This window comes from Gobius niger, assembly GCF_951799975.1.
Source record: "Gobius niger genome assembly, chromosome: 15".
Lineage (NCBI taxonomy): Eukaryota > Metazoa > Chordata > Actinopteri > Gobiiformes > Gobiidae > Gobius > Gobius niger.
Genome location: NC_136866.1, coordinates 20,194,298 through 20,266,386, shown reverse-complemented (window position 1 = coordinate 20,266,386; position 72,089 = coordinate 20,194,298).

The window sequence follows — 72,089 nt, the reverse complement described above, 5'->3', positions numbered from 1 at the left end:
AATAATAAAGTTTTGCGAGAAAAAAAAAAAAAAAACAATGTTGCAGTGCATCATGGGTAATTTCAGCTCTCCAAGGCAGTGGAGGATCCACAGCTGTATCCTTCGTAAATGAGCCAAACGGAGGAGTCGAGCTGCGAGGGGGCGAGTGGTCCAGGTGAAATGGAACACCACTTGGCGGCGCTGTGATGACGTGAATTGCATCCGAAGTGGTCGAGACGCCGAGGATCCTGGCAATTGAGAAACAACCTATGATGGTTGTTGCGGCGATCTGCCGTGTCCTCCGCCCTCCTCGTCTGAAGCCAGGCGGAACCAATTTGCAATCAGGTGCACACACCTGGACTGTTCATAATGACGCTCATTCATTCCACTGTCCTGCACCGGGAGCAGCCCAACACCACGGCAGGAGCACAGGAAAGCTCCTCAAATTCAAGAAAAGACTCTAAGCCAACACAAACGCTGAGCGGGACCGGATTCTCACTTTTTAAGACCTGAAGAGACTGCCGGTAAGCGCCAGCGTGTGCTTCTGTCTGTGCTGAAAGTTTGCTTCTGTTGTGTTAATGCTGCGTTCTGTGGCACTCTGTAAATATTGATTTATTTTGTGCGTAAAGGGGTTTACATGGGTTTAATGTACAGTTCGTAGTCCTAAGCAATTCATCACTGCATTTTACTAAACCATTCAGATGATTTGTAAAACCTATTAAAAGTGTAGCGGTTTGAAATATGCTGTATGAAAGGTTGATTAATTCATAATTGCAAGTGTAAAAGTTAAAAGACTTAAAGGCAAAAAACATGACTAAAAGTGCATGGTTAAATGTTACTTTCTATACTGTACTGAATACTTACCTGTATATTTGTATTTTTTTCTTATATTCCACTAAGGTTTTTTACCTAACAAACCACCAACAAATGAAGTGAAAATAAAAGAGAAAGACATCTTCCTGCCTCTTGAGTAAATTCCTGTACTTAACTTCAGTAGTGAGCCCATCTCACGTCAGCTGTGGCAATCCGTACAAAGCTAAATAACCTGACAATGGTGTGCAATTTGTTGCTGTGAGCTTGAAGTACCCAACGACTTTTCTGCATTTTACGAATGCTTTGTCAAACGGGCTGTTGTGTAAAGAAACCGTGACTGCTCAGTGCACACTGTGTGTGATGCAAGGCATGTGCTCAAAAGGGAGTTGTTTGGCCGCAGCAATCATTTTGCATGTACTATCCGTGACAACTTTGTGTTCAATATTCCACAGTGGCAACTATCATGAAATGCTCTGCAACAGGGTCGAAATACTGTGCTGTGACCTCGAGGTAGTTATCATTACTGAGGGATTGATTTGAAGCAGGAGGAGGGTCATGAGAGACTTTCAAAGAACAAGCTACACTACCAGTCTGCATCCTGTGTTTGTTGTTACATTACAACACATTCATGATGAGTAAGATTTTTATGGGAAATAAGGGAATCTTATTTGTATAACGCTTTTCATAAGACACAAGTCACACCCAAAGCGCTTTACACATGAAAGGGAGGGGGGTTCATTCACTCCATGCTGATGGTGGTAAGTTACATTTGTAGCCACAGTTTCCCCTGGGTAGACTGACAGAAGCGAGGCTGCTCACATCTGCGCATCTCTCTCTGACCACTGCCAACCATTCACACATAGGGATTGGGTGAAGTGTCTTGCCTAAGGACACAACCACAGTCTGCAGTCAGGATTTGAACCCCCGACCTTCCGATCAGGAGACGGTCCACTCTCCCATCTGCAACACTGTCACCGTTAAATTACTTTAACAGTAGCTGTTGTAAGGTATGAAAAAAAAAAACACAATAGGGAACTTTGTCCTCTGTTTCTCCCTCTCCCTCTGAAGCTTGACATGAAAAAGAGTTGTTCTTCAAAATACAGCCATGAAGAGGAGGAGGAGGAGGAGGATGAGGCGCATCATGACAGACCTTCACAGAACAAGGTACACTACCAGTCTGCATCCAGTGTGTGTTATTACATTGCAATACTGTAAAGATAAGGAAGACAACTTTGTCCTCTCTCTCTCTCTCTCTCTCTATTTCTTTCTCCCTCCCATAGAACCACCCTCTAAGAAAAAGGTAGCCTAAATGATGACATCCAGTGTGCGGTGTATTACATACAGACATTACATGAAATGCAAAATGTGGAAGTTTCATGTTTTAAGTAATGAATAACCACCAGGAGGCCGGAAAACCATTTACATATTGCCAAGTGGACGGATTTCTGCCCTAGACTTCTTTCCACCTTCCTCTTACACCTCTCGTGTCGTCCTCCCAGCTATAACTTGGCTGTTGTTCTTCTCTCTGTCTCTTTCTCGTAGACAACTGCTGAATATACTGTATAAAGAAGCTCTTAAATGTTGTAAGTCACATAGAACTCACATAGCACTCACTCACTCGATTATTAAGGAAACAAATAAACAATCAATTATCTGCACTGCTCCAACGCAGCCTTGAACTTTTCTTTTCCTCCAGCTCAGTAGCTGTTTGCATGGTGACGTTGTTTGTGTGTAAGTAAGTAAGAAAACTGTATTTGTTTAGCGCTTTTCACGACACAAAGTCACAAAGGGCTTCACAGTAAAAAACAGATAGGAAAACATCTTAAAACATATCATATGCCGACGATCATACACAGCGTGAGTTGATTGGACTAGAATGCTTTTGTAAACAAATGTGTTTTTAGGCACTTTTTAAAAAGTCGAGTGGGCGTTCATTCCAAAGTCGGGGCGCGGCAGCTTTGAATGAGCAATCTCCCCAAGTTTTAAAACAGGTACGTGGAACCATCAATAGGTTCTGCACAGACGTCGGGCTGTAGGGTTTTATGAGGTCAACGATATAAGAGGAAAACAAAAATGTATAAATAAACAATGTAAGAGGAAAACAAAAATGTATAAATAAAGTTTTCAAAAAAACAATGTAAGAGGGAGCTTGACCATGTAGGGCTCGAAAAGTTAGCAAGATTTTAAATTGAACACGGAATTCAACGGGGAGCTTGAACACAGGGTTTCAACACAGGGGTAATATGGGCCCTCCTGTTGGTGCTGGTTAAAAGTCTTGCGGCTGAGTTTTGGACTGACTGCAACCGAGCCAGCTCTTTTTTGTTGAGGCATGTGAAGAGGCTGTTGCAGTAGTCCAGGCGGGTGGACACAAATGCATGAATAATCATTTCAAGCTCTTCTCTGGGCATCATGGACCTGAGCTTGGCGATGTTGCACAGCTGAAAGAAGCAGTTCTTTACCAGCTGTCTACAGTGTTTCTCCAGTGACATGGATTCATCAAAGATCACCCCTAAGTTCCTCAGCTTTACTTTGGCTGAGAGGCCCAAGTCACCCAAGAACTGTTTGATAGTGGGGGTAGCACTATCTGGGGCGATAAGTGTTTCAGTTTTGGTGGAGTTCAGTTGAAGACTATTTTCACTTAGCCACTGCTTCACTTGTGTGAGACACTTGAGTAAGGAGCTCAGTTTGTGGACCTCGGAAGTCTTAAAAGAACAGTACAACTGAAGATCATCAGCAAATAGATGATAGGACACATCACTAAACTGCTGGATTAGGGCCAGGGCATCTCTCAGAGTTTCAGCATTCTGCTGGACACACGTGATCATTTCAAGGGTACAAACCATCTTGTTGACACTTCCGGTGTAAGCGACTCTATGGCTGTTTCTCAATTGCGAGGATCCGTCCTCCGTTTGGCCATTTCGTTGACGTCCTCGGTGGTGGCTCCTCCAAAACAGAGCCGAGTGTCCTCTCACCGCCGCCTTTGAGCTAAAATGGAACGGCCTCTGGAGCGAGCGGCTGCGTCATGTAGAATGTTCTCAAGTTCTCAGTTTGTGATGCATTTTGGAAACAGGAGATGAGCCCCCGGCCTAACGCACCGTCTGACTTGAGAAACTCGTTCTCAAAGACTTACTTTTAGTCATTATTTGGGTAGCACACATATTCTGAATGGCTTCGGCAGAATTCAAGCGAGCCATTTTAATCTAGATTAATCTAGATTAATTTCAAAAGATTAATTTCTAGATTAATTTCAAAATTAATCTAGATTAATTTCAAAATTAATCTAGATTAAAAAAAATAATCTATGCCCACCTCTAGTATGAAGGCGTAGTGTTGGACAATGGACAGGACACTGTCCTGGGTTCAAAGCCATTTTAGGCCATTTCTCTCGCCTGGATTTTTAGTGCTTAGAAATGGGTTTAAATCACCATTTTACATGCCCTAATCTAACAATGTAGCTCTATACAGCTGTCACTTTTATTTTACAGATATGTGGCGTACTCATATGAATGTAGTAAAATGCAATATTATTAGAAATACAATTGAAGTCTTTACCAACTTCTATTAAAAAACACTCAAACACACATATCCAAGGTTATACAGCTGAAAAAAAATTACTTTAAGGCCAGCACACACTACACGACTTTTCTAGTCTTAAACGATTTTATGTAGAATGGGGGCTCCACACTACACGACTGGATTCAGTGTAATTATAGAACGTCTGGGGGTTCACACTACACGACTGAGAATCGTAAGAGTGAACACACTACACGATTCTGAACAGCTGATGTTTTATAACACAGCGCATCTGTCCTCTCTACCGCTTCATTTCACCTCCGGCTTCAAAAACTGACCCCAAATCCGCAAAGACAGGCCTGTGTTTGTGAGCGTGGGAAAACGTGTGCGGGTCCCGATTGGTCAACGGTGTCAACAATGTCACAACACCGCAGTGCTAGGCTACTGCTACTACGAAGCCTTCAACTTGGCTACAGTTCTGTCAAATGGAGATAAAAGTTGGCGATGCGAAGAAGCGGGATGTATTTCAGTGGATTTAATAAGAAGAGGAGACGGGCCTCAGTGATGGAGGAGACAGCGGAGGAGAAAGCAGGGTGAGGCGAGCGGAGAAAGCGGGGAGCGGCTAGCCGTTAGCGGCGGGGTGAAGTTGAGCAGTTCGTCTCCAAACTGAGTAAGTGCCGCTAAACTCTGTTCGTGGTTGAAATGTAGCTGGAAAAGGTGGTTGTCGTGAACTTTTGGTGATATAAAGTTGTGCTGTTTCGTGTGGGGCTGTGGCCAGTTTGTGCCGCTGGTTTAACAGAGAAGTGGAAAAAGGAGGCGCGGCGGTGTTTTTCTGTCTTTAAATCACTCTGTCATTCACATTCGGGACGGTAAAATCGGGCTTAAAAATCAAACGTCTTTCTATCGCCCACACTACACGACCCGACTCTGTGACGGCCTTCGACGCGACTCGATTAGACCCGGCACGACTGAGAATTAGAGCGAAATCGGGCATAAAAGTCGTGTAGTGTGTGCTGACCTTTAGGGACAAATATGCTTAGTCTAAAAAAAAAAAAAAAAAGTCACTCGCTCTTACTGCTCTTGGTGGTACTCAAAAAAGCAGACCCTGTCTGCAATCAAGCACATCACATGAATTACATTTCCATGGTGTTGATTGAGGATCCACAAGAAGCAGCAAACACATCACACACTATCTTCTCCCATTTGGCGTCCTTGCTTTGAACCTCCTGGTGAGTACTGGCCACTGGGGACAAGCAAATGCGCCACTTTTGCTTGGCGAGGGGGTGACTTCCACCCCACACAGCTGGGCGCACAGCTCCCCCCGGAAATGCATGTGACATTGGAGTCCCTCCTTTCCTTTTGGTAAGGTCCTTGTGTAGGTTGTATGCATTTGTGGCCATAGAGCATGGCACATGCCCGCGAAACCTATGGCCTATAAAAGGCCCATGGCCCCAACACACTCTCCCTTCTTCGAACCAGCTCAACAGCGGGAGACGTTGCAGCTTGGCCAGCCGGTAGGTGGGCACGCTCACGCTCAAAGAACTGCAGGTACGTTAAGAAACTATAATTTGTTCTTTGTGTGGACAAAGCCCACATACGGGCTTCGCTATGGGTGAAAACCGGGTTCCGCAAAGTGGTGTGTTTTAATCGAGAGAACGCGTTTGCACTCATGAGATTCCTGTTTCTCCAAAACCATGAATGCTAGATGGCTAATTCTTTAGTATGTGATACAGGGTCCCACGTTGTATAATATACCAAGGTTTGGCCAAGTTTTTCCACAAAGTCAGTTTCAAGTCTCTGAATAACGTAGGCCGTAAGGAAAATTTACTCCCAGCTGGACAGGCTCACAAAATTGGCACGGGGAAAAAAGAGCAAAGGAGTGCGTACTCCATGAAAATGAGAACCAAAAAGTACCGTCTTCCCCTGGTTTAGGCGACGGGACCCCTGTCCCTGCCTAAAGGTGCGTACACACCAAAAGCGTCCACGCCTCCAACTTCCATGTTAACCCTATGTAGAGGCGCTTCAACGCGCTTCGAAATGCAAGCAAAGCTGTCCGCGCGTATTGAGCGTAGCAAACGCGAGCGGATGAGGAAGGACGCGCGTGAAAGCCAGGGAGAACAGCGCGGTGAGCGAACAGGGAGGCCGCGCCCACTGCTTCATGCACTCAAGTAATCCAATCTACACGTGCGTTCATTTATGCCTTGTTAACCAATCAGGGATGCTGACTGGGCTCAGGCGTCACCTGTTACCTGCAACAAACCATGCCCGAGTCGGACTCGGTTCCGGACTTTGGCCCGCTTGGAGGAGGGGCCAGAGCGCGGCTCGGTTGCTCGTGTTTGCGCACACGCACAGATACAAGCGGCTGTTGTATGGGCGGGTGCATTTGTCACGTAAAACAGTGAGAAAAGGCTGTATTTATCAAACAGAGCAGCGGCTGCCTCGCTCTCGTCTCCCCGGCCCCGACCGCTTCGCTCCCGGGTGGCTCCCCCGGACCCCCGGCCACATACCGCTCGTCTCCCCGACTGCTCACTCCCGACGCCCTGGCCGCTTCACGCGCGTCTCGGGCTGACTTTACGGGGAGCGGCTGCGCTTCTCCCGCCCTCTCTGCTACTGTACCCGGTTTGGCCACAGGCTTTGGTGGGACAGATAAAACCTGCGGGTGCATTTAGATCACTTGTGATTTTGGTGCAGGTTCGTGTTAAGTGCTTTGTTGTAACGTAAAGCGTAAACTTCCAAGAGTTCGCCAAGATAAAGCTGTTTAACCAGTGGCCGAAGCAGCAATGAATGACATAAACTGAGAGTCAGATCTTCTGTTCAGGCTGTATATGACTCCAAAGAAAGGCTCAGAGCGGCAGGTGCTGCCCCTTGGAGTGCCTCTCCGCGTGCATTCGCAAGGCTCGCTTCAGTTGGCTCCCTGTTTATCAGATGAGCGCGCTCTCGTGCGTGTACACTGCAGCCGAGGCGGCGCACAGCTGAGCGCCTCAGCCCGCTGCCGCTTCCGCTCCTAAACTCAAAAATGCGCTCCACGCGCATTTTTCTCGTCTGCGGCTCGCGGTGCGAAGCCGATTTCTGTCCATAAATGTATAAAACACATTATTACTAAATAAATAAAAGATTGTCCTGCATTGTATTATTATTTAAGTGAGTGTATACAAGTTTAAGATTATTATTATGATTTTTATTATGATAATTATTATTATTACGACTATAGTAGTAGTAGGCTATTGGGTGTTTATCTCATAACGAGAGGAATATTGCCTGACATATGGCAGTACAGCTACACCACCTTGACATTTTTCCACATCAAGACTTTCCCTCAAGTCACTCTGCTGCTCTTTTTTGTGGCCTCGTCACTTTTCCCAAAAGGAAAGCAGTGAAGGTGGATGACATCAAGTTGATTGAGGCCAAGACATACGTTCAGTTCAACAAAGAAACAGGTGGAGTTAACAGCGTGGCGCTTCTCAGCGCACGCCTGCAGTGTACATGTATGCGCTCTGCGCGAGAGAGCTCGGCCGCTCAGGGCGCTCGGCTCTGAAAAGCGCGTGCAGTGTATCACTGGCGTAAGTGTGAGCGCGGGCCGTTCGGGGCGTCCAGGTCTTTTCTCAAACGAGCTAGAGAGTGGCAGGTTCGGATGTCAAGTGTGAGTGCGCCCTCAACAACCGGTGGCCAGACACGCCTCCCATGTATGACGCTTACCAACCTTCACGCGCCAGCAAACAGGCGTTTGTCGCGTGTGTGAAGCGGCGTTGTTTGGCGTCCAACGAGAGGCAGATGGGGCGTGGACGCACGTTTGGTGTGTACGCACCTTAACACCTAGACGGCCACTGAATCAGTGCACATATCCATAAGATATGAGCGCACGAAAGTGGATGCTGAGGACCAAGAGCCTGACAGATGTCACTCACAGTGACTCTTCGACTCAAAGCCACCGACGTGGAGACCCAACAAGTAGAGCGGGCCCGAACCACAGCAGGTGGAGGCCAGCCACGTGCCTCATACGCCGCAACAATGGCGTACCGAACCCAGCGGGCAAGCCGTTGGGATGACAATGGGTTCCCATGTCCTCTGGCCCCAAAACCGACAAATAGCTGGTCGGTTTTGCGAAACCTTCCCGGTGCGGTCAATGTAGCAGCCGCACGTCCTACACGCATTTAGAAGAGGTGCGTGGGGCGAGGGAGTAACCGAATGGGAGACGGTTGTAATGGAAACAGCGGTCCCTGATGGCAAATATCTGAGCATCGAAGACGTTATAAGGAACTGTTTCCCGCTCAAAGGTTGTTGCCCAAACATCATTTTCTGGAACACTATCCAGAAATGATAAAATGTTTTGGTGCTTATGTGTCATTATGGACCATGCGGTTTGAGGCCAAACACAGCTTTTTAAACAGGTGGCTTGGCATATCAATAACTTCAGAAATGTAACTCTGTCTTTGGCAACAAAGCATCAGTTAATGATTTCCCGTCATATGCTTTGTCCTGACAATGAAAACCTCTCCTTGGATGTTGGTCAGATCTTGATGTCAGGACATCAAGATCTGTGTTGCAAACACAATAAACCAAAAACACCCTGAATTAACTACTGAACCTGGCTCGAAGTGTCACTGTTAATGGCATAAAGTACAAAAAAGATATGACCGTTGTGCATGGATCATGTGGTGGTCTGCCAGAATTTTCAGAAATAATTCAGCTATGCATTGTAGGAAAAGATTTGAGTCTCATCATTAGAAAACTGACATCATGGTATTGAGACCACAATCGAGCTTTTGAATTGCATCCAACCAATTTCTTGCAATGAAATATACAATGTCTGTGAATGCTCTGTCGTCGATCGTTCATTGTAGTGAAGCTTGAATTTTTGTTGTGAGAATGTTTTGCTCCAAATCACAAGCGCCATCAGCTGCGTGGTCTTCAAATGGACAGCTTGGACTGAGTAAGCTGGCAATTTAAGTGGACTAAACTCCTTTTTGTCTCCTCACTTCAAAGGGGCCTTAACCTTTTGTAGTTCTCAGCAGACCTACCGAAGAAGGGTTAATGAGAATGCAAACAAGCACTGTCTTTGCTGTCTGGACCCTTTCTGTTAGAGGAGTTTGAACCACTTAAATTGCAAGCTGTCCCCGCCCCAACAATGCTGTTTAAACAGTATTGTTAGGGCGGGGGTTAAGAGGTTAAACATTAGACATGTTTTACCAACACCTACTCCCATTTCCACCTGCACCACTCCTCAGCATGTAGCCCCCACCACCCCCTAAACCCCAACCATACCAAAGAGAATAATTTATTTGGGCTTCTTTATTTTTCATTAGAAATGTTTACAAAAGACAAAACACCTTGTGGAAGCGAAGGTGTCGGACGAGGAGGACGTTGAAGAAATAATAAATAACAACACATCAATCAAGCAGGCCATGCAGGCGGATATAGTGAGTAAATGTTTGGATGTTGAATTTCTTCTTTTATCGACTTGCCTGAGTGGTTTGAGCTGTGGACATATTTATTCTATCACTGTTTCTTCTCACTAACTAATGTTTCCTGATCAATCAAAGAGAGGTGAAGAAGATGCCTGGAAAACAGCGTCCCCCCTCCACCCTGCCCTGATGAGCCTTTTTTACACCTAGGAAGAGAGGTTCAACAGACAACTTCAATTTCTCCAAGCCTATTAGTAAGAGAACACATTAAGCTTTTGTTTGACGTCTGAAGGCAAGCTTCGGATTGATTGTATACATGATGATTCATTAAAGGGACTATAAGGAGTTTAAAAATGTTAAAATTAAGTATTTTCCTCCCCCTACATGTTCCAGCCATGTCCTAATGGGTAGAATGAGCTCAGACCTGTTCACCACAACTGCCTCTAAAATCCTGTACACTCAAAAATGTGTCACTTCGGCCCGAATTGCCGTCATGCACGAGCTTAATATAGAAGGTGCAGTTACACATATGGCCTGAGGTGGCAGTAGTGAGTATAAAATGGCAAACTTGCTTCCAGCCCCTTTAACTACTTTTTGTGTGTCGTGGCAGCCACATTCATGCATGCGTACGAGGAGGCAATATTCAGGACCGGTGGGACGAGGAAAGTTCAAGAAAACTCACTAAAGCAAAGATCTTCATCAAGTATTTGGTGCTGGGCTCAGTGAAGCTCCACTGGGACTGGAGCATTTTTAAAAATACAACCGCCCTGCGAGCGTAAGTAGAAAGCTTTTAATGATTTTTTTTTTCTTTGGCATATAGGTCTATTACTAATTCAAAAATGTTCTTCAACAGCTACCAGTCCATGCTCCGACGAGCAGGCTTTAAAATCACAACCCTAGTGGGCTACCTCCACGACGCCGACGCATTGTTGGTTTATATGGACCAGGACCAGCCAGAGAACAGCCGGATCACCTCAAAGGAGAGGAAGGCCCTGCAGCATGAATTAACGAAATTAAGCCGAGACACTGACCGCCTCATCGCGGTCCACCAGGTGATCGGTGAAGGCGTCCAGGGCCCAAAGGCTGGTCCCAAAGGAGAGGTGCAGGCACCTGGCCAAAAATCGGATCCCCTCCCTCCTGGGTAATAGTTGAATTCACTGTTGCTGTTAATTTGTGGGGGGGGTTTCCGTATTTTTTTAAAAATGTAAACAATATGTGTCTCTATTTAGACAAAGCAGCCCCACCGAGGGACAGGCCCAGCCGGTTTCTACTCCTGGGCTACCTGTCCATTTACCTTGCTTGCATTTATGACCATCGGACGGGGGTCTTGACTCAGATGACCTGTGAGGAGGTGGACGGCGCTGAGGGGAATGAGGAGGCTGGGTACCTCCATTAATGTGAGTGCAAAAATGACTAATTTTTTATAGATTGTAGCCTTTCGAGGAGGTGTTTAAATTCAGTCTGTGTCTTAACTTGACCAAGTACTGAAGACTTCCAGAGGGTTTCTTCTGTGGGATATTCAAAACAATAAAAAATGATTAGAAAGCTGTTCCATCTATTACTACGAGTACTATTTCAAATGGCACTACAACTACTGCTCACTTGACCATCGTCCCGTCCGTATTTACCTGCCCCCAACCATATGTACCTGCCTCCCCAGCCCCACCATACTTACCTGCCCCCAGCCCGAACAAGCATCATCTATGTGTCATGTGTCAGATCATCTGTGTCTGCTTTCAGGTTGAGAGGCACAAAACTGTGCAAACATACGGCCCTGCCCAGCTCTACCTCGATGCCGAGGTATATGGGTGGTGTCAGAGATGGTCGGTGCTTGTCGCGAGGACAGGACCCAGGATTAAATTCTTTTTCAGTTTCCTGGGGACCGGCCCTAAAAAGTTACATGGGATGACATGGAGCTGGGGCCAGCTCCCTCGTTCGTTCATCTCCGGTCTGCGATTGCGACCTATGTGTAAATTAAATGTAAATTCAAACTGGATGAAAATTACATATTATTTGACAATTATATGATATCTCTTAGAATTTCAAAACGCAGTGACCCAGCACTGAGAGCGGAGGTTAGCAGCTTCATGGGGCACACCTCCTGTGTACAATAAACATTTTATGCTTTGCATAAAATTGTGAAAGTGGCGAAGAAGATCCGGGACCAAAGGCTCAGGACAGTTCGAGCCCAAAACAGGGGACATCTAGAGCCAAGGCAAGCTGAAGCTTTGAAAGGGGTTAAGCTCAGCAGACTAAAGTAAAGATTTTGTTTTTTCTTTTCTTATGGTTATAATGAATGTTTTTTTGTTCAGTTTTACAGAGCGCTACTGCTACTGCTGCCACAGCTGCCCAGGGATAGACTGACGGAAGCGAGGCAACCAGTCTGCGCCATTGGCCCCTCCGACCACTCACTCACTACATTTGTTTACAACATTTAAAACCATCCGCATATACACAATCATTACACACACATACTCGCACTGTTACCCCACTGTGGCCCTGAACTTGGCCTCGCTAGGCTTCCTGGTGAAACGGTCTCCCATCACCGACCAGGCCCTTCCTTTGAACATATTTAGCAAAACACAACAACAGATTGTTGTGGTTGTTGTTTTTAAAAATATGTTTTTTGATTGTTTTTGTTTTAAAAAATATGAAAATTATTGTTTTTATTGTTGTAAACAAATTGTTCATTACTTTTTTTTTTTTAACTAAATACAGTTTCATATCTTTATTTTTGAATTTTTTCACATTCAGTATATTTTTAAGAAATAATGAATGAAATTAATTTGACCTCAATAATCCTCCATTAGACAGGTTTAAACAGGAGTTCAGATAAAGGTGTTATTCTAGGGTCCTCTCGAGGGGAGACCTTGCTCAGTCAGTTTCCCCCTCTCAGCATCCAGACTATGAGCCTCCTTCCCAGGATCGGGTGGGGGCACAGGGCGCCCCCCGCCTTTGTCAGTGCATTGGGGGCATCGTGGGAGGGGCCAAGGATCCCTGACCGCCACCACCAAAATGTGAAGGCCCTGCAACCTCACCCTGCGGAGGAGAGGGGAGCGGAGACAGAGAGGTGGCAAGGCCTGTCGGCCATAGCCTGTGAGCCATGGCGTCTACCCTGAGAGGCGGCTCGTCTGACGACCCTGACCGAGAACCAGAGTGGGCACTGTGCGTTCTCTGCACTTGCGAAAAGGTCAGCCATGGGGTGACCGAACCTGTTCCAGATCTGAGGCACAATCTTGGTCAGCCTACAGCAGAATCTCCGCCGCCTTCTGGTGTGGGGGAGGAGATCTGGACCCCCCCTGCCTGTTCAGATAGGCCATAATAACTATAAACATTGTGTTGCCCGACCTGACCAAAACATATTTTCCCTGTAGACCAGGAAGGAAGTGTAGCAATACATTCTGCACTGCTATCATCTCCATGAGGTTGATGTGAGCTGGCGCCCACGCCCACTGCGGATTGGCCAAGTACTGAAGACTTCCAGAGGGTTTCTTCTGTGTCCCGTCCCGACCGCAGAGCAATGCGTCCGTTAACACCTCGAGGACTTCCCGAGCCGCTGAGGAGAGCAAGACCACTGTCCGCCTGGGCCAGTCTTTGGACATTCTTAACCTATTAATCAAGTCGAATCAAGCTTTATTTATAAAGCGCTTTTCATACAAAATACAAAGTGCTTTATAGTAAGGCGAGACACTGCAGTTGAAAAGGGAATATTTTTGAATTTACAGATCACTTTGAAACTTTTGCTGTAGATTACTGGCATAAATGTGAGAAAACATATATATAGCAAGTTTTCTGTCATTTTATGTTTTCATGTAAAAACAAGATGTTTTATGCCTAAAAATGCCCCAAATTTCCAATCTTTTCAGCAACGACGTCTGAATAACGGATTGAGCTACAGTCAAATGTATGGTTTCATTTCATTGATAAAGAAGTTACCAAGACTTTTTCAGAGGGGATTTTGGATATGGATTTGAGTTTTAAAATTATCTGTTTTTTAGTGGGAAAAAAACATTTTTTTTTACATTTAAAACTCAATGTATCAGGCTAAGAATTAGATATAGAAAAATCCCTCTGAAAAACTCTTTCAGTCCAAGGCTGGAAAATTTGAAGTCTTTAGGTGCTCCTGACATGGAGATGGCGTCGCCACAATGAGAGAAAAATGCATTTTGAGAAAAAGGTCCTTGATATTCTTTTTTTACATTCATTGTGTCTTCTTGAGTAATAAACTTTTTCTGGTTTCTTTTTAAAAGACACTAGGTTGGAACAAACAAAAGCTGTTCAATTACCTTACGTGTTTCGACGGACAAGGAACCAAGGAACCACTTCCGAAGACGGAAGTGGTTCCTTGTCCTAAGGACTGACACAGTCACGGAAATGAGAAAAAACAGCTGCTGCGTTTACTTAGAGAAGCTTGAACTTTATCGCTCTGTTTATGTGCCTTCTAACTAGTATTACTAGTAGTAGGAACAAGTATTTTGTTGTTTTTTGGTGTGGTCCAGATACATTATTTAAAATAAAATAAATAAAATTCATACATGTATGACATGCAAATGAATTGATAAATCCAAAGGCCCTGCTTTCATCCCACGTGTCAAACTTCTGGTCTACATCTTCAGGCAAAGCAGGTCCTTAAGTATTTATCCCGTTTGATTCCCCTCCAAACCAGAGGCTAAGCAAGCGGTCCTTCATCTGCGGCTTTTTCCACCCTGAGTATTATTTCAATCATACAATGTGAAATATCAATGCCAAGGTGCCCAAAAACATGAAAATAATCCTATCCATGTCATTTGCATTTCCATAGTTTTATCTGAATCAACAACACATGGCATTTCAAACACTACTTGCAGTTTGACATTTTGTTAAGAACCAGAACAATCGTTTCTCTCTCACAGCCTTCATCCTTCCAGCCACCCTGTAATTTAGCTCAGCCGTGGGAGATCTAAGCCGCACAAAGAATCACAAAGAAAAGGGCAGAACAGCGAGACTGTCTAATTGGCTCCATTGTAATGTATCTGCGAATAAATAAGACACTAAATGCCCTCGACTGAACTAGGCCACCAACTGATGGAAAGTAATTTGGCAAAATCATGTATCTTTTGTTGATCGTTGTTCAGACTTCATGGTTTCCACTCTGCTCCCAGAATCATACTGTCTTAGTCAAAGCACTGGGCACATGGGCAACACACATGATGCAAAAAGAGAACATCTTTATATGCCCATGCTGTTTCATGTGAAACGTGTGTTGGTTTGAATAGTGTTTTGCAGCATGCTACATCAAAGCCCTACACTACAAAGCTACATCATAAATATTGAGCAGCAATAACCCTGGTTTACATTGGCCTCAACTTAAATCGCGCTTTTCTACCTTCATCAGGCCCAAAGTGCTTTACAGGAAGGAACCAGTCACCCATTCACGCTCTCATTCATACATCAATGTACACAGACACTGGAGGCGAGGTGGGTCAAGTGTTTTGCACTAGGACACAATAGGGATGGGCACCGTTAAACGGTACCGACTTGGTACTGACCGAAAAGCTCCAGGGGGTGGCATCGAAAAAATTAAATTCCTTCGGTGCCAGTTTTGAGTCTAAAAACGTATGCGCAGATAATGAGCCGCTTCAGCGCAAATGAAGCAAAGAAAAGCTACGCCTTATAGCTATAACTGGTCTGCGTCAGGACTGAGCCAGGTCTATACCAGGACTTAGGCTAGTAGTTTTTCGTAAAACCCAGAGCTAAACTAAACCAGTTATAAACCAGGACTGAATAAGAAACTTTAGTTTTTAGGCAAATTGAAAAGCAAAACCAAGCAGTGACAACAAGAAAGACGCCTTTACCTTTAGCGACAGACCCGGAGGCTGAGCGTACGTGCTGTTGTTTACAACTTTACAAGCAGCTGCAGAGAGGGGAATATCCAAGATGGTTTATAGAAAAGTGAGCGCTCACTCTGTATTAGACATTGTTGGTAGTTTTGGTAAATTATTAGTGGCAGAGTGAGCGCTCACACCATGTAAGGATCTTTGGCGTGTGGAGCGCTTTCGCTTCGTCAAAGTGCAGTGTGTTTGGAAAACACTGGGTCGCCTCTGTTGTGCTGTTTTCGGTCTTTTTCCTGAATGACGACTTTTTATATCTATGGTAACCTGATCCAGAAATGTGTTAATTTGTGATTTGAATTTCGCTGACTCAAGCAGAGCCAATCATAGCACGGGAGGCAGAAGTTAACGGTGCGTCATCTCTTCCACGGCAAGATTTCCCATAAAACACCAGTACTCTTCCCATAACAGAAACAGTGCCGGCTGCGGCTGTGACACAGCGATCTTTTATCAGTGTCCTTTCTTCTGTTTTAAATGAGCTGGACTTGTCTTTAAAGCCACAGCTGCTCTGACAGGATTTGGAAGTCTTTTCTGATTGATCAGCTTGCTCAACTGGTTGCTAAGAAAATGGCATGAACGCAAATCTGGTCATGGGGGTTGTTTCACCACTAGTGGCTTTGATGGAGCAACAGGTAATGGAGGCCAGTACACCTGGGGTCACTGCCATGCAGCTTGGCAAATTAGTTCGTTTACGTCACACCACTTTTATGTTGTGCTTTGTATCCACCACACGGCTTATAAACGCGGTACAAAGGCTTACAAACACAAACTGATACGTCATATCAAGTATGCAGAATGAAATCACATGTGGATATGTGTCATGACCGCGCCATAAACTGCAAGATTTGACTCTGGAAGTAAAAACACAGCTAGTATCCGTTAGCATGCGGCTGCACATGTCTGTAGCCTGATTTTGATAAACATTGGTTGGCCACAATTCTCTTTCTGAACCATTGCACACTGGAGACAAAGCAGCTCACAATGTTACAAACCCAACATCATGCAACGCAGGGTTGCCAGGTCCGCGGTTAAACCACGGAATTGGGCGTTTTTTAAAGCATTCCGCGGGTGAAAAAAACTGTCCGCGTTTTTTTGCCTTACTGTAATCAATGTCAAATTGTCTGTTTCTATCTTGTTTTTGATCAAAATCACTATTTCGAAGGCAAATCCAAGGCGCTGTGAGCTGCTTTTTCAATAAGGGAGGGAGTTAGGGGTGGTTTCTCATCATCGCAGAAGCACATGGGCTCTGTTAACTAGTAAACAATATTGAAAATTCCAGCCGCATGTCCGCGCGTTTTCAGATATTTTTGGGCGGGTTTGGCTGCCCAGACCTGGCAACCATGATTCTACGTGACATCTAAAAATCTTAGACAAATCGCAGTGAACACCAGCCCTAAAATAAATATATTAAAAAGAAACTAAAAAAGGTGCATTTCTAAGTATTCAACTTTTTAATGAATGCAAATAATTGTATAAACATTTTAAAATAAAACAAGCTACACCTGAGCTGAAAAAAACTCCACCAGAAGTAAATTACCAATGCAGTTTACTATAAATATAGCAAATCATAAAATCTGATCAAGAATATAAAAAAAAAAGCCTGTAAAATACCTGCAAAAAAGAGCGCCATCTGCTGTATTTTTAGTGCACCTACCTTCTTCTACGTCAGCACTGAAGACCGTTCTACTGTTGCAAAGGTGTTGCTAAGGACAGATTCCTGCTATTTTAAACAAAGTTTGACGTTTTAATCATACTGTCTCCACAAGCTGATATTTTATGGGTGTAAAAACTGTGATATTTTCCCTAACACAGGTATTATTGCACCAAATCAAGAATTATAAAAACTTGACAACCTGTCATATGCACTAAGAGCATCTCTGCGCTTGTACATTTCCCATTAAGACGTACCGAATCAAGTCAGAGCAGAAAGGAAGCAAAAATGCACCTGTCAAACGAATGATTCCTATGTTATTTGGCTAAGTTAGAGCCCAGACAGAGGTTCAGCATGTTGACCGGGTGAACACGAGTACTAGCCGGTGCAGGGCAGTTTTCCAAAACTCACGCACCATCAGCTTTATCGTCCGCTTTACAAACATCCACAACTGAACTGGTGTCCCCTTACCTTAAAGGATCTGTATCATGCTATTTTAGCCATTCCAAAGTAAAGTATAGGCATTCATATGATATATTGTACCCAGTGGCGGCTGGTCCATTATGGGCGGTGGGGCGCCGCCCCTCCTATCAATTTTGCAAATAAAATAAAAAGTTTTAAGTTTAGAAAAGTCATAACTTTCTTATGTACAGGTGTTTTTTACACTGAGGGAGGGGGAGCGGAGGTGAAGGAGCGTGTCATTTTGTCTGCCTGGTTCATCTTGTGCCGTAACCGCTGTAACACAGTCTCATAAATGTGTAGTTTTGTGCTCGGGGCGGCGAGGAACAGCGCCCCAAGCATCTAACCAATGGCGCTCTGATATGGTATAAAAACGTCACTGTATATCATTAATTCAACCAATCAGAGACGCGCAATAATAAATCTCCGATGGGCGCTGAGGCCAAGCGCCCATCGGGGATTTAACAGGTGAAAGACGAGGAAGCGTCTCCTGTAAACAAACGCGAGTAGCTCGTTGTGGGAGCAGCTCTGAGCTCACGGACGATCGGAGGAAAAACTTCTCATTTGAGAGACGGAGAAGCTTCTGTTGTTTCCTGAGAGGAGGTGAAAGGATTTAGTCAAACTAATGGACTTGGGACAACTTTCTTCCGTCAGAAGTCACGTCTAAACGGACTTTCCTGGAGGTAGCATTACGATGCTAACTAGCTCGTCTGCTTTAGCTGCTGCTTGTTTATCTCACACTTTGGGACAACCCTCGCTGACTTGGACAGACAGTTCTGTCCCAGGACGTGGACATTTGATGGAGAGAAGATTCAGGACCATGAGGAGGAGCTACGACAGGAGAGGGGAACGTCATTCATTCACTGAGGGAAACAGAGGAGGAGCTCCAGGTGCTACAGGAGGAGCTCCAGGTGCTACAGGAGGAGGAGGACTCTCGTCTATACGTGAGCTGCACATTATTTCTGAGCGGATCATTTGTCTGACGGTTTATACGGGTTTAAACCTGTGGCTCTGAGGCTCATAATGAAACCATAGCAGGTCTGGGACTAAAACTGTCCATGAAATCAAAGAGGAAACACCTCCTGCCTTTGTTCTGGTTCTGTTGGTACAAACACAAATCAGTGGTGCACAACACAAATATGTATAGTGACTATATCACTACACTTAAGTCAGAATTTTTTTTTTTTTTTGTTGAATAAAACTAAACAATAAGTTTTGAATATATTCTACATAAAATAATGATATTATTACATGCCCCAAAGATAACTTTCTTTTTTAAGTTAAAAGCAATGTTTATAAGCATCTTCTAAAATATAATTAAAGATAGGTAGAGGCAACAGCCCTCCCTGGTTTAAACATCACCAGCCGCCACTGATTGTACCACTACCACTATGGAGCACTATTTTTTGTGATAAATATAAGTATTTTTATATATAATATAGCTGGGTCATTCTTAGGGGTGTAACGGTACGCTAAAATTGTATTCGGTTCGGTTCACGGTTTTGGAGGGCTCGGTTCGGTTAATTTTCGGTACAAATAAATAAGAACTAACAAAATTTTTCTTTTGAAAAGCTGCCAATACACAATAGAATTCTTGCATAAAATAAATAAAAGTGACCCATTTGGGTGATATTTTAAATAAATTGCACTCTTATAATGAGAGTTACTGTAACTCATGAGAACCATGTGGATTCAACTCAACAAAAAGGCCACAGCGAACGGCTTTTTACTCTCGTCTACTCGCCAAACTACTGTCCTGATACTCTCGACTCACCAGACACAGTAAGAAGAGGGTTTAAATGAGAGTGAGGCCCAGAGTCTGCGCAGAGAAAACATGAGAGCTGCGCCCGGGACACGGTGACATGATGCAGCCGCGGAGGAGCCGCGCATGAGGCGAAGCACCGGGAGACAGACGGCCGAGCGGGACACGAGCGGAGAAGCACTCGCGCTTTGGAAGAGACAGGGGGAAGGCGGTCGGTCTCTCCTGCTCATTCACTTCACCAGACTACTCCGTTTTGGTGTTATATGTGGCGAAGTAGGCGGAGAGTGAGTGCGCGCTGGAAGAGCCTGTCCCCGTAACAACGCGTTGATTAATCAGTGAAGCAACACTACGCACCTTGCGTAGTTTGCGTATAGGAAGAACCGGCTCTGAGCGCTGGTGTAACTTTTTGGCTGAAGTGCGGACGTGACGGGATATTGTAGCGAGGCTCAAGACTTTTAATCAAATACTTAAAGCCAGCGCCTGTAGTTTCTCTCGGCTACTCATGCAGCTTCAATGTAGGTCACTCAATAGCGTCCGTGCGGAAACTCGCGTAGGAACTTTGTTCCGCGGCACTTAATATGACGCTAATAATAAATTTACATTATTTAATGAAAATAATACACCGAAACGGTACGCAAGTGGACCGAACCGAACAGGCCGAACCGAACGGTTCAATACATCCCCGTGAACCGTTACACCCCTAGTCATTCTTTAAATGCGGTACCTTTTGGATGTCATAAACTTAAAAAAAAAAAAAAATCTTAGAAAAAAAAAAGATTTCCTCCTAAAAACAAGACTGTACACTTACTGAAAAACATAATGGTCATGCTCAATATGCTAAATTGTATATTTTGTACAAGTTTAAAAACTCAAACTTGTCACAGTGTCACTAGGAAGATGTCCACTGTGTTAACCACAGAAGTATTTGGTTTTGTTATTTCTTAAAACATCCAGGACAAAGCAAAATACACACAAATTGTTGCATGTATTATCCAACACCTCTATACATTTATGTCAATAACCAAACATGTATGATACATGTAATTTTAATAAAATGATAACAAAAAACATCAACTCAACAAGGTGAACAAAGGTCAACACGGTGGACAAAGTGGACTTAACAGTAGGGCCAGTTACTGGTAAACAAAACATAAAAATCATTTAGGACAGGTATAGATAAAAAGTATTGTTCAGTTACCAATAATGTAAACCACATTTTAGTGTGCTGAAGTCTTGAAAAATAAAACATTCCTAGCCCTACCTAACAGTGTACAACAGTGTCAATCTTTGTGAACTCATATTTCTCTTTTAATATTTGTAATGCTCCAAATAATTCCAGATAGAGGCTTCAAGTTGGAAAGAGCGCTTGTTGAGAGCTTTTGGCTCTGGTATGAGACATAGCAGTTGCTCATCAGCATACCAGTTAACATCTTCCCTTGGGCATGGCCATTTAAATGTATTCACGCCATTGCTGTGCATGCATTTGACCTGAATGCTGCCCTCCTCAACATCAGTGATGATCCCCGGGTAGATGTCATTATCATATTGGACAACACACCACTGTCCAATAAAGCTGCTCTCTATTACATCAGGTCTCCACAGGGCCTCTTTGGTCGCTGGTGGTGCTGGAGGGGTCAGCTCTTCAGAAGGTGTAGTGGCATCATTTAGAGTTGCAACTTTTAAGTCAAAGCAGACACAGTCTAGTTGGCCACACAATCTTTGACAGAAGCAAGTAATGTCTCTATACTTGATCTGACCAGGTATGAGGCTCATTACTGGTGCATCCTCATTGTTCCCTTAATTGGAGACAGAGAAGGGACCTGGGGAAAGAATAGATGAAAGGAAGTGTGTTGAAGCTTGTGAGTGTGATTGGGGATAGATGCTATGAGTGAATGAAGGCATGACACTGATTTTTTTTTCTTTTTTTATTCAAGGTTACGCATTATTTCCTTACCTCCGTTTTTGCCTCAACATCATCCTCGGTAATAAAGAATAGCTCAATGGATGAGTCCTGGGTCTTAAGTTTCTGGTAGAGGGTTAAGGCATCAGGGACATCTGCACCTAAACGGACAATACGGTCGGCTGACCGTTTTAAACTCCCCCCAATTCCATCTGGAGCTCCCTTCCCATGGCTTGCCTCAAAAAAATTCCATGACACAGCTTGGAATCCATGGGCAAAAGGCTCGGTAGACAAAAAGTAAACATTTCCCCTTTACTTATATTGTGTGGCAGGGCCATCACTGAAAAAATGAAGGGTCTCTACCTGAGGAAACGTAGACTTTATTTTCTTCAAGACTGGGTCTAAATGGGCCCAGATTGCAGGGGGATCGTGGCGCCGTGAAGGAGAAATGGAGCAAAAAGGAACAGGTGTTTCATGGTCACAGGTGTATAGTACACCAGTATGCAGAGTGGCCTGTTTACGGGATCCCCCAAAATGCACCGACTGTATTTCATCATGGTATTTGCAGGTGTAATTTTCACTGAAGTCAATGTGGATCATGCATTCACTGGGTTGAAGGCTTTGACGAAGATGTCTGTAAGAATTGTATTGCCATTTGATGTTGAATATGTGCTTACGAAATTTGAAAAGACGAGTTTGGAAGTCATCAACCAGCTCTGATTCTGAGGACTGCACAACCTTTTTAATGGTTATGACCTTCTTTTCCTCTGTTTTTTCAGTACACCACTGAACAAATTCTGCAGCTTCCTTTGTGGTGGCTCTCTGTGTAGGGTAGATGGTGAGACGGCATTCATTGCAGTCACCATAAGCACAAGCTTTAACACCTGTCGAACATAACGTGTCATTGGCCATCTCTTCCAGGTTCTTCGAATTTATGATTCCTTGACCTTGCAAAATGTCAGCAATGAACTGGAGGTTCTCGTGTGTTTTGCACTGGCATGTTGCACATGCTTGATCAGCTTCAGTGGGGGTCACAACCCAAAATGGACGGCAGGCACAAAAAAAACTGTAGGACACACTGTCATTTTCTGACACATATCTTCTATGAAGATTTTTTAATGTGTCTGTGAGCAGTCTTCCTCACTGTGATTGTGTTCTTGCAGCCAGTTGTCATGCGACTCACATCGTCGCGAAGGAAAAATGTATGTAGGGAACCTCTGGCTACTTCTCTTCGAGTATTCCTCTTTCTTTGAAATTCTGAAACTTCTCCATTCCCAAAAAATCTTGCTCTCTTTTTAGAGAATCCCAGGCTTGTGCAGGCAAAGGACTTCTTTTTTTAGCAGTTTTCCACACACCACTTTAACAATCATTTGCTTTACTTTTTTCTTTTTTCGAAGTTTTGTATAAGTTAGCCATTATCTGCTACCAGAGCTGAATGGAAAGTTAAAGTCTTCCGTACCAGTGGAGTTCATTTCTGATTTTTGAGCATTTTTTTTGCTGCTGTTTGAGGTGATGACGAGGTAGCTTTACTTCTGCTGTATCTTTTTTTCCACTTTTCTTACTTTTGTCTCTCTTTGGTTAACTGCCCCTTCAAATATTCTATCTCCCTTTTCAGCTTTCTTTTCATATTTCGTGATCTTTTTCTGCCTGCGCAACGCTGCCTATACATTAATTATTAATTACACAAACCTAACTAATCAATCAATCAATCAATCAATCAATCAATCAATCAATCAATCAATCAATCAATCCATAAATCAGTCCATTCATTGTATACAGGTGTCCACTATGTTATCCAAATAAGGTCAACATAGTGGACACTAAAAAATATATAATTTGATTGTTTTCTGAACAAAACAGGGTCAACACAGTGGACACCATACGATTGAACATACTAAATCTACTTCATAAAATAGCTAAAATTACAGTAAGAACCTTTACCACTATTGAATTTCCCTCCACTGGTGTGACATCACATCAGAAGCTAGGGTCAAGGAGAAGTGGGCGGAGCTTACTTAAAGGGACAGTCACTTAGGTCAACACAGTGGACAGAGAACCCAGGGACAAACATTAAACCGACATTTTAAACAATTAAAACAAAACCCAACAAAAAAAACTGTTCAGTATTTAAAACAATTCATTTGTTTTGATATAAGTATTTTAAAAAAAGTTCAAGTTTAATTTTTTTTTTACTTTACTTTTGCAAACGAAATAGTGGAAACTGCACTGGGGACAAGGCAAAATCACAAAAAACAAAAAAACAAAGCATTTAAAAAAAAACATATATGCAGAATAATAGGGGTAATGTCCTTGATTATATAATACACCATAGTTTGTATTTCACAATAAATATATATAAAGATCAAAATCTTTATATATTCAGAAAATACAGCTTGTTTCAGACTGGGGACACAAAAGGCACCGCATTTAAAGAATGACCCAGCTATTTTCAAACTCGGAAGTTAATCCTGCCCCTCTCTCCGCTCATACAACTTTACCGTTGTAGAAAATACACAGCAAAAAGTGAATTTACTTCACAATGCAGTAATAAGGAATAGGGCTGAAACAACTAATAGATTACTCGACAACTAATCGATTACTAAAATAGTTGTCAACTATTTCAGTAATCGATTAATCGTTTTCTAGTAAACACAGAATAAACTGTTGTTTTTAAAGTTAGGGTCTGCAGTGTTTTGTACATTTTAAATTTCATAAATATCTGTCTTTGTCTCATCCAATCACAAAGCAGAATTAGCACAAAGAGCCCCCTACAAACGTTTACTTTATGTTTACTCCATTGACATGTCCTCAAGCGGCACCACTTTAGCTCTATGTGATAAAAAAATTGAAAAAATACAATTTCCATGCACCTTTCACAGCCAATCGATTAATCGTAAAAATAATCAGTAGATTAATCGATTACCAAAAAAATCGTTGGTTGCAGCTCTAATAAGGAGTTACATTTGCAACACAGCTCCATACATGGCAAACACACAAGCTAACACACAAGCTTAACACACATGCTAACACACAAGGTAACATGCGTTTTGACTCACCACCGCTCTGGTCCATTGCTGTTTACATTATGGGACTGGCGTTGGTTTAAAAATTAATCCAATTTGGTTCTGGCGAAGGTTCACCAAACATCCATCAAGTGACAGTCACAGAAAAATACTATTTTGGCTGATAGTCGCTGAGTCCTGGAGAGAAATTCCAACTCCTGGCGAGTGGCCTCTTCTTTGGGAAGGTTGAGTAAAGTAAAGTCTGTCCTCTTGCGCATTTTCGCCACATTATCGTTGGGTAAGAAAAGAGAACAGGTGTCCAGAATAGTTTAGAAAGAGCTCCTTCTTCACAGCTTCCAGTGCAAACATGACATCTGTTCAGACGCTCAGGGTGTGTGTCTGTTTTGTCCGTAGGGGCAGCTCTGACCTCAGGAAGTGCCTCTTCTTCTTCTTGCTCTTTTCCGGCAGGCTAGACACCGCCAGGCATATTGCTGCCTTCCACGGTCTAGCAGAACTGTATCATGGGCAGATCCTCACATGTAGATTAGAGTAAACAAACTCTATTACTGCAGCAGTCACATCACCACTTATCCGTGGGTCCAAAAGTGTCCTCAGTGATACTCTGTCCACTCCCGTTCCCAACACAATTTAAAACAATCGATTCTGCTCCTTCTTATAACAAACGCACTCCATTAGACATGGAGGACTGTCTCTGCCACACAAACACAATCCATCCGGTCTCTTCCCCATGAGCGCAAGGTGTGGGGCAAATTCTTCTTCTTCTTATTGTTATTGGCGGGCTTCAGGCCAAACAAAAGCGCATGCCGCCACCTACTGTGTTGAGCATGCAACAATAGACCAGTCCAAATAACTAACATTGAAGGAAAAAATAAATAAAATAAAGTAGATAACGACAATCCAAATGATCCATCACATTCCAGTTTAGTGTTCTTCATCTCTTGCACTGCGACAGCCCCTCGCTTAAAGCCTGGTGCATGTCCTCCCCCAATACATCATCCACGTCCAGAAATATTTTAGCTGCATCAAGCAACATCTCAATTCTCTCTGACTTCTTTGTCACTTCGGTTGAACAATTCACTTCTATGGCCATAAATGCCAGAAACAGCTTTTTATCCACCTTCCACCTGTTCTTGGCTCTGGCTTCCACCTCTGGGTCTTTTGGCAAGCTCTGCTCCTGCAGCACTTTGCAGGATTTCACTCTCCTCGCAGCTTCAGCATATGACACTGTGCTGTTCACTCTCATGTTTCGAATTTGGTCTTCATGTTTCCTCCGTGAGCAGTTTACTGATCCCACTTTGTGGTTCCCCTCACAAGACATTTCACATCAACACTCTCCTGACGTACAGCCATTTTTACCACAATAAGCATAAGCACATCTTTTAGCTCCTCTGCATACAGCTGCCGCATGGCCATATTCCTGGCATGAATAACAACGTAGTGGTGCTTTTTCAAAAGGTCGGACTGAATAGCTGACATAATCCAACAGCACTGTTCTGACCCTGCATTAGTTGTTGGCAGGGTTGCCAGGTCCGCGGTTAAACCGGGTGAAAAAAACTGTCCGCGTTTTTTTGCCTTGCTGTAATAAATGTCAAATTGCCTATTTCTGTCTTATTTTTGATCAAATTCACTATTTTGAATGACAAACTCTCAAATCCAAGGCTCTGTTTGCTGCTTTTTCAATAAGGGAGGGAGGTAGGGGCGGTTTCTCATCATCGCAGGAGCACATGGGCTCTGTTAACTAGCAAACAATATTGAAAATTCCAGTCGCATGTCCGCGGGTTTTCAGATATTTTTGGGCGGGTTTGGCTGCCCTGACCTGGCAACCCTAGTTGTTGGGCAAATATTGCCCGTAGTGGCCAAGCTATTATTTACGTAGCTCTAGCAGCCTCAGAGCACCTGGCAGCACCGGTGAGAGGTCTTCTTCAATCCAACACCATCTGTGGTTTGCGTCTGCGTGTGGCATCGGCTGTATGTATATTTCTTTTCCATCATTGTTTGATATATGTTTTATGGTGGAATTTCTTTTAGTTTGTTACATTTGCGGCAGTTTGTGGCTACAGTACTTGCGTTTGTTTATGTTTCCTATGATCAGTGTTGGGTAAGTTACTTTGAAAATGTAATTAGTTACAAATTACTAGTTACTTCTAAAACAAGTAATTGGGTACATTACCTAGTTACTGCCCCAAGAAAGTAACTAAGTTACAATACTTTTGGATTACTTCGTGTCACAAAAAAGAGAACAGAATCAAGTTTGTATGTTTGCTTTATTAAAGCCATTTAAATAAAGGTCAACTTATGTTGTTCAAAACTGGCTCAAAGGGCAGAACATTAGCATGAAAGTAAATTACTTAGCAGCCAGCAAAATAAAATTAAGGCTGGTAGTGCAATTTTTTTTTTTAACAATAAAATAAAACTCTATGTAAACAAAAACAACCCGAGTTTCATTTTAACATATCAAAAGTGCAAAAAATAACAGTTTAACTGTTGTAGCAACCAACTCCTCATTTAATGTTGTTTTTCAAAGTAATGGTTGTACCTGAGTAGCAATAGTTTCTCAAATCGTTTGGCTGACAACCTATTCCTTCTTGGAGTTAGCACCAGGCTGCCCAGGCTGAACAGCCTCTCTACTGGTGCGCTTGAAGGTGTTGCTGTGTTCAGTTTTAGAAATAAGGCCTTAATGTTTGGAAACTGATGGAGAATGTCTATTTCGCAACCTGACTGGAAATAACTAAAGACTTCACTTTCACAGTTGCGTGAAGCTGGAAGGTCATCTTCGAAAGCAAAAAAGTCCATTTCACCTTTCTTGGAGGAAGAAGAAGCCTGTGGTTCAGATTCAGATGGGTTCACCTCTTGTGTGTCCATTGAAGATCGGCATTGTGTTACCAGCAGTGTCTTTAAAAAGTCTTTCCTCTGCTCTTCTTTCAGCCACCTCAGTTTAAACTTTGGCAGTGTGACAGCAGCAAGTTGAGCATCCTCGTTTTCCAGCACAGACCCAAATCTGGTCTTGATGGCCTGCATGTAAAAAATTCTCATTCTCTCTGATTCTTGAGAGCCCAGGTTGCAGTGCCAACATCTTGGACATTAAAACTTCTTGTGTTGGCAGAAGACATCCATAGTAGCAGTTATCTTCACCTTGCAAAATATCCAAGGCAACGGTGAGGGGTTTCATTACTGAACAGTATTCAGTAAGAAATTTATGTTCACGTTCAGAGAGGACTCTTATGTCTAACTGAGCACACAAGTGGTTTAACTGTGGGATTGGAATAGTGAGGATGCATGTCAAGGAATCATGGAATGAGTTCCATCTTGTTGTTACAGGGACAATGAGCTTTTTTTTGCATACATCCTCAACAAGCTCTGAGGCTACAGTTGAACGGCTACACTTGGTCCAGAGAGCAGAGCACTTAGTTGTAGCACTTCTGTACACAAATTTGGACTCAGCATTTGCAGACAGCCATTTGTTCACATCATTATTAGAAATCAAGTTCAGCGTGTGTGAAGCACACCGTAAGTGAGGGGGCAGAATATAATCTCCTTCTGCAGTGCCATTAGATAGTATGTCATTTACATCAGCAAAAACAACATTGTCCTCCTCCTCTTCTTCACCACCGTCCTCCTCCGACTCAGAAGATGCTGTTGCTGCCTCGTAGATCCGAAAGGCTTTTACGAAGTTTGACCCATTATCTGTCACAGTAGCAGATACCTTGTGAGTGAGTCCAAACGCTGAATGTATACGTTCTATTTCACTTGCCACGACATCGTATGTATGACGTCCTTTTATTCTTCGGCAGGCAATAGCTGCTTTTTCACGTTTGAGGTTGTTTGGGTTAATCCAATGTGCTGTCATGCCCATGAAACTTTTATTATGACAGGTCCAAATATCAGCAGTGGTCGAAACATACTCCAGGCTCTCGAAGGTTGACTTTAACTCACTTTCCATCTTGCTGTAGCACTTCTCCAGATAGTTTACAAATGTTTTTCTGTCGCTTGTACTGTCCAATCCATCCGCAGTTTGTATTTTGCGTAAAATGTTTCTGAAAGACGGCGACTCTACAGTAGAAATGGGCAGCATCTCTTCAACAACATACGCCGCTACAAGTCTATTTATTTCAGTCTTTGAGGTTACCTGACAGCGTAATTCAAGTCGAGGTTGCTTATATCGTGTTGGTGTTGTGCTGTCGGAGGCGGCGGTGGCTTCGCTGAGACGCTCTTTAGCGACTAGCTTAATAGTTGAGTGTTGACGCTGCAAGTGTTTTAAAAGGTTCGAGGATGAGTTGGCTGCGGTGGACAATCGCTTGCTGCCCGCGCAAAGCTTGCACTCCACGACAACGTTTTTATCTTTTTGACTGATATAGTTAAAATAGTGTGCATATCTCCACCGGTAAAACGAATTCCTCTGCTCTGACTCTTCCATGTTGCTTTACAAACAATCTCCCTCATGTGCTCAGCGTGACGTAAGCACGCGGGCACGCAGGCAGCGGTAGTGCAGTTCTCTCGCTTTCCCGAGGCCCGGTGTCGCCGGTAACAAGTATTTAGGTAGTAACTGTAATATAATTAAACGTATTTTCATAATAACGCGTTACACTACTACGTTACTCAAATTGTAATTTCGTTACAGTAACACGTTACTTAGTAACGCGTTACACCCAACACTGCCTATGATGCACAGCGCTGATGCTGTCATTTCTGTTAAGTTTCACAGATATAAAAGAAGAATAAGAATGAAGAAATAAACAAAAGAAAGAAGGCTGAATCTGCCTTTTATTCTGTTGACGCTGGCTAGATTTCACCTTTGTTAGAAGAGTGAAGGACAGCATAAGCACTCTTTCAGGCAACTCTTCTGAAAACGATTAACCCAGGGATGTAGTCAGTCCTCACTCCATTAGTCATTCTTGTCAAACGGCGCACACTACATACACCAGGAATTTTCAAGAATCGGTCCTCAAACAGATCAAGTGGGACTCCAGTGATCACTCCATTCACCCTCTTCACCCCACCAAGTCTAAAGCATTTCACACACAGGTAATTTCTGAACACTTCAATTCTCAAAGCTTTCTCCACTTGCTGCTCATCTTTACAGTTGATATTCACCATTCCCCCTCGGGTCACTCTGATGTATCGAACTTCTCCCACCTCTTTCCCAACAAACTTCCCCACCTCGTGGGGATCCTTAAAAATCCCATCCACTCGTGTGATGGCATGCGTGCCCACCACAAAGTTTTCCTCAATGCTGTCACTATCAGTAGGTGACTGAGCCTTCTTTTTTTTTGTTTTCCATTTGTTGGCTGGCATCCATTTCAATTACGCGCCCAGAGTCAGATTCGTGTCCAAGATGGCACCGCTTTGCTCTGACACGACTTGTGCGATGGTGCCAGTATTCTCGAGAGACCGAGGCGGCTGGAGCGCCTTGGGTAGGCGAGTGAAGTTGCTTTTCTCTGCCTCACTCGGCTGCCTGAACTACAAAGGCCAAAGGGATTGTGGGAAATGAAGTGCAGTCAACACGTGCGCTGACAGCGGACTGACAGATGATTGGATCTGAGTTGTGTTTAGATCAGAAACGTGTTGCCCTGACGCTCTGCAGCCTCCTGCCTCCTCGTTTCTCATCACTGAGATCTACTTTGATGCAGAAATGCTTCACAGGCTTCATATTTGACAGAAAGTGCCAGTATGTTCAATATATGACCTACATTTAAATAAGCATGAGTTTATTATTTTAATCCTAAACTGTAAGAGGAGAGTCTATTTTTTTTACTGTAGTGATGGGGCGTCTGTCTGGTGTTTGAGAGAAGCAGAAATCTGTTCACAAACTTTTAAAATAGTTTTATTCACTAACTCTTTCTAACAAACGCGAGACTCTGCGTGATCTGAGGCTCCTCTCTGTTTCTCGGAGCTGAGATGTGTCTGACTTGATTAGAGGCGCCTTTCTCCGCCCTCGGACGCCACCACCTGGTCTCGTCTGGAATCGAGGCGAGGCGCACTTCATCTGAAACACACCTATTCTGTGGACTTGTGTGCTCGTGTACTCCTGAAACAGCCTAAGTCCTGTTCCAATTCAAAGTTCGCTTCTCAGCAAGTTCGCTGTAAATCCCCGGATGAGAACTTGCTCCGCCCGTTTTACCGAGGATGCATCAGAGGAGACTTGCGCGTTCACTACCAGCTATATTTCCCACAATCCTTTTCGCTTTGAGCACGTGGATCACTGCGAGCCTCCGCCTCTGCTCCAGCTGAACAACAGCTGATCGTGTGCATGTAGATAAATGTGGAGATGTGACCGGCTTAAGAGTCTTTCATCCTCAGAGAAGTGTCTCCTCTTTGAGGGTTTTCTGAACAGATGTGTCAAAAAAACACTTGGACATGCTTTAATTTTCAATTTTAATTTTTTAATCAGTAATACTATTGTAGAGTCGTATCGTCATGAACAGGTCATTGAGGACAAATGCATTTTATTTTTTACACAGGGGGAACTGCATACAAATCTTTATATGAGAACTTTAAAAACAGTTTCATATTTTTAAGTAGAAGTATTAATCAGAATAATTTGCAACCCCCAACAATAGCCTAATATTTGACCTATTTTTCTTTATAAGTGTTTCAGTTTGCACATAAGAGATATCTTTAAATACTTTCCACATGACGCCTTATCTATGTAGGCTTTAATTGCATAAATAATAAGAAATTGGCTAAAATGTAAAATTATATTTTTGTTTACTGTAAAAGTGTCATTTATGTTTTTAAAAACATCTTTCTACTTGGCCTGCAGTGTCTCACTCTATTATTTTCATATGAGGTGGAAGTCAGCCCCATGTTCATGAGCTACTTCCTGTGATGTCAGCGAGTTCACTCGTTCCAAAAGCTGAACTCCTCAATTCTCCAAGTCTGCACCCGCAAGTCCGTACCCAGGAGTTCACAAGTACGGAGTCTGCACTCTGAGAAATGAGAAATGGCCCCTCAATACCCACACTGCGCCCTACGTTCAGACCGAAACTTAATAAAGTTGAAGAACAACAGCAACAACTAAATTTGACATCTGAGAAGGGTAGGAGTGGGTATAGACTATAGACGAACAAGTAGAAGAATTGGGACAATGCGGCTGACGTCATTTTCAGACCGAAACTTAATAAAGTTAGGTAATTTCGTCCGGCCCTGTGACAAAAAAAAAAGTACTAGTTAATGAGTTGACGTTAAAACATGTTAAAATAAATGTATATTGGATATTAGTAATTTATTTCAGCTTGCTGTATAATTTATATTTTAAATTTAGAGTGGGCAACCAACTGGTATCTGGTAAGTTTTATGTTTTTATACATCCTACGTTTTGTTGAAGTGAAAAATTGAAATTGAATATTATATGAATGACAGCACAAAATAAAGTAATGAAATTGTTAGCATAATGTCATAATACTGTCAGTTCACAGATTCAACTGAAATTTAATTTCTTTTAAACCCTTGATGCAAAATTGTGGGTTTGGAGTTCAGCTTCCTAGCAATCTGGTGCATGAATCGCTTCTTCAGTCGGCTGGACCTGGCCGTAGACTCTGCAGTGTCCTCCCTGAAGGCTGTACACTCAAGAGACTGATGGGCACGAGGGATCACCTGTGACACTGAGTGGGAGAGATGAGTGGAGTAAATGTCTGCAGGGGAGAAGGATGATCTTCTCAGCTGCTCTCAGCTACTGGAGTGCACAAGATTTTACCAGCAGTGTCCACAACCTCCAATATCAGTTAAAATGCCTCAAACCTTTAAATACTTTTCACTCACACTGCTTGATTTGAAATTGGATGCTGAAGTTGCCAATGGGACTGTGGGCGTCGGGTCTCCCGCTGTCTGTATTTTTCCATCTGCACAAATGCGTTCTGGCTTTCCTCCCAACAGCTCAGCTGAAGATGATCCATAGAACAAAGAGAATCGCTCGGCTGAAAAAAAACAACCTAACTGTGTCCAGGGGCTTTAGACGAGCTGCAATTGACTCACTGTGCAAAGTTAGTCAATTGCAGCATAAGTAAGCATTGCTCCAGCAAATTCCTTTCGTGGTTGAATATTTTTTTGTTTTGTTATTGTTACTGTTTGGAAATTGTATTGATATAAATGCATCAATCGACCAAAGTAAACCATTCATTCATGCAAGTCTGCCACTCTTCAATAAAAAATGAGGCCGTTATTGCTTGTCAGAATATTATTATCTGTTCTCCTCGTTTTGTGCTGTTCAAACAAATAGAGATACATATATTGTATCTATGCTGTGCAGTGTTGGGGGTGAGGCACAACTTAGTAACGCGTTAGAGTATTCAGATTATGTTTTCCAGTGTTGGGAACGTTAATTTAAAAACGTAATTATTTGTAGTTACTCACTACTTGTTCCAGAAAGTAACTGAGTTAGTAACTGAATTATTCTATAATAAAAGTAACTCGTTAACAGGGAAAGTAACTATTTGTGTTACTTTAAAAAAAAAGTTGCGATATGTCAAAGAATTTGGATTTTTCTGCGCAGTTTTTACAAGTCAGTTGAAATGAGTAGAACAGACAGGTGTTTGCATTTATGTTCTGTAATGTCAAAGATGTTCATAGTAACTGAATGGTGGGTAGAATGGGGGAGGCCCTTGTGACTGAATGGTATTGACCAGTATTTGCACTTCTGTTTTTTTAATGTAGGAATACGACCACATTCAAAGAGAATGGGGAGGAACAGGAGTAAAAGAATTATTTGCCAACGTGGCCAACGACGAGGGCATGACGCCTCTCCGTTCACTCATCAGGCAAAACGTACAACGAGCAGAAAGCACGATGCAACGCTCTGCACAGACACAGTCAGATGTGTGCAATAGGTTCTGCAGTCACAGCTGTCCCTGTTCTGGAGGGACAGGGGACACTGAATATTAGAAGAGACTCCGCCCACCCTCTCCCTGCTCACCTATGCTCCTGCAGCATGACATAGAGCTGCAGTGAGCTGACACTCTTCATTTAGCTGAATTGTAATGTGCCACTTGGTTTTCTCAGTAACGACAGCGGTGTTGTAGCAATGGGGAGAGTAATGAATTAGATTACTCCATTCACTCCCAACACTGATGTCTTCGGAGTAACGAGTAAACAAGTTAGTTTTGCATTTGCAGGTTAATCTAATACTAGTTTCTTTTCAAATCAGTGACGCTGTTAGTTTTTGTCCTGATCTTTCCACGGCTGCAGTGCTGCAACACCTTACGTCTGTGCTCGTATGTGCATGCGCAGACTGTGTCCTCCAAAATTTTATAGCAAGTCGGCAACACGCCAGAGTTTTCAGTGAGCGCGTTCACAACGTGGAAGTACATGCAATAGTTTGAAAAGGCGAAAAGGACAATACAGTGCCGGTGACGAAGCTAAAGAGAAAACCACGATGGAACTCGCCCTTACAAACAGCGATACTTAGCTTTTGGCAGTATCGGCCCTTCTAATGTTATCAGCAAACTCGTAGCTTCACATGGTTGAGGAAAAATTTAATCTAAATCAAGTTAAGTATGTTGTGTGTTTATTTTTAGTAATTCAATGCACTTTGCAAAGCGTAAGAGCAGCTTTATAGATGTTATTTTTGTTGAAAAACAGTTTCTAATGGGGCCAAACTGATTGTCAATTCATTTTACAATGAATCGAGATGTTCTTGTTGTGCAGCGGGGAGTGGGGAGAAAGGGGTGGAAGCACAGGGAGGGCAGGGAAGAGAAGAGAGGGAGTTCCTCTTAGCCTGGTGGATAAAACTGTTTTTCAGTCGACTAAGCTTTTATGCTGACTAGGCCCCTAGTTCATGCTCATTATTGTTGCCTTTAGCTGTCATTTGTCCACATACAAAATAAAGCTCAGAAGCTAATTTATTGTGCTATTATTGAATACATTTATTGGTATCGGGCTGTTAGCGTGAGTTCATTTTTTTGCCTTTGGCAACTCAGTTTGTGAAATGGAGCATTCCGCATCCGAAAAAAATGATTGACAAATGAAGGCTATATATTGATGTTTAGTTTTAGTAGCAGATGAGTACTCTAACATGTTACCTTCATAATAAAGTAGCGCTGTAACATAACAAGCTACTTTTCCAGAGGAGAAACGAGCTAACTCAACAAGTCACTTTTAAAAGTAACGTTACCCAACACCCAGGCTGTGTGTAGAGGTGGTCAGTTGTTGGTTAGGTGCCCACAACCCGGGCCTGGATGAAGTGGAAGAAAATGGATGGATGGATGGATGGATGGATGGATGGATAAAGGCACCCTGTCACTTGATATCAATAGCCTGTTTTATCCAGCGCTTGGACTCCAGGTGCGCGATCATGAATCTGTCAGGACTGTCAGCCTGGAGAAATAACAGCTGATAAGTGATACATCACCGTGCGCTGGTGATACTTCTGGAGCTAGCAGCTGATATGATAAAGTAAAGCATCTCTAATCCAAGTGTCTGATTTTGCACATTTATGAAGTCAAGAAGACACAGTGATCATTACTAGAGCGGAGGTGATGGGATAGAACAAATGTAATGTATGTACAACGGGGGAAATAGCTTTAGCAAAGGTCTAAAGGCACACAGGCATGTTAAAATTGATTCACATAAATATGAATTGTTTTATGAAATAAGTTTAGTTTCATCAAAATGTGTCCCCTTTGGATGGGTTTTACAGTATTTAAAGTTCAGTCCAGAATGTACAGGTTGGAGTGCATGATGGTGCATGCTGCCATGACTGAAATTAAATACATAAAGAACATGTAAGGGATAATGTATAGAACGCTGGTTAAAAATAAGTACCGACAGGCAGGGCTGGACTGGCAGAAAAAATCGGCCCGGGACTTTTGGGTCAAGACCGGCCCTCTAAAAAAAAAAAAAAAAAAAAAACAGTTGAGGTGATGAGCAAAACAATACGCCCTTGGCTTGAACTAAAACAGTAAAAGCTACAAATCGAGGACAATAGTTGCATTTTGTTTCTGCTGAATTTAAGCTAACACCTCATAGCACTCAACACCTTAATCTTGTCATTTATAACTTGAAGGAACTTTTGTAAAATGACTTAACAATCTTAAAATGTGCGTTCCGTTAATGAAGTTCCACTCGCGACTGCAACACAAATAAACTTCTCAAAACCAACCAAATTTTCGCACTGTAGATGAAGATGAAATGGTAAAGCTCACCTCAGAGTTACAGAGGTGAGGAGTGAGAACAGAAATCCCAAAAAGGCCAAACATTGTAAATCCTTTCAATGGAAACTAGATTTACAAACTGCGCTGACGACGAGGGGCACGACAGAGTCACCTGATAACTCCCAGACTTCTTTGCAAACATTTGTCTAAAATGTATAAAATATAGAGGTCTGAGGTTCTGTGGGTCCTGGAGGGAGTTACAATAAACTATTTCCTCTTATATTCACAATGTGAGGGGCATGAATGTTATGTCCCAGAGGCCCATTGCTCATTATACCAGATTATCTGTGAACCATGACTCAAGAAAGCGTGTGCTACTAGAGGGGTATAAAAGGCGTCACATCCCTCTAGTGGAGAAGTTGTGTATTTGCGTAAATGTAATGATAGACATTCTGATGGCTTTTCCCATTAATTGTGGGCCGGTGTAAGGTATTATGGGCCTTATTTCGGTGTGATTGGCCCATCCGGCCCTAAAGTACGTCGGCCCACCGGGAAAACTCCCGAATCTCCCGATGGCCAGTCCAGCCCTGCCGACAGGGCGAACTGGACCTTGTTTCGCATCGTCCAGTCCGCCAGGGGATAATAGCCCAAGTGCTCTATACATTATCCCGCTTATTATACGGCCATTTGCCAACTGAACACACACAACATAAACTTCATACACTTTTATGAAGGCCGAAAGGTTTATTTAATGACTTCCGCTGTAAATAGTTCGCAAAGGTTTGCGACGTTTGGCTAGAATAGTAGCTAGCCAAGCTACTTAGATTAGGGTGCCTTCACGAGCGATTCGCCCAACTTCTCTCGCAGTGACGGGGACAGAGATAGTGTCCGCTACTACGTACGTGCGGAGTGATATGAAAGACCTGTATTACAAGCACGAATTCCGTTGCTATTGGCAGCGGTCATTATTTTCCTCAGAGGTCCTCTATCAAAAAATAATAGCCGGTAGAACGTTGAAAATCCCATTCAAATCAATTGAGCGTTCTACTTACGTTGTGAAGAGCCATATAATAAGAATATATAAATACAAAAATACAGTTTAAAGTATCGGCTACCAGGTCGCAAAATGAGATGGGACACCCTACAAGCCCGCACCGCAGACCCTGGACCTTTGACCACATCCAGCAATACGGTACCTCACGAACAACCACACAATGACTAGCCACTTGCCGACCTGAGTCCAGTAGCAGGTGTGATGTCAGAGATGTAAGAGGATAGGTCTTTTTATACATCCTATCGGCTTAATGCGGGGACACCTTACTCCACCTCACTACATAAGCAATCATGTACATTTAGTTTAAGAGACTAATGTTAAAAAATAATTTGATGTTCTAGCCATGTCCTAATGTGTAGAATGAGCCCAGACCTATACATCACAACTGCCTCTAAAGCCTGCACTGTCACTCAAAAAGGTGTTCATTTTGGTCTGAAGTGCAGTCATGCACGAGGTTAATACAGAAGGTGCAGTTACACGTATGACCTGAGGTGGCAGTAGTGAGTACAAAAATGACAACTTGCATCTAGTCCCTTTAACAACTCACTTAAGTATGGATTTGAAGGTTTTTGAGTAGATTTTTTGAATATTATTCAAGTCTGTAGCAGCACCTCTTGTTTTTCTGTCATCGCTGTGTTGTCAATTAGTATTGATAAAAATGCTTATTGTTGTCTGCAAATGTACAGTAAAACCCGCCCACTCAATATTTCCACGCAACCCATCTGCATCGTCCAGTCCGCCTGGGGATATTAGCCCAAGCGTGTCAGCCTGAGCCTCCAAGATGGATTTTTTGATTCAGATCTTGTGGCATCCAGTCGACAAAGTTGCTGTGTTTGCTCCCAAAGGTCTTAAAACCTCGTTGACCTGCTTCATTCGACTATGATGAGGTCATAAACATACTGTATTCGACAAAAGGTTAATGAAAGTTTGTACAAAATATCCTAAGATGATGTGAATAGTAATTAAACCGCTTTATTGGGTCTATTGTTAATATTTTATTGTCCAAAGGGTAAAAACAAAATTAAAGAATAGGGCCCAGAGAGCATTTATACAAGTTTTGGCACTTTTATCTTTTATATCTGCTCTGCTATGCTTCATCTGCTGTATCCGTCTACGAACATCTCTGTGCACCTGACTCTCTTGGGGAAAGGCCATACTCATTTCATTTGGTGCACTTCCTGTTGTTTTCCCAGAACTCATCCGACCAGAATTTATTTTGAACTCAATCGATTGCACGGGAACACAGCGAAGATTGGGAGCATGATCTGGGGCAGACTGACCGATTGCTCATCTGTTTTGAGCAGGACACGCGGCCGCACATGTGAAGCAGCTCTGTGCACTCGCTGATCTACAGTACATCTCTGTGCGCTTTGGATATGAGTAAAAAATAGTGCTTGATTGGCCTGCCTCGGAGCCCCAGATGGATCGCCGTGTGGAGCCTACAGTCCTATTGTGTAATCAGCACAGTGCTTCAGAGGAGGGCATCTGTTTTTTTGGCAAACCTGCAATCAGGCGTATCAGTGTGCGTGTACAGTACCCATCCAAAGTTTAAAGGGATATTTCAAGATTTTTGACATAGGGCCTGTAATTTATGCAGTTCTTCTGTTTGGAGAGCAACGTGGCGCTAGGCTAATGCAAGGCTAGCGCATTTCTACGATATCAGCTAGCCGGCATTAAGAACAGTCTGACCAGTGCACCTGAGGCAAATCACTTATAACACCAGACTAACTATATACACTGCGTTCCAAATTATTATGCAAATTGTATTTTTGTGTCAAAAAGGTAAAAAAAAAAAAATGAAACTCATGGATGGTATCGTGTCTCGGGGCTCTATGAATCACTGACATTAATCTCAGAGACCTGGGATGATTAGTTGTCAGGTTAAACCCAGTTAAGGGAAAAACTACTGAAAAAGGACGTTCCACATTATTAAGCAGATCACCATTTTCAAGCAATATGGTAAAGAAAAAGGGTCTCTCTGCCGATGAAAAGCGTGAAATAGTTGAATGCCTTGGTCTAGGTATGAAAACCTTCGATATTTCAAGAAAGATTAAGCGCAATCATCATACAAATAAGAGATTTGTGGATGATTCAGAGCACACTCGGGTTTGTGCAGATAAAGGCCCAATATGGACGGTTTCAGCCAGACAAACACATCAGATTAATAGAACAGATGCTACAAAGCAGCAGACAGGTATTTGAAGCTGCTGGTGCCTCTGCTCTGGAATTACCTTAGAAAACTTAGTTTCTGACTGATCACTTTCTTCTATGCTACTAAAAGAAGAGCCGTGCTTTCCCTAACAAGATCATCTTCATGCATGACAACGCACCATGTCCTGCTGTAAAGAATATCTCTGCATCACTGGCTGCTATGGGCATAAAAGGAGAGACACTCATGGACCCCCTCCTCCCCTGACCTTGAGAGCCTTTGGAGCCTCAACAAAAAAACTTCTATGAGGGTGGGAGGCAGTTTGCTCTGGAAGGCTATTCTAACATCCTGCAAAGAAATCCAAGCAGAAACTGTCCAAAAACTCAAGTTTAGTGGATTTAATAATTTTGAAGCTGCTATCACACAAGGCCTCCTATGGTAAAATATAACTTAACCTGTTAAGATTTTTTTTTTATTGAAATAGCTTTTGATTTCAGTAAATATGACCTCCTAATGCTACAAATTCAACAAATGACCATTTTCAGTTAATTACAAGCTTTAAAATGTATTGAAACGATGAGTTGCATAATAATTTGGAACGCAGTGTACATGTTTGTGTTGATAGAGTCATTTTTAACCATTTTGCATTTAAAATACCTTATATTTGAGCAACATCAGCTTCGTGGTTGTATAAGCTACGCAGCGGCGGAGTCATCAGCTAGAAAATAGTCCCTCAAAATGCGATCATTCATGTGATGCAAGGTCAGTTGTATTCCAAAAAATATTCTACTGACACAAACATTTATATGGTTAGTCTGGTGTTATAAGTGATTTGCCTCAGGTGCACTGTGGAGCGGGTCAGACTGTTCTTAATTCCGGCTAGCTGATATCGTTGAAATGCGCTAGCCTTGCATTAGCCTAGCGCCATGTAGCTCTCCAAACAGAAGAACTGCATAAATGACTAAAAAATATCTCCAGAAATCAGCAACACTCGAAATATCCCTTTAAGTTACCAGTTAGACGGAAAAATATCACATTTTGCATGGTTGGGTCTAAACAAGGTTCCAAGTAGAACTTCAAAATGCAGCAAGAAAAAAAGGGAGTGAGAACCCCAAAAAAATCAAGAATCAAACTGAACTAGAAATGCAATGGCTGCACCATTGCGATTGACTGCGGAATTGCGGGAAGCGAATGCAGAAATCGCATAAACTTTTCAAATTGCATACATTTTTTAATTTGCATAATCTAATTTGCATAAACTGGTAAAATGCATAAAATGTCATGTTGCATAAACTGTATAAACTGCATAAAGTGGTAACATGCATGAATGGGTTAATTTGCATAAATTATGTAAATTGCATACACTCTTTAAAATTCATAAATCCTAAATGGCATAAACTCTTAAGCTGCATAAACGGTTTAAAATGCATAAAGTGGTTAATTTGCATAAATTGTTAATATTGCATAAACTTTTAAATTCCATAAACTGGTCAAACTGTTGAAATGGCCTCAGTGCTTGATTGGCAGAAGCTGCACAAATGGCTGAAAGGCCTGGAGTGGACTGGACACTAATGCAAAAAATTCAAACTCCCGTATAAAAAAAACTGGAAAACTGCAGAAGGCCATTTTTTTCTCAAAACCACAAGTTGCAGAAACTGAACATGCACAAAGTGCAGAAATTGCATAAAATGCAGAAAAAAGTGCAGAAAAGCATGGATTTGCGGCAGCCCCATTATAAGTCAATGGGAAAAATCTCCGACATTTTGGCCGATTGCGGAAAAACCGTAAGTTGCAGAAGTCCCAAAAGTAATAGCACCCTTCTCCTCAACATGCGGAACATTTTGATGCATAACTTGCATAAATTGCACAAAGCATGAAGGTGCTGAAAGCTCTAGAAAATCGGGAAAAAGATGGAAGAGGAATAATAATAAAGAACATGAAAACCAATTATTGACTGCGGAAGAATTCCGCAGTCAATCAAATAGTCTGTTTTTGCAGCTGATCAAAAGTTTAGGACCACATGCCTTTAGAAGACCAAGTCGGGTTGCTGAGCTGCATAAGCAGAGCCTCACGCAGTGCGCCATTGCTGCTGAGGTGGGACGCAGTAAAACATGTTTTGTTGCATTGAGGTGTGTAATGGTGGTCAAAAAGGCGTAATAAATCACTGAAGAATTATAAAATATATACAAGGTTTTATACTGTGTTTTTATTCTTATTACTGTTTAGCTTGACTTAACAAAATGTATGCAAAGTATTCTCAGTTCTCTGTTACAGCGGAAAAGTACCAGAGCACCAAAGTGTGTGAGCACAAAACCCCCGTGCCCCAAAAGTAAGATAAACAACTGCCTTTCTCCAGGAGGATCTTATCAGTTGCAACATTCCATTGAAGACATAAAATTGGGGGTCGCGGGGCGGAACTATGTGACGCAGCGGCAGCACTGGAGCCAAAGGAACCAATGAGATTTAGTTTTAGGTTCATGAATATTCCAATGTTTAATGTGATACAAATACTCTGCTTCCTAAGAAAAATCCAGTCTCTCCCATGCAATGGACAGCTGGTAGGCTCGATGTTAGGGAACTAGGGAAGCAGAGCTCTGTATTAGATGACCTGTTAGGGAAATAAACCTTTGTGATTTAATCTTCTGAATCCTGGGTCATCTGTGCTGGTATGTGTTATTAGCTGGTAGTGTAGCGTTGTTTGTCAATAACTCTCCTTCCAGTGTTGAACACGCTTGGTGTTGTCCGACGTTTGGGTAATTAATTAGGAAGTGGACAACACAGGAGAAGGAGTGAAAAACTCCTTAATCTCAACATGTGGTGACCTCGGACGTGCTGCAGGGGGACTTATAGACAGACAACACGGGACGCGACATACCAGACATTCTTTTCCACATCCAGCCATCAGCGATTTCACGGACGTCCAATTAGATTAAGGTAAGACGACTTTTGACTTCTACTAAAATGTGAGTCTCAAAGTACGTCTATTTGGCTATTTTCCAAAGTTTAGTTTAAAGATTTTTACTGAAATTGACTGTTGGCTGGTATAATCTGTGAATTGATGGTGGAAGGAATAAGGGACACACGTTAAAATTATAAACTGTTGAAAATAAAGTAGAGAAAAAGTAGTGAAATGACAAAAGAAGTGAGAAATAGTGAAGAAGAAGAAGAAGAAGAAGTAGAGGACTGCACGCTGGGTTTTACCCTTTAAAAGCCGAAAGGTGCGTAGGTAGGACCTCCCAAGCCCACGGACGCGTGGACTAAAATTAAAACGTTGAAATAAGTCGTTGACGGATTTGGGGACCGTCTAAAATAGTGGGTTAGAGTCCCAAATAGCAGAGAAAAATTAATTAAAGAAGTGTGAGAAAAAAAAATTAATTAAAGAAGTGTGAGAAAAAAAAAATAATTAAAGAAGTGTAAAAGAAGCGTAATAATGTGTGAAGTGAATTACAGAGATACGTGAAGTTGTTTTCGCGGAGAGAGAAAAAGGAATTAAAGGTAAGAAAAAGAAAAAGAAAAAGAAAAAGCGACTAGAAGGTAAGAGAAATGTCGAGAAAACACGATTGTGAGAAATGGGTTATGTGGTTGTGCCAGGGAACGGGCTTCCTAAAGGGAAGGTCAAAGAAAGAGGTAAGGAAGGCAACAGAGGCGTGTGCACAAATGTATGAAGAACAAAAGAGAAATCCTAAGGAACCACATGATTTAGGAACACTCTGTGGAACGCTTACGGCGGGAGTAGAACTCTGCACTATGGAAATGCAAGATGCGGAAGCAATGAAGAAAAAAAGAAAATTGGGTAAGCAAGACCTAAAACTCACAAACCTCACAATAAGAAGATATTTTAAGATCAAACAAAGAATCGAACCGGTCTTGGAGGCTGCCGTATCTAAATGGACAAAGGAAAAAAAGATTTTCTCCCCCACTTCGGGGGGCGGGACAAAACAGCCCCTCCCACAGGGAGGAGGCCCCGTCTTGGGCCCTTCGGCCCCTCTTTCATATGAGGCGGGGAGAGCTGGTAGCTCTCTCTACCCTCAAAAATCACTTCACGGACTTCTGGATCTGGATGTGGCTCCATCAGACCAACTAACGAAAGGAGAGGCACGAGAAGCCTTCGATAGAATTCAGAAAATGACCAAAGAAGCGCATGATACAGCATTGGAAAGACAACGAGAACTTTATGAAGACCAGGTTAAAACAATGAAAGAGGAAGCAGAAGGGAGGAAAGCAGAAGTTGATGAGCTTAGACGGAAACTAGAGGAATTCACACTTAAAGCCAAACCAGACCCAGTGGCAAAAGGAACATATCCTCTAATTCCCACTGGGGCGCCAGCGGTGGGAAATGTTCTCCCTATGGCATATAAACCACTTAAATGTACAGAAATACAACAGATGAAAAACACCCTGCCACCCCTACAGGAAGGGGGCAGGAAGTGGTTTCGCACTCTTCAAATGCAGTGCGCAAATGCCACATTAGCAGTAGGAGATTTGAGGGGCCTAGTGGCGTTGTGTGCTCCTCCGCACGCAGTGGATCAACTCCTGAGAACATCCGGTTTGGACAATCTGCCCCTGCATCAACCTTTTGACCCACATGTGGAAGGCTTTTTAGCGGTGGTGGAGTTAATGTATCCCCCTCCACACCCGCAGCCCCCAACCTTTTCCGCCTATTTACCTGGGATGTGCCCTACTAAATTCTTGGAAGAATGTGTTCAGGTCTATGTGAGCTCAATGCAAACTCACCCATACAGAAACCCCCAAACAATGTGTCTGTTCCTCCAGGGGGTGTTGGATGTTTTGCCGGAACCAATTAAAACAAGTCTGATGAGTGTTCCAGGATTGTCTTCGGACTCAACTCTCTTTTTGACACATTTAAAACATCATGCCGATCTGTATAACAAAAAACAACGCGAGCGTGAAACAAATTTTAAAGAAATGCAAGAAGAATTGCTAAAATCTCAGCTGAACCAAGCACGGCAACAGGCCACAGCTGCGAGTAAAGACGTAAAAAACAAGGCCCAGGGGCAAATGGTGGCAACAACCTCGACAACTGAAACAGCAGACACGCCTGCCCCATCACCCGCAAGCGCCTTATACGCCTCCCAATCACAGCCCTTAGGGCAACATAACCCCAACATGCTCCTACCAATCCCCCAAACCCAAACACACATCCACTTACATGGGAACTAAGGTGGGAGGGGCAGAGGGAATAATAGGGGACAGTTTAGAGGCAGAGGGTTCGGCGGGCAGGGCTATGGGGGACGGCAGCAACAAAATAACAGAGACAAGTCATGTTTCCAATGTGGAGGAACCGACCATTGGGCCAAACAGTGCCCTCAGTCAGGATGCTACAATTGTGGAGCCACAGATCACTGGGCTAGAGACTGTTCCTAACCCCCAGCCCAAGCTAATCCAGGAGGACGAGGTGGGCCTCCTCTGAGAAATCCAGCGGGAGGGCCTGGCCCTGCACCGTGGAGGCATGGGGGTGGAGGAAATAACTACCCTGTGTACGACACCCAAGGATGTTTTCCCTACGACAGGGATGACCACTGCTAGGGGTGCCCGGTGAGTCCTGTCTCCACCCCAGAACCGTTTGTTCCTGTAGAGGTTGGTGGGGAAAAGTTGATGATGCTCGTGGATACGGGTGAGATGCATTCTACGATGAGGAAGGCTGCCCCGCACATGCAAAGTGATAAACACATCAACCTTTCAGGGCTCACGGGAAAAGCGACCCCTCTACGGATGACAAAGAAATTGAAGAGACATTTTACAAGCTACGGGAGCTTCCATCTAATGCTCCCCGGACGCAATGCAGGCCACATGGTCTAATGGACAGAAAATCACCTGCACACCTTCAACCTCTCATGGACTTTATGTTTTTCGAGAGGACCCTGAATATCCTGGTGTTTCAATCTACTGGCTCCTCCTTGAACCCGATACCCCACAGAAGAATGGAAACCATGGTTCTCGATGCTGCACCCGTAAGCCCCTCCCAAAGACCCACTGCATTGCACTCTTTTATATGATAGAGCATTAGACCCTCAATATCAGTTAGACTTTGAACAAGAGTTAAAGGGAAACACATATACGATAACAGCCACCCATTTCTATGTCCACAAAACAGGAGTTGTTGCCCCAGTTGTCCTGCCTGAAATTGTGAAACCTTTTTATAAAAGAGACTTGTTTACTGACCCACATATCTCTATTCTTAGGCTCTGGTCATGAAGCGCGCGAACTAGGGCCTCTGACTTATAAATTGAACCACACCCTGGAATGGGAACAGACCGGACTTCTTGGCATAATGTATAGTCCATTTGAAAAAGCTTACAAAGTTGACATTGGTTCTTGTACTGATGCAGTTGTAGTCTCACGGTCACACGGCTGTGAACTTACAGATCATGAGGGGGATGCTCAAATGCTGGCTGGGTTCTCAGGAGAGCTGTGGGCGGAAGGGCCCGCTGATATCGGACATTGTAATAAAGTTGATCCAGTGGTTCTAACGGTGCTTCCTGGTGCACATGTGTATGTCCCCAGAGGCCATTTCGCCATGATAAATAGAGACAGGGCATAGAACAGGCCTTAACAGAATTATGGAACTCTCCCCGTTACTTAGGACCTTTTGAAGTGACTTAGAGGACTGCTACAGCAGTTAAAGTGCAGGGAAAAGACAGCTGGTTTCATTGGACACATCTGAAACCTTGCTCGGACAAGACTGGCTACCACTGGTCCCACACTTTGCCTAATGATGGTGAAAGTGGGTCTGGGAGCCCCACTGAAGGGGGTGGGCAAGCAAACCCACAAACCCATAAACTTGAACTAGAGATAAAGAAGGACAAAAGCTCCTAAAGTCTCTAAAGTCTCTAAAGTCATGGCTACAAAAGCTAGGCCCACTTAGGTGCCCATACGGGGTGTGGGGTGTAATACTAGCTCTCTGCATACTACTAATATTAATGGCTTTAAAATAGAAGATCAAAACAATTGTGATAAAATGGTTGAAGGTCAATCAGTGAAAGAATTAAAACAGACACTGTATAACATGTGTAAAAAAGTAGGCTAAAAACAAGGTGGAAATGTAGTCATTTATTGTAATCAAATCGGAATGATACTGGTTAAAAGGCGAGGAGTAGTATCCAACCGCCACACTTATAATGGGTTACTCATTATACAGAACAAGCGATTGAAACTTGGAATAAAAAAGGAAAATACACACACCCAGGTTGCAAGGAGTATGCTAACTATGCTAACCTTTCAAACTGGGTAAATCCAATAAATTGGACCGCAATTAGAGATAAGGTGAGTAGATTCAAGGACCAAAATCCACAATGGACTTGGTTGAATTGGCTAGAGTCCGGTTCCTGGATCCACATCCTTCAAAAAGTGAGTATTATAATAGGTGTTGTGTTACTGTTATGTTGTGTTTTGTTTTGTTGTGTAGTACCTCTCATTCGCAGCATGATAACCAGGGCTTTAGCCCTCTCAGGAGGCCCTGAGGATCTGGAGATGGGTTTTACAGAGACGCCTGAAGGGGGCGTCTAAGATCTGTATACTGAAAGAGCCAGAATGGCGTTTAAAATCGATTGGACCCAGACGAAGGCTATGATGGAAAATGTGGAGGAGATTTTATCTAACCAAACATTTAAGAGTGTTGTTTTGTTTTGTTTTGTTGTGCTTTGTGTTGCAGGAATGTTTATTTTTATAGCAATACGTGATGGTGCGCGAGGCACAGAAAAATAAAGTGTACTGTTGACCTTGGTACTCCATCGCTGACCTTTCGTTGGGAAAGGTTGGTGAGTGGAGACTATGTCTGGGAGGAAAAAGATGATTTTGAAACTCCTCAGGAACTGATTGAATATGCTCAGATGAAGATGGAGACCTGGTGGTGGTTTTTATACTCAGGGAAACGGTGAATCACTGTTCAATCAAGGTTTTACATTTATTAATTAAGGGACTTAGTGTTTTAGTTGATCTCTATCGAGATCAGAAGGGGGAATGAAGAATTATAAAATATATACAAGGTTTTATACTGTGTTTTTATTCTTATTACTGTTTAGCTTGACTTAACAAAATGTATGCAAAGTATTCTCAGTTCTCTGTTACAGCGGAAAAGTACCAGAGCACCAAAGTGTGTGAGCACAAAACCCCCGTGCCCCAAAAGTAAGATAAACAACTGCCTTTCTCCAGGAGGATCTTATCAGTTGCAACATTCCATTGAAGACATAAAATTGGGGGTCGCGGGGCGGAACTATGTGACGCAGCGGCAGCACTGGAGCCAAAGGAACCAATGAGATTTAGTTTTAGGTTCATGAATATTCCAATGTTTAATGTGATACAAATACTCTGCTTCCTAAGAAAAATCCAGTCTCTCCCATGCAATGGACAGCTGGTAGGCTCGATGTTAGGGAACTAGGGAAGCAGAGCTCTGTATTAGATGACCTGTTAGGGAAATAAACCTTTGTGATTTAATCTTCTGAATCCTGGGTCATCTGTGCTGGTATGTGTTATTAGCTGGTAGTGTAGCGTTGTTTGTCAATAACTCTCCTTCCAGTGTTGAACACGCTTGGTGTTGTCCGACGTTTGGGTAATTAATTAGGAAGTGGACAACACAGGAGAAGGAGTGAAAAACTCCTTAATCTCAACATCACAAAAGATGTTTGTGATTTATTTTAGCTGTGCAGATCCAGGTCTTAGTGAAACAGGGATTTGGTGACGTATCGCTCTTGTATTCCAGTGATAGCATTTTAATAACATCAATATACATTGCTATCCATTAGTAGTTATATTATTACATATTTACTTCATATTCATTCACGTGCATAATCCTCCTGATCCAAGTGGTGGTTGTTGGAGGGCAGGTGCCCAGTTTGTGAGGCCACCCCTTTATGCAGCCCTACTAAAGACATCTGCTCCTTGTGCCTTCCTCTTCATGCAGTTCATCTCCGACTCTGTAGCTATTAGTGCGGAGTTACAGTATATGAGCATTACCACCTTAAATCTGCTGCAAAATGTTGTTTGAAGAGGTACTTCCTTTAGAAATGAACTGCTCATGTACTTGTGCATCTAGGAATGTGCCCCTGAAACGGTTCTTTGTCTTTTAAATGTAAATTATAGAAGCTTCAAGGTATGCATTATTTTTTTGTAGATCAACAGCATGCCTGAGGCATTGCACAGTCATCTTATGTACGCCCGCAAAAGATTCAGTTATGCCATTAGCCCATTATGGATACAAGAATGGAACTTGCAGCCCTCACCGTGTACACAGACCTGCAAAGAGGTATGCTGACAGATGTATAATTGCATACAGTATGTACACATTTTGTAAACTATGCATCTTCATTGCTTTTCTACGATTTACTGTTTTGGCATTGTTTTGTCAATAAAAAGTCCAAGTGCTGCAGGATTTATACTGTGAAGCTGGAGATGGACAATTCATATATTCCAGAGCTCCAGACAATGATTGTTGCTGCACGCCGTGCAAAAGTGAGATCCTCAGACAACTGGGTTTGCTGTAAACGGTCCCTGACCCAACATCCCAGGAGCTACTCCAACACCAGCACATAAGGAGATGGTATGGACTCAATTATACTTCGCACAATAGTCCTTTACCAGAGACCTGGGAGCTTGAGGGTTCTGTGCAGTATCTTTGCTGTTCCTAGAACTGCACTTTTCTAGACCGAGATGTCTGATGTATTTCCTGGGATCTGCTGGAGCCACTCCTCCAGTTTGGGGATCACTGCCCCGAGTGCCCCAACGACCACGGGCACCACTAATGCCTTCACCCTCCAGGTTTTCTCCAGCTCTTCTCTGAGCCCCTGGTATTTCTCTAGTTTCTCGTGTTCCTTTTTCCTGATGTTGAAGCCACTTGGTATTGCTATGTCGACCACAACAGCTTTCCTCTGCTCTTTGTCCACCACCACAATGTCCGGTTGGTTCGCCATTACCATTTTGTCCGTCTGTATCTGGAAGTCCCACAGGATCTTGGCTCGGTCATTCTCGACCACCTTTGGAGGTGTTTCCCACTTTGACCTTGGAGTTTCCAGCCCATACTCTGCACAGATGTTCCTGTTAGGGATGCATAGGGGGTAGGGATAGGGATAATATTGGCCGCCGATAATTATCGGCATTTATCGGCATTTTGGCGCCATCCCCGATAAGCCGATAAAAAAATTTGGCTGATAATCAGGCCCGATAATACTAAACTCAAATTACACTGAATCTGCAGCTCCAGCTCGCTGCCTTTCTCTCGGCGGCGGCGCCGCCACGCACATCCTTCAGCCCGGAGCTGCTGCAGACTCAGGACAGCACATTTACAGCAGCAGATATATGCTCTCCCCGACTTCTGCACGGTTTTAGCTGAAAAATACGACGAGTATTCCAGCGAAACAGCGCTGTGCAGGCACTCTCCGTGAAGGAAGAGTTTTTCGACTTTTTACATCGAAATAACTTCAACATTAGCACCGCAACAAAATGAGAAAAAGACGAGGAAATGCGAACCGCCGATCCGCGCTCACGTAAGTTACTGGAACAGAGCGGGGCCTAAAAACCCATGTATTATCTTCGTATTTCTGATCAAATAAACACGATAGCCCCGCGAATGAAGCGCTATGAACGAGAGAAGATTTACATTGATGAAATGAGCCGCGCTGCTCGTGTTTTTTTGCCGCACGAGGCACAAATGCATAAATGAGGTCATTGCAGGAGAGAGTCTAGTTTGTGTGCTGTAGTATGGTATTATTAGTCAAAGTTGAATCTGTCACAGATTTGGCATCACTTCTCTCTCATGTCAGAGACGCCTCTAGACTCAGTGAAATACTATAATACTGTCTATATTCCAGTATTGTAAATAAGAATTCATTAGCATGATATCAACAAAAAGAAAAATACTAGGAAGGAAGTAGTAGTAGTAATATTCTTCTTTTTTTTTTTTTTTTTTAATAAGATGCGACACAGATGAGCAGAGACAGACCTGCTCAGATGATGGAACTGTAAAAAATAACCAGAGCTTTAGAAAAAGGTGGCGACTCAAACCCAAAGTATTTATACACTTGTATATTGCTTGGTAGAGTTAATACATTTTGGGCAGACCTGTGAACTGTTACATTGAGTTCTTGTCACAAAATAAAGTGCAAATATATATACATAATTATCGGTGTCATTATCGGTTAGCGGTATCGGTTATCGGTTCAAATTGGCATTATCGTGCATCACTAGTTCCTGTACACTATTCCAGCCACTTGGTTATGTCGTTCCATGTAAGCTTTCCCTGCCAGCATCTTACACCCTGCAGTTACGTGCTGGATTGTCTCATTGGCCTCTTTGCACAGTCTACACCTGGGGTCTTGTCTGGTGTGTATTGCTCTGGTGCTCAAGGCCTGCTCCTGTGCAGCCATGATGAGCCTCTGTGCTGTCCTTTAGTCCGGCTCTGTCTAGCCATTGATAGGATTTCTGTATATCCGCCACTTCAGTTATGTTTCGGTGGTACATGCCGTGTAGGAATACTCCTACCAATGGCTAGACACTTCAGTTATGTTTCGGTGGTACATGCCGTGAAGGGGCTTGTCCTCCCATGACGGGACCTCCAGCACCTCATCTTCTGTTCCCCATTGTTTGAGACATTCACTGAGCACGTCATCTGTTGGAGCCTTGTCCTTGATGTACTTACAGATCTTGGATGTTTCATCCTGGATAGTGGCTCTCACACTCACTCGGCCTCCTTCCTTACGGCTAGCGTACAGTCTCAGAGTGCTGGATTTGGGGTGGAACCCTCCGTGCATGGTTAGGAGCTTTCGCGAAAAATAGTTGACCATTGTGTGATTCTATGTGTAACCAAATGTGTCCCTTACAAGTTATGAGATGGTATTTCTGTGCAAGGTTTTTTTTTAGGTAATGTGTTAGCTGTGTGTGCTTTGAAATTACAAACGGTACTATCTTGCATTGTTTATTCTAATGAAAACAAAGCAAAGTGACTTCAAGTGAAATGTTTATTACGCTCGATGTGTTATAAATCCAATGTAGTGCCCACTAGGATCAGATAATCTGTCTGATTTAGTCTCTACTTGTGACACTTTAGATATGCAGTTCTCTGGAGGCTGCAGGCAGCATTTTTTTTTCAATATCAGTGGGCATTTCTGCACCGGGGTGTGTCCAGGAGGTGCAGAGTGAGAGATGATGTCAAACAGAACACCAGGGTCTTAGTCCACCGTCCTGACCTCCAGAGTCATATTCTGTATGTGCATACCAAAAGAAAGAGTAGTTTTGTTATACTAACACATTTTATTACAATTGATGTAAATGGTTATGCAGACTTCTGAAGGGACTTACACGTTCGAAGTCTTGCCTCTGATTATGACCAGGGGCTAAATCCTCTTCACTAAGGTCTAAAGCTGGGTCTCCAGCATGCTTCTACGACCCTGGCCACAGATGCTTTTGGAGATGGTCTGCTTGATGCTGCAGGTGGGGTTTATTCATCATCGGAGGATCCTCACATTACAGAGCTTTGCAGAAGTTGAAAGATAAAATAATTAGAAAAAACAAAAGCAATATGACCTAAATCTGAAGTGGTCTAAAACACACCAAAAAGACAACAGGACAATAAATTGTACGCTAGCTGTTAGCATATCAAAGAAGTAAACACAATGTCGCATGCTATAAACCATGCCAAATGATGTCAAAACTACATGTTTATTGGATACACCAGTTTATTTGACATTTCAGTACAAAGTTAGCTGAATAAACGTGCTATCCCCGTCAAATAACACGATTTTCTAATATAAAATGCATTTTTACCTTGGAAAACTCCATTGTTGCGTGTACAGAAAAACAGGCGTGGCTTCCCAGACAAATCAGGAGGAGAGGGGGAGGGAGCTTGAGCCGTTTTATTCAAAAAAAAGAGCTCTCTCTCTGTATTCCTGACAAACTCCAGACTATCACTTTAATGGCCTTGTATTGTGAAATGCAGAAATATTGAATTCAATGCAGAGAACTCACAGAACAGACAACAATTCCACAGTTATAGGAATCATCTTGTTGCCACTGTGGAGGAAATGTCACAGACCCTCCTCTGAGGCCATGAAAAACAATCGAAATGCAACAAAAAAGCATTAAGAAAGCTCAGAATGAATTTTGTATATAGCTTGTTCTGTTCACTGTACTCTATGTATTCATATATTAATTTGTATAAGATGAAATGATTTATTTATTTATTTAAAGTTATAATATAATGTATGGAATTGTGTAAAATATGGTCATGTATGACAGTTGTAGCTGGATTTCAATTGTTTTTAATTTATTAACTTTGGAACTTGATATTATGTAAACGAGGTTGCAAACAAATTTCATTTAATATGAATCTTACCTGAGGAATTTCATGTCTTTGTCTGTAATACTTGAAAGTCAAACACCTAGATTGGCAAAACACATGTTGAGAAAGCGTTCAAGATACTGTGAATTCAAAGTTTTAAAAGGATTTAAAATAAGTCTTGCCCAAAGGACAAAATGATTGCCGGTTTCTGGAGTCAAATGTCCAACTATTCTGGGCAGCAATACTTTCTCAGCCACCTGTGATAAAATAATGTTAAAGAGGGGGTATTATGCTTTTTTCAGCCACATAGCACCAGTCTATAGCACACTACAATGATGACGAAACCTTCTGTTGGTCTGTCAATGCAGTAAATTAGAATAACTGCCTTGTATAAAATTGCTCTTTCAAAATGGCCGTAGCAAAGGACTTGAAATAGGCCCCTGTCTCTTTAAGACGCTCCCTGACCCTTTCCGACACGCCTCCTCCACACGCTGTCTGTGGCATCACAACACTCCGCTCGTTTTCTCAACAGTATTGAAACTACGATCGGTGCATTTTAATTTTTATTGTTGGAAAGGAGCTACTGTTTATCACTTTGTGAACAATGGCCACACAGGATATGATTTGGAGACGAACCTTCCACACCGGACGCTTGGAAGGGGCTCTTGCCTGAAAAATAACTGCTGTTTGGAGGCTCTCTCTTTGCATCTGCCATGCCCTATGGATCTCTAACTATACCCCCATGGACTACACCAGGATCTGCAGGAGCCCATACGATTCAAAGACGGACATTATCTGTGCAGGTGGACAATGGTTTTTCGAGGTTACCCGTTAGCTTGTTATAATCGACTACAGCTCATTGTTGATGAAAAGTCTGCAATAAACCACAAATGTGTAAAGCCAGGCTCATTGTGTGATCGTCGTAAAGGCTGCTTCGAGTAGTTGCTGCTTTATTGACTTATTTGTGCATAATATGCTGCCTGTTTTCAATGAATGTTGTGAAGATGAAGGTTGTTAGCTTGTCGCGGCTAATAGTGCCTTAGCTCCGGGAGAAAACCACTCGGCTACGACTCACTGTAGATAAAATGTGAGCAATAAACTACGAAATCAACAAGCCAGGCTCCGTGTGTGATCATCATAAAGGCTGCTTCAAGCAGTTGCCTGTTTTAATGACGTTTTCAATGCATAATATGCTGCTTGTATTCAGTGAATTTTCCCGTTAGCTTCTCGCGGCTAGCTTGTTAGCTCCGGGAGAAAGCCACTCGGCTATGACCCATTGTAGATGAAATGTGAGCAATAAACTTCAAAATCAACAAGCCAGGCTCCGTGTGTGATCATTGTTAAACGGTTCTTTATGTGTGTGGTGTTTTTATTGACTTTATTTGTGCATATTTCTCGTCTTCACGTGATGACTCGAGGTTTACCTTAGCATTAGCTTTCTCCAGAGGCTCTGTGCATCATCAAGGCCCAAAGACATTCCCAGCGCAGAACCAGACACTGAAATAAGTGTTCTTGTCACCGGTTTTAATCCTGGGTGTTTAGGTAACAGAAACACTGATGTGTGTCTTTGTAAAAGTCTGCTGAGGCTCCGGTTCACAACACATGAAGCTAATCCTCCATGATGACTCTGTTTACATCTTAGGGCTAGACACTGCGGGGAGGGGGTTCTGCTGAGGAGCAGTGGTTGGTTACTCGGCTGGTGACGAAAGGTCGGAGGCGTATCGTGGAGGTCGAGGCGTTCCCTGAAGGAATCAGGCGTTTTATCCCTAAAATGACTACTCGAAAATACGTGAATGTGCCAAGGCAACACTTCAGGCATGGTTTTAATGAGGGAATGACTTAATAACATGATGTAAAGCTTGAAAAAGTCGATTTTGCATAATACCCCCCCTTTAACATTTACTGTTAGACATTAATTCATTGAAATGATAGAACCTACCGGTATGCGCTTGATAGTATGGTCAGTCACTGAACCCCTAGTACGCATCTCTCTGTATCAAATAATAAAATCTGTATGGCTAAGCGCTGCGCACTGAAAAGAGAGAATTATTAAGCGAACTGAGACATTTGTTTATATCACTTACGAAAGATGATATGCCTACCTTGTTCTCTCGTGCCAGTTGGGCAACACGATAGTTCACTGCCTAAAATTTAGTACATATGCAAATTAATAATTCAAATTATATTACACTAGGGTAGGCAACCACAATCTCAAGAGCCACATGCAAAAGCCATAAGTGGTTCTTTGTGCCTGTGCCAAATTTACACATCTGCCCTCAGCAGGCAATACCCAGATAAAGGCAGGATTTTAGGAAAAAATATGTGCATGTGGAAATTCACTTTTGATTGACAAAGTATGTATGATATATTTGATATGATTAATAAGCAGTGCTATTAGTAAAGGACACATCTAAGCCAGAATGAATGCAGAGAGAAATGTACTTTCTAGAGACTAAAACTGAAGAAAAACTCGACAAATCCTCCAATATTTCCTTCTAATATATTAATACAGTTTCAAAGAGTATACATTAAATGTAGTCTTTTAATGAGCAATACAAACCTGATATATGTTTGGTTGTTGCCAGATATTATTCAATTCTTCAACATTGAGATGTTCTTTTCAGATCAGACAAAGTAGCTCTTTCGATGTTGAAGGTTGCAGACCCCCATATTGCATTCATGAGTTTGTATGTTTGATATATGCTTACATTATCAGTCAGCCATGGCATTGCCATATTTGCCTGGTTCAGTAATGCAGGAGGACACACACTTCTTAAGTCCTTGATGTTTATAGGGCATTTTAGTGATATTGAAGACAGTGTTTTTGTTGAATCCCTTGTTCTGACAATGGCATTCAGTTTTGCTTTAATGCACAAGAAATAGTTAAAGGATTATGGACACCGCGAGTCACAAATAATTAATAAATAGCCCTACAAAGCAAGACGTGTGGTATTTTTAACAGCGAGCCACGACTTATGACTGGTGAGTCGCGACTCATGGCTCGTGAGTCACTGGAAGTTGCGGTGAGTCGCAAATAGTGCTTGCCCTTTCTGGTTTTTGTTTCATGTGAAAATAGAGTGAATGTTGTGAAAAATGGAAATCTGAGGCACAAAATAATGCAGACAAACTGAAGTTGTTCTTGGCTCCAGTTTTACAAAAACATCGCACTTCAAATACGTTGTTTTCCGTCGAGTTACAGGTTAGACAGCTGAAAGGTTTCTCCCCTGTGTGTGTTCTTTTATGTGTGATGAGAACAGATGTTTGTGTAAAGGCTTTATTACATGTTGAGTAGCTGTAAGGTTTCTCTCCTGTGTGTGTTCTAATTTTGATTAGGTCAGATTTCTGTGCAAAGGCTTTGTTGCAGGTTGAACCCTCCCTCACAATACATAACCTGTCACTGACTGACCTCACAATCTCTGATCATCTGGCCATCACCCTGGACATCATTACCCCCTCTCCCACCGCCAAACACACAGTAACAATTACATTCCGAAACCTGAAATCAATCAGTCCCATCTCTCTCTCTTCCTCCATATCCCATGCCATCACCAGCTCTTCGCTGCCCTCAGATCCAACTGTCTCTGAGCTCATCAACTTCTACAACCACACACTCTCCTCCTGCCTCAACCAAATAGCCCCTCTCAAAACTGCCTCAGTCTCCTTCTCCACCTCCGCCCCTTGGTACACCCCAGATCTCCACAAACTCAAAAAACAAAAAAGACAACTTGAAAGGCTCACTGTACATGTCCAAGCCTACAAACATGCTACAACCACATACTGCTCCGCTCTTAAAACTGTCCAACTTCTACTCACAACTCATCCACTCTAACCTCCACATTCACTACTGACAAATGCAATAACTTCCTGTCATCCTACCATACCAAAATCCATACCATACATCGTTCACTTGCATCCACTTCCTCTGCATCTCCTCCCTCTGAACATGAACTCACCCCACTCACACTCCATAGCCTTCTCTCCTTCTCTCCTCTGTCTCCCTCCGACACCACCAAACTTCTCACAGTCATGAAATTCTCCAACTGCCAGCTGGACCTAGTCTGGCCTTAGCCATCCGTAAACTCTGGTCGACTATCATTTCCCTACATGTACATCTGGGCTTGATCTCAGTGGCTGCATTACATCGGTTGACTTTTGCTGAACTATTGCTGAACTACCATTCAGCAAGCGGGGGAGGTGGGTGTTGTAGGTGACATCAAGCATGTGCGCCGATTTGCTGGTTGTAGTTTGGCAATGGCGGCGGATACAAAAGAAATGGAAGTGTAACGAGGTTGTTTTTTGTTTATTGAATTTCATCAAAATGTATCTGATTATTAAAATCATCATCAGCTTTAACACCCCCTTTTGTTTGGAGTGTATTTTACATGGCAGAGGTGGTTTCCATGGCTATGCACCTTGCTCCTCCCCTTTGACGGCTGTGTGATTTGATATAACTGGTTTGGCTCTGTGATTTTATGATCATTTTTGTAATTTTACTCTACTTTATATCAGTTTCATTTGCTTTGTCTGTAACATAACATTGTTAAATCTATGTTTTAAGTGATTATTTGATTTTTGGGGGATTTATATTGACATTTGGTCAAGTTTAGATGTTGTCAATCTTTGTCAGTTAGCTTGTCAGGGGAGTAAACTGCGATAGCTCCATAGATACAATGTACAGTTAATACTTTTTAATAATACTTGTATCTGGTGTATCTGGTGTGGTGTGTTTAGGGGCAGAAGACACTGTCAGACCACCTGTAATCACCTGTCCTGTCTATGTGTGATTCCAGAGCTTCATATAAAAGCCACAAAACCTGCTTGAGTGGTCTCGTCATTGCAGCCTGGGTCAAACTTCAAGGGGTTACAGAAGCTCTTCAATCCGTCCCGGCTCAGCTCCCAAATATCCAGAAATTAAAATTGAAGCCTTATTATGCGCAAGGTCCCCAAGAGTTATGATAGCTGCTTCACTCACTCGGGCGCATTACATACGTCATGACCAAACGCTAGCGAAAATCAGATCCAATCGTTTCAAAGAAGTTCACCCCTCCCACCTGATAACGGAGCTCAATTGAGAAGTTCCAGACCCTTGTAAGAAACGTAGTAAGTATGAGGGTATGGTAAAACCAGGCTAAGCTTGACCCGATCCCATCTCCCCTCCTCAAAACCTGCATACCAACTCTAATCCCACTCATCACCAGCATCATCAACACTTCCCTTACCCCTGGATCTGTCTCATCCCCGCTCAAACTTGCCTCCATCACACCCCTCCTGAAAAAACCCGGCCTCAACCCTGACAACCTGGACAACTTCAGACCCATCTCCAATCTCCTGTTACTTTTGGGCGGCACGGTAGCGCAGCGGTTAGTGCTCTCCCTTCACAGCTAGAAGGTCCGGGTTCGATTCCCACCAGGGACGGGGCCTTTCTGTGTGGAGTTTGTATGTTCTCCCCGTGTCTGCGTAGGTTTCCTCCGGGCACTCCGGTTTCCCCTACCACTAAAAACATGCACAATAGGCCAGGATGAATGATGTGTGAGTGAATGTATGGTGGTTGGCGCAGACGTGTGTAGTCGCGAAAGCGCCTCTGACTGCAAACGTAGCTTTCCACCACCGAGTATAATTGTCTCATGTAAAGCCCTTTGTGACCATGTCTGTGAAAGGCGCTATATAAATAAAGATCTTCTTCTTCTTCTTCTTTAAAAAAATCTGGAACACGCAGTCATCACCCAACTCCACCAACATCTCCACTCCTCTCATCTCTTTTCAATCCGGATTCCGTTCACACCACAGCACAGAAACAGCACTTCTTAAAGTCACAAACAATCTCCTCCTTGCCGCTGACTCTGGCTCCATATCCAATCCTCCTCCTCCTTGACCTCTCCGCTGTTTTTGACGCAATAGACCATTCCATCCTCCTCCACCGTTTGAAATCAAGTGGCATCTCCGGCACAGCACTCCTCTGGTTCACCTCATACCTCTCCAACCGTTTTGTCTCTGTCAACAACTGCAACTCCCACACTTCCCCCGTCACCCACGGTGTCTCCCAAGGCGCCGTGCTAGGCCCCCTCCTCTTCACCATCTACATGCTTCCCCTCGGTCAGATCATCCGCCACCATGGACTCCACTTTCTATGCCGACGATACTCAACTCTACATCTCCACTAAATCCGTCACCCCCAAACTCAACAGCAATAAAACAGAACTCCTCATCACCGGCCCCAAATCTGTCCTCCCCTCTGTCCAGAACTTTACCCTTATCAACGGTCACAATGTCACCCCCTCCCCCTCTGTACGCAACCTCGGTATCATAATAGACTCCACCCTCTCATACCAAACACACATTAACCACATCACTAAAACATCCTCCTTCCACCTCTGCAACATTGCCCGCCTCCGCCCCTCCCTTACCCAGTCTACAGCTAAAATCCTCATCCACGCATTCATCACTTCCAGACTCGACTACTGCAATAGCCTCCTCTACGGACTTCCCACCACTCATCTCCGAAAACTGCAATACATCCAGAACTCTGCTGCCCACCTCCTCACCCACACCCTGTCCAGAGAACACATCACCCCCGTCCTCCAACAGCTCCACTGGCTCCCCGTTCAATATCGCATTAAGTATAAGCTTCACCTCCTCACCTACAAATCCCTCCATAACCTGGCCCTGCCCTACCTCACCGAGCTCCTGGAACAACACCAACCCACCCGCCGCCTCCGCTCAGTCAACGCCAACTGCCTCACTCCCATCACCTGCACTAACCGCCGGACCTTGGGTGACCGAGCCTTTGCCATTGCTGCCCCCACCCTCTGGAACTCACTCCCACAGCCCATTAGAAACTCTGACTCACTACCAGCCTTCAAATCAGTACTCAAAACGCACCAGTTCAAACTAGCTTTTCCTTAAACCCCTTTTTTATTTTGTTTTATCCCCCATGTAAAGTGTCTTTGAGTGTCCAAAAAAGCGCATACAAGTTTGATGTAGTATTATTATTATTATTGTTAAGGTCTCTCCCCTATGTGAACTCTAATATGTGCTTGTAAATTCCCTTTTGCACCAAATCTCTTCTCACAAACTGAGCACTGGTGCTTCTTCTTCTCAGCTCCATCAGATCCTGACTTGACAGTTTGGTGCTTCTCTCGCTGCCCTGGACTTGGTTGTAAGTGCTTTCCATCAGCCTCTGTCTCCATAAATGCACCTGAGCAGCGGAATAGAGGTTCCCAGTCGTCATCGTTGTCAGTGTCTAGTGAGTGCTCAGTGTGTCCCTCAGCCTCTGAGTAGAAATGTGGCTCTGAGCAGATGTCCTCTCCCTGTGTTTCCTCTCGATTTTTTTTATTTATTTGTTTATTTGACAGGGACAGTACAAGGAAACATTGCCAACTCGTTGGCCGATGTTCTGTACATAAGGCGTCTAGCCATCGGCTAATTTGAAGCCTCCGTCCCTGGTTAGGCTTTTGAAAGGGTTTATAAAAGAACAGAAAGATGAAAAATCAGTGAAAAACATCAAACAATACAACAATAAAAAGAAAGAGGAGAAGACATATCTGACCATTTCCCATCCCAAGTTCAGCCTCACAGTTCAGTGCTCACATTTTTGTTTGTTCTTCAGCCACAGCTTCAGCTTTTGTGAGAAAAGTCTCAGGTCCATTTGGGACTTTAACTCCAGTGGCAGCGCGTTCCATAACTGAGTCCCTTTCACTGAGAACGCAGACTGACCCAGAGCAGTTTTGCACCGTTTCACTCTGCAGTTCCCGCTGACTCCAGCTCTGGTACTCACTCCTTGATTAGTGTATTTTTGTACTAATTGACACATTACAGACGGAGCAAGACCATTAAGACACTTGAATATAGTTTTCATAAAAGAGAAACTGATGAAGTTATCAAATGTCATCATTTTGTATTTTTTAATAATAGTGCAGTGATGCCACTTCATTGGTTTTTGATCAAACACCTTTAGTGTTTGCTTGTAGAGTGATGTTAAAGGCTTTAGGACAGATTGTGAAGCCTGGCCCCAAACGACTGAACAATACGACATATGTGATAAAATCATAGCATGTAGATAAACTTGTGCCGCCTGAGTTGATACACAAGATCTAATCATACGGAAACAATTTAAATTTGTCTTGATGGTCTTAGACATTTTCCTGACATGGGCATCAAACTTCAGTTTAGAATCTAAAATAACCCCCAGATACTTAAACTCATCGACCTGCTCGATTTTATTTTTGTCAATATTAATGTTTAGATAATTTGGGGACTTTCTCTTTAGAGAGAAACACATGGCAACAGTTTTAGTATAATTTAAGGTCAGACAGTTGTCCTGCAGCCACTGAGATATGCTGACAAGCTGCCTGTTCAACAAGTCTGAGGCTTGCTTCTGGGAATCTGCAGCTACATAGATGATTGTGTCATCTGCATACAATTGGCAGCTGGTGTTTTTGCAAATTTCTGGTAAATCATTGATGTATAAACAGAACAGCAAGGGGCCCAATATTGACCCTTGTGGTACACCTAATTTACATTTTTGAATGGTTGATTTGACACCATTTATTTTTACACACTGTTGTCTCGATGTAAGGTATGATTCAAACCATTTTAAAGCTTGTTTGGAAAAGTTTAGTTGTTTCAGTTTTCTCAAGAGTACTTGGTGGTTTACAGTATCAAAAGCCTTTTTAAAGTCGAGAAATACTGCTCCCACACATTTGCCTTGATCCAAACTAGTTTTGATGGTTTCTGTAAAGTGACATACAGCCATCTCAGTGCTTTGGTCGAAATCCAAATTGTTTAGGATTTAGTAGACTATGTTCCTCCAAGTAGGTCATCAACTGTTCAGCCACCAGCTTTTCTAACACTTTGGAAATCACAGGTAAAATTGAGATTGGTCGATAATTGCAAGCTTTATCTGTTGCCCCCGATTTAAAAATTGGTGTCACAACAGCCGTTTTGAAATTTTCAGGAAATTCATTATTTTTGATTGATAAATTCACTAAATGTGATACTGGTTTTAACAATTCATTACTGTGCTTTTTGAGTAAATGTGTATCTAAATCAAAAAGGTCTTTGGCTTTTGAACTGTTTAATTGATTGATAATTTCATGGATCTTTTTTTGATCAGCTTGTGTAACGTTAAAGGATGAAATTGAATCCTTCACATCAACACATGGGGCAGAAACTGAATTGAAACTTGTAGCAAGCTGCTCCACTGAATCAATAAAATAGAAGTTAAATTCATTTGCAATGTCCAAAGCATTACCACTGATCGTTCCATTTACATCCAGTTTAGTTATGCATTTACTCTGATTCGAATTACGATTGGTCAATTTATTTATGTGTTTCCATATAAGCGAACTGTTTCCATGTGACTCAGCAAACAGATGCATGAAGTAAGAAGATTTGGCTTTTCTTAATCCACTAACAACCTTATTTCTTAGTCCCTTAAAGACCAGTATATCTGTCTGTAATTTAGTTTTGATCGATTTTTTCAGTGCTAGATCCCTCTTTTTCATAAGTTCATAAATCTGACCAGTTATCCATGGCAGAGTCATTTTCCTCCTGTTGGTTTTTGAAACTTGGGCAAATTTCTGAATAACATTTGTTAGTTTCTCTGTTAAGAAAGTAGAACACTGATTTACATTTTCCATTTGTGTCACATCGTTCCAGTTTATGTTTTTCAATTCAAGATCAAATAAGGGCTGTTTATGTTTTGGAATTCTTTTTCCATTTTTAATAGCAGACACAGGGTGAATTCCCTCTAGTCGCTTCTTGGTTAGTTTTCGTACCAACAACGTCAAATTATGATCAGATAAACCTGTTACAAAGTTGTAAGACATTTTCACCAACTTTCACAAAACAGGTGGCTTCAGCCCTGGACAGAGACAACACAGAAAACTATGAGATTTAACTCTAAATATGTGACAGTCCAAAACTCTTAGGCCAGATATTATTATCTTGTCTAAAGAAAGGAAGAAATGTCTTCTAGTAGAGTGTAGAGTAGAGATTGTCTCTGTCACGAGGCAGCGGAGAGAAAGAAAGCCAAGTATCAGCAGTTGGTACAGGACTGTCAGGACAAGGGATGGTAAACTCGGCTTGGGGTGCAGATGTTATCCAGCCAACTCCATGTGGAACTTGTTGACCAAAGTTGGAGTGAGAGGGCAAAAGAGGAAGGCTGCTCGGAGGTTGGTAGAAGCATGGGAGAGAGCCTCCTGTTGGCTCTGGCATTAGAGGGAGGACCTTCGCTGGACCTTCCCCCGGAGGAGGTCACTGGCCATCACTGCTGGCCCACCAACCAGAGAATGTTGTGGTCTGTAAATGTTCAAGTCAAGGTAACAAACTGCAGAATTCCCAATAAAGTTTGTCCAAATGTTTGGAAATAACCGTCACAACTGGCTCAGGATGTAAAAAAGCTAACGCTCCTCTGCTTCAGCGTAAACAGAAAGGAAAGGGAAACCGTGATAGTCAGCTGTTAAAGCACTTTCGAAACATGTTTCCGTAGTTTGTTCATCAAAACATCTGACAGAAAATGAAGCAGGGCAGCACAAAACCTATGCCTACGTGGCCTTGTAATAATATATAATAACATAATATAATTATATTCCGTGTCGTTTCACCCACAATCCATCCAATTTGGATGACATTTTTTGTTGAGTTCCTCCACATGTGTAATGAACACATGCAAAGTGATTTGCTCTAACTCCCAATGTTTTTTTTTAAAGCAATTTACAAAACAGGGAGTTGTAGCTACCATTACTGCTTGCGGGGGCGTTTTGCATTTGTGTGCACTGGTCTGTGCTATGTCTACTAACAATATGTCCAAGAACAATGAGTAGACAGGTACTAGATGGTAAACTTTTGGATTTATAGGCTGCTAGAAATTTGAATTTCAGATTTTTTTCAGATGCTCGAAAAGAAGTGTATTGAGTGATCATCTTCATATTATAGAGTTTAATTTGTTAGGATCTAACCTTTCTGCAGTAGAAGCAGGATGTCGATCCGACAAAGGGTTTTTGAGTTATACTGTAGCTTCACAAAGATGGGTCCTACTCAGAAAATCTCAGAAATGGCCCTCGAGTCTATGCAGGATTTGACGTAGTCAGCTACTGGGACACTTCAAAAAATGGTCCTATTGCCAGACTAAAATCACAAGTTATCTTTAGTCTGGGGACCACCAATTAATTTTCTCATAGGAGAGGTGTGGTTTATTGTCCATAGTCGTTTATTGGGCGCTACATATGTCTATCATATGCATCTGCACTCTGCACGTAGCTATATGTGGCATTATCAGTTTTATGCATTTTTAAAATAATGAAACTTCATGCATTTTAAAGTAAATAACGGACAGCGGATGGCGCGGAAGTCCACCCTGGTTCACATGCAGTTCCTCTGTCTCCTCACTAGCGTCTCCCGGCTGGTGGGGCTGTGCCCAGGCTGTGCGTATTGTTCCACGGGTCCAGTGACACGCACCACCTCATGGCGTCCATGGCTCTCTCGGTGTGTTTGGTCCGGGGTCTGCTGGGGCCCTCGCGTAACCGGGGGCTATCAAAGCACCGCGCCAGCCGAGTAAGGCTAGAGATGGGAGTGCGACGGTGGATCCACCGCTGCTGTCTTGCTTCCCTTGCTTGCCTCATTCCTGTTTTGTTTGGTCATGGACTCCAGTAACTCAAAATGTGAACTAATGTACAAACTGTGAGCAAACGAAAAGTTAATGTGAGAATACTGTGGACCAACTGAGACCTGAAATGTTCAAACTATTGAACCGAATGTTATCTGTGAAATGAAATATCCAATGTTAACAGAGATATGAAATACCAAAAGAAACCTAAAAGTAAAACATAGAAATAAACTAAACCGTGTAAAAGGAACATGCTGCCTCTGTCCTTATGGGTTGAAGCCATGTGCCTTAAAGCACATCATTTTTCCAAGTTTACTGGATGGCATTGTCTGGCATTTAAATATGCCACTCGTCATGTCACACATAGTCAATCGTATCAATTGTATCCGATGACGTATGACGTACCCGCTGTAAACTTTACAGCTAAACTATTTAGAACACGGTATTCACCTTATTCTGCCCCGCCCACTTTTGCCACTTTTTGCGTTGTCTCGGCACTTCCGTTGTACAGACACTTCCGGTCGAGTGCGAAGCCCCATTCATTTAAAAATATTCTCTGCTCAAATCTGATGTTTAGTAGATTGATTTGTGTAAAATTGCCAATGTTCATTTGCAACAAGTCAACACTGCACGGTTTCTCAGCGCGGCTGACAAACGACTTTGTTTCCGTGTAGTAACTGATTTGATGTGGACTTCTCCAGTCCCATGTTAGCAGATAGGAGAAAAGGGATGGGCACAATTAATGGTGGTGCCCACGCGAGGCTCCGGAATAAGATGAATAAAAGGCTTGATCAAAAGATGGCGTGGCGTCTGCAAGCTACCGTCTGTCGAATAGCGTGTCATCGTCTTGCCGTCCCTCCTTGTTCTGTGATTGGTCCAAATCCATGTGAAGATTTCGGCCATGATCCCCAGACTGCTGTGCAGTTCCAAATGATTCGAGTGCACACAGCAGCATGGGGTGCACCAGGTTCATTTCCATTTTGTGCAATCTAATGTAAAATGCAAAACTAAAATGTTATATTCATATTTGTCTGTCAACATAAATATGCATTTTTTTGTCGTTGTAAACCTTGTCTTTTTGATTTTGACATGGATATGGTTTTAAATGCACTGGATGCACTAGAAAAAAATAAAGAGTAGCATTCAAAATTTAAAACCAAGTCGTTTGAGATAGATGAACATTTTCTGGCTACAGACTGACTGATAAGCCTTCTATCTGTGAAAAAAGTTTGAAGTTCCTCAGTAGTTGACCACGTGGTCAAATCCTGCATAGACCAGAGGTAGTAGGACCCATCGTTGTGAAGCTATAACTCAAAGACGCTTTATCAGATGGACATCCTGCTTCTTCACAAAAGCAAAACGCACCCGCGAGCAGAAAAGGCAGTGACAACTGCATGTTTTGTAAAAAAAAAAAAAGTTCACTATTGGGAGTTAGAGCAAATCACTTTGCATGTGTTCATTACACGTGTAAACAATTTCATCCAAATCTTAGAGGATCACCTGGGAAGATTTAGAGAATTTCGGTGATTTGGGACGGAATGACCCAGTTTTTAAAAAGCATTTTAAATACAAAAACAAAAAAATATCAGTTGTTTCTTTTCATTAGATAAAAATGCTAGATTATTTTGTGATTAATTGTGAGTTAACTATGACATTTGTGTGATTAATTGCGATAAAATATTTTATTTGTTGGACAGCACTAGATACATTTTTTGTTTTTCATCAAGCCAAGTGAAATGGCCCAAAACCTCTAAACTGAAACTTAAAAACACATTACCACAGGAAAAAAGAAAGGAAAAATCTACATTGTATAATGGATAATAACTTAACCAAAGCATATGATTCACAGCAGACACAAGCATAAGAGAGTATAATGCACTTTTCTTTGCTCAGCTGCTGGAATATGACCAGAGCTGTTTTTTCCTATAGGCAAACTATGCAAGGTGCCCCGCGGCTGCAGGGGCCCCGCATTTCAGTCAAACTACGGTACGCTCGTGTCCCCGCTGGGCTGTCTCCCGGGGCTGCATCATGTCACCCGTGTCCCGGGCGCTGCTCTCATGTTTTCTCTGCTCAGACTCGAGGCATCGGCCACACACTTTTTAAAAATCTCTTCTTGCTGTGTCTAGAATCAGGACAGTAGTTTGATGGATAGACGAGAGTAAAGCCGTGGTCCGTGGCCTTTTTGTCTCAAAGAGGAGTTGAATCCACATTTTCACAAGCACAGTAACTAACAGTAACTCTGGTTCTCTGAATGTGCACAGTCTATAACGAGTTGGGTTACTCACAGGCTAATTCTCAGTGGTAAGACTGAAATAACCGTCAGGTGCAGGTTTCAGTTAGTTTTAAATCAGCGGTTCCCAAACTGTGGGTCAGGGCCAGAAGTGTGAGAATGGGCCCATTTGCCATTTACCATTTTAAAAAGTGGGGGAAATAGACTAGTAGTAGTCCTAAATCCCAGTTGGACAATGGCTTAGTGGTCAGTGGTTCTCACACAGAGATGCAGGGCCTGAACTGAGGTAGTTATTTTCCACTTCGGCGATGCTTGGAACTGCAGTGGAACTGTTTTTGATCGTAAATGGGTCCGCTCTTCGTCGAATAACCATGGGATGCGTACTGTGGGGCCCCCATGTGGATTTTTGCTTAGGGCCCCAAAAGGGCCAGCACCGGCTCTGATTATGACCAACAAAGCACACAGTTCTTTTCAAGGTTGCATTGTTCCAACAGTGAAATGAAGAAGGTCAGAAATAATGAACCCACATCCCAAGGGTTGGAGATGATGCAAAAGTAATGTGTCCATAGAAATACACCACAAGAAACCTGTCAGGAAGGAGCTAAAGAACCCTGTGTGGAAAGAGCTCTACAGTTGCCAGGGGAGATATGACGGGATGTGGATATGACTAAAAATACAAGCCCTGGAGTGTTTTTGAAGGGAGGAGAACATGGTAAAATGGTCACAGCGTGTACAATATCCTCATGTACTTTGACATTCTGGGCTCCATTAAGGGGCTGTGCTCTTGGTTTATCAGTGAAATTCATTTTGACCCATTTATATTGTGTTCACAGACTTTCTTGGAAAAATAGAGACTGGTGTGTGACATCCACCGTGAATTAAGAGTAATAAGTGGCCTGCTGGGTTAAAGCGAGAGCCAGAATTAAAAAAAACAGACTGATTTTCACAGGGCTACTGGCTATAAGGGTTGAGATATTGATAAGTTTTATGTTTGTTTTTAAGTATATAAAAAGGCCAGGTGGGAATTATCGACTCATGTGAAAAAAATGGGATAAATGATGTGTCTTTTAATTGAATAAAGACTGCTGACTGTCCCATAATCCGGGAACCCCACTGTCTTTTTGTTAGTATTCTGAATCATCCCCAAATGAAAAGAAAAACCAAAAGTGAACTCCTCCGTTCCAGAGGGGAGAGTGTGAGGGGGAAGGGGGTGTTACCGGAAAGTACATGGACTAGAGGGAGGGAAGAGGGGAAAGAGAGGGGGACAGTGAAGAGAATGGGCAGACAAGAGAGCGCTATAGTGAAGTTTAAATTGTGGTAAAACCAGGTTAGAGACGTCACATCAACGCCAGTTAACACGTGAGGATGCTGTTTAGGTTTTAAGGTTCTATATTCGTTTTATTGTAAACAAAACATTGACATTGTGAATTATTTTGTATTCTTTTAAGGGTCCTACACTGTAATAAATAATATAGCAGTTCAACTTAAAATTCTATGTTAAATTTCTGCCATAAAGATTTGAGCTCATTGAAGGTACCAATATTGTTTCAATCAAGTAAAACCAGTAAGTTATAAATGGTCCATAAAGCATTGCTATGAATTGTTTCAACTTAACAGTTTCAGTTTTAACTAACCAACATGTTTTGTTGTGCCAACCATAAACTTGTATTGCTTCTTCATATTAACGCAAGTGTGTGTGTTTTTTTAAAGGAGCTATATCATGCTATTTTAGCCATTCCAAAGTTAAGTATAGGCATTTATATGATATATTGTACCTCTACCACTATGGAGCACTCATTTTTGTGATAAATATAAGTGTTTTCTGGAGGTATTTTTCAAACCCGGAAGACACAACGCTTCGATTCAGTTAACTCCGCCCCCTCTCTCCGCACATACAACTTTACAGAGAGCGCTATAGTGAAGTTTAAATTGTGGTAAAACCAGGTTGGAGACGTCACATCAAAGCCAGTTTACACGTGAGGATGCTGTTTAGGTTTTAAGGTTCTATATTCTTTTTACTGTAAACAAAACATTGACATTGTGAATTATTTTGTATTCTTTTAAGGGTCCTAACAGTCCAGTTTTAAAGGTATGCTTTTATCTCGTCAATTGTTCTGTTATATTGTTTACTAATCGCACTGTGCTTTAATAGGCTCAGTGCTGGTTACCGTTTATTTTTGAGTTTGTTTTAGTTTACTGTGTTATTTAATTTAAACAAGATCTCTCTAGTTGGTGTGGACCAAATCTGTCAACAGCTGGGTGGGACAGGGGTTCACTTTAGGTGGTGATTTTATTTGTAGTTTGGGTGGTGGTGGCACTGAATATATGGGTGATTTCTGTTATGGAAATGGTGTTTATTTGTGTTTAACCTTGTGTTTGTTTTTCCCTAGTATACCCCTCTCACCCCAGCTCAAGGCCACACCACCACAGTTCCAATTCAACAACCATGTTTAGTATTTGTGTTTAATTGTAAATAAACTCTACCTTAGGGCTGTTGGACCCACATTGACTGCCTGGCTTTGTTATTGAAGCTTACCTGCAGTTTAAAACACCTTGCTAGTGTTACATGTGCAATAGGAAGGCTTTGTCTGCCTTGAAGGGCAGACAAAGCCTTCCTATAAACGAGGCACGACCTCTTGTTCAATAGGTATATGAACATTGAGCCTATGTTATCTCTTATCTTTATGCTTTTACTGTTTTGCAAAAAATAAAAACAGGCCTGATAAATTAATGATGTAAAATATGTAAAATAATAAATAGATATTATCAATATTATCAGTATTAGCGATATATAACGGACGCAGATTGGTGTGAACGTTTTCAAAAGATATTCTACAAGATGTTCTCTCTCTGAGTGACCTCAACAATCATCTGAGTTCCAGGCACTCCCAGTTTTACTTTTGTTTTAACTGAGACATACCAACGCAGCTGCTCATGGTTCTTTTGGGACTCTTCCCTTGGCAACGTTATGCAGTTATCATGCAAATATGGATAAGATTTACTCTGCACACTGGGCTGGATTTCTTCAGTCTTTACCGATGAGTGCGCACTGTTTGGCATCAATACGCTGAGGATTACTTTTTTGAAAGCTTGCTTTGCTCTCGAGCAAAACATTTATTATTGCTTACACCTCGGGCGTCTTGCCCTTCATCAGATGCCCGAAACGTCACCTAGGTGTGAGCAATATTACATTTTTGGCTTGAGAGCAAAGTAAGCTTCTTTCTTGTTTTCTCACACGATTAACCTACTGCGAGCTTTTACAACGATGATAATTCTAAAACTGGTTAATGTTGACATCCCTCTGTGAAACATGAACTTTCAAAAGGAAACCTGTCATGTTGTGGCCCACCTTTTCACAGAATCTGTGGAGATAATGTTTCAGTTATTGTGTTTATAACCTTGTTTAACAATGCTAAGGTTAATTTGACCCCAGACACTAAACTATGTACAATTTGTTAGTAGAGACAATCACAGCTCCCTGAGAACAGAATGCAGTCTATTTGTTTTGTCTACATGTACACGGTCTGTAACAACTATATAATGATATAATGTGAATCTCAGTGACTTCCTTGATGCTTAATGTTTGCCCCTTGACTTGACTTGATTCTTGAATGCTTGAGAGAGACATGGTTCTCTGAAAGAAGCATGTCGTCTCTCTGACTTTGTGCTCCTCTGACTGTTGCTCTTGTTTATAAATCTGGCTCTGGACAAGATCCGCTACTGTCCTTTAAACTTCCACACAACGTTATCAATAAAATGTCAACAAGTTAAACATACCTGTGTTGCCTGGTTGTGTCGTGGGGGTATTATTCTGGCGTTGTATTTCAATGCAAATGAACTTACGTACCCTGCTCTTCGACTCAAAGTCTTCAGCACAGGTGAGGAGTGATTAGGACTCACACAGAGCTCAGCAAGCGTCTACAACTAAAGGAAAGGGCTAAAGAAGTGCAGCACGTCCATGGAGTCCTGACAGTCTGTGGGCCGGGTCGATATCACGCATGACAGTCGGGTTTGGGTCGGGCAGCAGCCTTGTCTCAGTGGGGGACACTGAGACTATCTGTAAGACTTTCTGTTCCAAAGCAAAGACGCCTCTCGTTCCCACAGGTGGTTAATGTGACTGACCAGAGTGTCCCCGAAACACATCCATTTCACATTTCACATTCTGCTTACAACTTTAAGCTTCTGCAACGTCACACAATTTAATTCCGTTCAACTTTGTATTGATTTTTCACCAAGATTTTGGGATTAACATTATGAAGCCTCTAATCTGATTGATAAGAATAAACCTGTAATGAAATGAAATCCCCTTTAGGATGTGTTATTTATTTAACTTTCTTGTTCTTTATTTTTTTAGTTCATACATTTAAAGTTCATCCATTATGTAAGGGATAATGTATAGAACGCTGGTCATTATCGGGAAAATAAGCACCGACAGGGCGAACCGGACCCCGACGCGAAGCGGAGGGGTCTGGTTTCGCCCTGAAGGGGGGCGAAACCAGAAAGGATCTGGCTCCACTTCTCCCGGTCGGATGTTGTGGGAGCCCAGCAGCTCTTCAGGCTGGTCTCGCATCTGTGTCCGGTAACCGTCATGATCTCCCTGGTTTGCCGGCCGGCTTTTGACAGTAGCTGCACAGCTGTACGGCGCAGGCTGTGGTTGGTGTAGCGCGTCGAAAGTGCAGCTGCCTTGCTGATGTTTGGCATCATTTGTCCCAGTGCATTATGTCCCATGGGCTCCCTGGAATACCAGATGTTCTGCTGGTTGAGGGCATCCTGAGGCTTTCTCAGAGGGTGTAGGTAGAAGGGAGCGGCATCCGGTGGGCAATGGGAAAGATACTTTTTAAAACTTGAAACTGGGCAATTTTTGTTGGTTGGCTCAGCAAAAATGCTCCCGCGATACATCTGTTGCATCGGATCCCTGGGATCTTTGTGATTTTTCGTTTCTGCATTGTGGGATAATGTGATGTATTCTTTTCCATTTTCATCTCATTTTAATTGGAAAGACTCCCGTGTTAGGTCTTGGTTACCATCCCTTCCTCTACGTGCAAGGTGTAACTGGACATCAAACCATACTTTTCTTACAAGGCCGATGGCTGTGGTTGTAGAGAGGACCCCTGAATCCTTGATCTTCTTTAAATCAGCGCTGGAGATGGACGGATGATGCTGGCTGGTGTCTTTGCCACTCTTGCGATGTGCCTTTAAGATCGACGTGTATACATTGTTGCTGGAATTGAATAGCGGGTTTTTGAGGATGTTAAAATGGCTGTAATAGCGGCTTATTCCACAACGCAGAGCAGTGTAGCTCGCCACAGAGTAGACATCTCCGGCGCTGTTTCGCACGGATGGTAGAATGATCTTAATAATTCGTTCAACCCGTCTGCATCTTCAGCAACAGACGTGTTTTGGGTCTCTTTTACCCAATCACGGAAGACTTTCGTAGCCCAAACTGTACTGTTTTTGGTACTTTTCTCGTGTCGGTTTTCCTCAATTTCATTAATCTCGTTGGCTGTTAGAGGTTTATGTCGCTTACTGGTCTTCTCCTCCTGTTCTTCTTGTTTTTTTCTTTTATGTTTTGGAGACGGCGAATTGTTGCATTCGGCCCCACCAGTGCTCAAAATCCCCGTACTCGCCATAAATATTAAAATTCACTTCAAAGTCACTCATTTCTTCGACCGCAGTGTGTCGCTGAAAGCTCGTCGCTGATTTTTTCTGGTTAGGACAATTGACCGGACCACTTGCGGAGTGATATGAAAGACTTCGAACTCCGTTGCCAATGGCAGCGGCCATTATTTTTCTCAGAGGTCCTTTATCAGAAAATAATGACCGGTAGAACGTCGGGAAATCCCGTTCAAATCAACGGAGCGTTCTACTTACGATGTGAAGAGCCATATTATAATCAGAGATAGTCCCTAAATAATATTCTTACTTTTCTCAGTGATCTGTAGGAATCTTTAATCACAATCACCACACAACACTCAAAGACTGAAGATGACGATCTTTAAGAAGAGAAAGAAAAAAAAGTAAATTGATGAATAGCAAGGCTGTGGGCACCCAGAGTGCTGCAAAAAGCACTCTGTGTAGGCGGGCCACAGTGCAAGTCCAAGGGCGTCGTAGGAACAATTTTGATTTATATGACAAATCCAAATAGGGATTAATGATCAAATGTTATATTTTTGTTGGAAGCAGATATTTGTACTTCTCGAAGTTAAAACCGTGCAATTTAGGCAAATAGCAGGTTTCCTCACCAGCCTGGGCTAAAATAAGGAGCCAAAAGAATAGACTCTGGCCTTTGACATTGATTATGAAATAA